This window comes from Bufo bufo, chromosome 4 (genome assembly GCF_905171765.1).
Source record: "Bufo bufo chromosome 4, aBufBuf1.1, whole genome shotgun sequence".
Taxonomy (NCBI): Eukaryota; Metazoa; Chordata; class Amphibia; order Anura; family Bufonidae; genus Bufo; species Bufo bufo.
The window spans coordinates 198,678,959-198,751,047 of NC_053392.1; the positions used below are offsets into that span (position 1 = coordinate 198,678,959).

At 44.5% G+C, this 72,089-nt stretch overlaps 1 protein-coding gene across 1 annotated transcript; it reads left to right on the forward strand.

Moving 5' to 3' along the window:
* The first annotated feature begins 748 nt into the window (after positions 1-748).
* SEC62 (SEC62 homolog, preprotein translocation factor) lies at positions 749-50,933 on the forward strand. The gene is made up of 8 exons (XM_040428205.1): positions 749-866; positions 23,948-24,056; positions 33,626-33,731; positions 40,826-41,030; positions 42,133-42,225; positions 44,802-44,862; positions 45,268-45,387; positions 49,470-50,933. Exons 1-8 carry the CDS (start codon positions 831-833, stop codon positions 49,940-49,942), a joined length of 1,203 nt encoding a protein of 400 aa, XP_040284139.1. The 5' UTR covers positions 749-830; the 3' UTR covers positions 49,943-50,933.
* Positions 50,934-72,089: the final 21,156 nt, after the last annotated feature.

Genomic DNA, 72,089 nt, shown 5'->3' on the forward strand with positions numbered 1-72,089 from the left:
CTTTCTCATTAGGTTAAAGCACAACATCAGCTCCGCCGAGCCCCCGGCCAAAGTGTTGAAGTGGCGTCCGAGATCCCCAAGGGCCAAGTCAAGTAATTGTAAGTTTTTATGGGGGTTCTACAAAAGAGCTATCGTGTTTTTTTTTTTGTTAAGGTTATCTGAAAGATGGGTTTAAAATATTTTGACAGGGGCGCAGTTTCAGTGCTTGCCATAGGCGCCATTTTCACTAGATACGCCTCTGGCTTTAACTAACTCTGTAATATGGTCTGATTGCGAGCATGTGTAAGAACTGGGGAACCATTCAGCCATCGTGTACCTACATATCGAATTTATTTTTCCATCCGAATTATTGCTCTATTAAGGCCTGATTGGGAACTTTTGTAAGAATTCAGAAATCATTCAGCTATTTTGTACCCGGGTACATTAAGTTGAGATAACAACCGGCACAAATATTTTGACAAATTGATTCATTGCGACCACCTTGGATACCAGACCACATGTTTTAAGTAGTTTAGTTCATTTTATTGTAATTTTTGCAGTATTGGCCAATACTTAAATTTTATTATGTCTGCCATTAATGTGAATACATTTTAATTTGATACGATTATTCTGCGTGACCCATGTAAATTGTGAGTGCCGACCATTTCATTTTTCTAGGATTCACTTAGTGAGGATAAAAGCTGAGCGCGGATTGGTCGTTTTGTTCCTAGTCAGGCGTCCGCTCAGCCCGCCCCCACACCCTCCATCGGGGACGCGCCCTGTGCCTTGCAGTGCCCGCGCACGCCTTGTAGACACGCCCCCTCCACGTCACCAGACAGGCCGGGGCAGACATGGCGGAGCGGAGGAGACACAAGAAGCGGATCCAGGTAACCGTGATGCGGCGGGGAGCTCTCGTGTGTACCGGGGTTTGTCTGAGGTACTCCGGGCTGAGGGCAGGGCATGGAAGAGGATTTTCCGCTTAATGGGCAAGGACAGTGTATGGGGGTCGTCGTCCCCCTGCATAACTATGGCGGACACGGTGGGAGGCCCGGCTCAGGATTTGGGATTCCACCTCTGGTTTATGGAGCTGACCCCCTTCCCCCGGAGCCGCTGGTCCCCGGGCTCGGTGTGGAGCAGCCTGTCCGGATGTGGTCTGTGCGGCTGGAAACATCTGGAGGCTCCTGAGCTGTGGTCACCGGGCCCATCTCCTACAGCTGTATACAGAGGCTGCAGACAGGCCCCCCAGCACTGGTCCAGCGGAAATCTACCCCAGACTCACTACATGGCAGTGATGGCACCTGGCTGATCATTGGTTTTCTATGGAAAAATTATACAAGGGGCTAGTGGTGAGCCAGGTTCGGCGTATAAGTTTCGGGTTATCTAAGAATTCCGTTATGGTCCATGATAGCGGAATCCATAAGTTATGTTCTGTGGTAGCGGAATTCATAACGGAATTCTTAAATAACCCGAACCTTGTACGCCGAGCCTGAAAACACAAGTTCACTCAACACCATAAGGGACCTCAAGAAACCCTTAAGACTCTGTTCACACTTGGGTTCTGCAAGGGTGTCCAGAAGCTCCCAGGCCAGCACCACCAGATCTCCCCCCATGGAGAATGTCTAGGACTAAAGCTAGGTCTACACAACGACATTTGTCGCACGACAATTTTAATAATGGTAGTCTATAGTGTCGCACTGCGGCACGACAGTCGCAAAAAACCCATTCAAGATGGATTTTTCTGCGACTGTCGCAGCGCGACACCATAGACTACCGTTATAAAAATTGTTGCGCAACATATGTTGCCTTGTAGTTGTGCCCTATGTGTCGTGCGACTTATTGTCGTCGTGTAGACCTAGCCTAATGGGGCACCAGATCTCTTCCCATGGACAATGTATAGGACTAGATGGGGGAACCAGATCTCCCCATGGACGATGTCTAGGACCAGATGGGGCACCAGATCCCCCCCCCCCCCCCAATGGAGAATGTCTAGGACTAGACGGGGCACCAGATCCCCCATGCACAGCAGCCGACAACCACTTCGGCTGAACTACCGGTCCAATATGAAAGAGCTTGGAATGACATACCACAGGAAGGTATCCAGCATCTGTATGACCGGTACCATGCCAGAGTGTTATCCTGTATTAGGGTCCATTCACACGTCTGTGTGTGTTTTGAAGATCCACGGATCCTTGGATCCTCAAAACACTGACATCGGCGATGTGCGTTCCGCATTTTTTTGGACCGCACATCGCCAGCACTTAATAGAAAATGTCTATTCTTGTCCGCAATTGCGGACAAGAATTGCACATGTTCTATTTTTTTCGAGAACGAAATTGCGATTCCGGAATTCCGGATCCGGGCAGCACATCATGCTGCCCCATAAAAATGAATGGGTCCGCAATTCCGTTCCGCAAAATGCGGAATGAAATTGCGGACGTGTAAATGGACCCTTACAGCAAGGGGAGATGCCAACCAGTATTAATGTGACCCGACACCAACCTATACCCAAAATAAAGGGAGCGCCACCTTAGTTGTGTTATCATTGACCAAGCACCACTAGCAGTTTATACAGGGAGTGCAGAATTATTAGGCAAGTTGTATTTTTGAGGATTAATTTTATTATTGAACAACAACCATGTTCTCAATGAACCCAAAAAACTCATTAATATCAAAGCTAAATATTTTTGGAAGTAGTTTTTAGTTTGTTTTTAGTTTTAGCTATTTTAGGGGGATATCTGTGTGTGCAGATGACTATTACTGTGCAAAATTATTAGGCAACTTAACAAATACCCATTTCAATTATTTATTTTTACCAGTGAAACCAATATAACATCTCAACATTCACAAATATACATTTCTGACATTCAAAAACAAATCAGTGACCAATATAGCCACCTTTCTTTGCAAGGACACTCAAAAGCCTGCCATCCATGGATTCTGTCAGTGTTTTGATCTGTTCACCATCAACATTGCGTGCAGCAGCAACCACAGCCTCCCAGACACTGTTCAGAGAGGTGTACTGTTTTCCCTCCTTGTAAATCTCCCATTTGATGATGGACCACAGGTTCTCAATGGGGTTCAGATCAGGTGAACAAGGAGGCCATGTCATTAGATTTTCTTCTTTTATACCCTTTCTTGCCAGCCACGCTGTGGAGTACTTGGACGCGTGTGATGGAGCATTGTCCTGCATGAAAATCATGTTTTTCTTGAAGGATGCAGACTTCTTCCTGTACCACTGCTTGAAGAAGGTGTCTTCCAGAAACTGGCAGTAGGACTGGGAGTTGAGCTTGACTCCATCCTCAACCCGAAAAGGCCCCACAAGCTCATCTTTGATGATACCAGCCCAAACCAGTACTCCACCTCCACCTTGCTGGCGTCTGAGTCGGACTGGAGCTCTCTGCCCTTTACCAATCCAGCCACGGGCCCATCCATCTGGCCCATCAAGACTCACTCTCATTTCATCAGTCCATAAAACCTTAGAAAAATCAGTCTTGAGATATTTCTTGGCCCAGTCTTGACGTTTCAGCTTGTGTGTCTTGTTCAGTGGTGGTCGTCTTTCAGCCTTTCTTACCTTGGCCATGTCTCTGAGTATTGCACACCTTGTGCTTTTGGGCACTCCAGTGATGTTACAGCTCTGAAATATGGCCAAACTGGTGGCAAGTGGCATCTTGGCAGCTGCACGCTTGACTTTTCTCAGTTCATGGGCAGTTATTTTGCGCCTTGGTTTTTCCACACGCTTCTTGCGACCCTGTTGACTATTTTGAATGAAACGCTTGATTGTTCGATGATCACGCTTCAGAAGCTTTGCAATTTTAAGAGTGCTGCATCCCTCTGCAAGATATCTCACTATTTTTGACTTTTCTGAGCCTGTCAAGTCCTTCTTTTGACCCATTTTGCCAAAGGAAAGGAAGTTGCCTAATAATTATGCACACCTAATATAGGGTGTTGATGTCATTAGACCACACCCCTTCTCATTACAGAGATGCACATCACCTAATATGCTTAATTGGTAGTAGGCTTTCGAGCCTATACAGCTTGGAGTAAGACAACATGCATAAAGAGGATGATGTGGTCAAAATACTCATTTGCCTAATAATTCTGCACGCAGTGTACTTTGTCAGTCTCAGCTCATTGAGTTTTCCAGGCATTCTTTCTTTGTTTTCCTCTAGTGTGTGTATAGGAACCTGAAAGAAATCGCGATGCCATTTACGGGACAGATTATATTAGTTCTCAGCCCTCCCGTCGTGTGAATCTCAGGGGTCAGTGCTGGATGTGTTATGAACTGAAGTGTCACCCCTCTGCCCTCTATTGGTCCCCGGGAGTGGCATTTGGGGACAGGTAACGCTTGCCCTATAAAGGGGAATCTGGGAATGTAGCTCTTACCTCCACCGATGAGCAGGCAATTATCGGGAAGGAACGGTCCTCTGCCGATAATTGCCTTCTCAGTCGGGCAGTCTAAATTGAGCTGTAGGGCTCATGCACAGGCACCTTCCGTTTGGCTGGCGCAGACAGATGCAGACCCATTCAACTTGAAATGGGTCTGTGATAGGTCCGCATCCGCACTGCCAAAAAAATAAAACAAGTTGCGGAGGCATGGACAGAAAACCCATGGACGCACTCTGTAGTGGTTCCGTGCTTCCGTTTCGCATCGCTTTTTTAGGATTGTATGGGTCCGCATCTGTGATGCAGTGCACAAACGGCCGGTGCCCCTATATTGTGGACCCATGGGCCGCAATACCGGCTTGGCGACACATGTCCGCATGCATGAGCCCTTATTTAGTTTTTTTGTCTAGTCGTTTCCATAAAATCCCTGTTGAGCAGCTCCAGTGAGTCCCAGATGCTGGTCCTAGTATTCATGAGCTGCTGCCTCAGTCCATCATTGATTGGCAGCCTTCTCCCAATACTGTATAGGAAAAATGGATATGAGGACTCTGAGCGCAGGCAAACTGCGCCTCAACAGGGATTATGGAAAGCAACTGCACGAAAAAATAAGTGACCCTGCTTTTAAATCATGGTCTGTCACTGGTTTATGCGGCCCTCATATGGGACATCATAAAACTGGTGACAGGTTTTCTGTCCCCTCTCCTGACATGTCTGTTGTGGTGACTACTTGCATCCCCCATGTAATAACCCTTCTGGAGCTTCTGTTCTTATTACTCTGTCGCGGTCTGAGTATGGATACTGGGGGACCAGTGATTGGCGCCAATCCTCGGCCAAAATAGTCACACCCACTGAAGTTTTTACTGCTAATAATTACAATACTTCCACTGTGGGGAAGTTTGAGTAAAATGTAAAAGGAAAACATATGTAGCAGTCACTTTACTGGGGAGGATGTCTGTCGGATAAAGCTCAAGACACCTCCAGACAGAGCTCCCCCGAGCCGGGTTCACTTCTTTAAGATGGCAGGAAATGATGGCAGCCGAAGATCCAGCGTCAGATCAGTATTCCTTTATTCAAACCTTAAGGCACTCACTTTTTGAATAAAGGAATACTGATCTGACACTGGATCTTCGGCGCCTTTTATCGGGTTCCAATCTGATGGTCTTCTTGGGTTACTGATGAGCCAATCCCTGGGCCCCCAGTATCCATACTCAGACCGCGACATTATATTTGTTCCACTGGTTAGCTTTTACACCTTGACCCCGTGGCAGTCTTCCCTTTAATTTATCATACTTCTTTATATATTTTTTTCGATCTCTGTGTTCTGGTATCTACTATCCACCTTCCTGGCGCCCAGTCACTTTATATATTTGGAGTACACACCCTTAATATATACCCTGCCACTCCAACCTCTTTGTTCATTTTAACTTTATTTTTTTCATACTCTGTGTTGTGCCATTCCTGTATTATTCCTGCTAGAAGTAATGAATATATTACTGCACAGTCTGACACTATCCACTTAGTGCTGCCAGTATGACACTCCCCCAGCTGGTAACATCCATCTGGACCCTCACTGCAAGCTGCTAGTAATATATTCATAACTTCTAGCAGTAATAATACAGGAATGGCACAACATAGTCATAAGAATAGATGTTCCAGAATTCTTATTATATGCGGAATGCATGTAGTTCCTAGAACAGACGTGTCGGGCAGTGAACCTAAATCCCCTACTGTCTCAATACACAGTGATAATAAGATAGTAACCGGGGCAGAGTGCTGGCTGCCATCTTCCTGTACCCGACAGCCGTTATTGGAGTGTATCAGCGTGATTGACCACATAAGAGTTCAATGAAGACCTGTTAGCTACACATGCTGTCCCCCGTCCAATCATGGCTGACCGTATAGGGTCACTTCTCTATTGAGAACCCCCCCCCCCTATTGTCAATATATAGATACATTTCCAGGAAAGATAACAGAGGAACAGAACAGTGCAGACTACTTGGAATTAGTATTTCCCAGGGAAGGGTTTACGGATTCTGTCATTGTCTTCTTGTGGTCAGTGCCTTTTGCTGTTAAAGGGAATTTGTCCTCAGTGACCTCCCTGTAGAGCTGCTCACAACTGGGGTTCACCTTATTAAAATACAGTTTTTTATTTTTTTCGTTTTTTCTTGTTGATCTGAGACTCTGTTCCCGAGTTAGGGTACTTTCACACTAGCGTTTTTCTTTTCCGGCGCTGCGTTCCGTCCTAGGGGCTCAAATCCGGAAAAGAACTGATCAGTTTTATCCTAATGCATTCTGAATGGAGAGTCCGTCCTTCAGGATGTCTTCAGTTCAGTCTTTTTGACTGATCAGGCTTTTCAGAAAACCGTAGTATGTTGTATTTTTACCTCCGGCCAAAAATCCGGAACACTTTGACTGAACGCCGGATCCGGCCCTTTTCCCATTGACTTGCATTAACGCCGGATACGGCGCCGTGTGTTCCGTCAAACCGGATCCGGCTTTTGCATGTTAAAGCCGAAAAATGTGAAAAAAAAGTTAGTCCATAAATGGCGGATCCATTTTTTCCAATGCATTTTTTCATTGTGATCAAAATCCTGATCAGGATTCAAATGTAATCAGTTTTCACACGTTTTTCCGGATCCGGCGGGCAGTTCCGGTGTCGGAATTGAACGCCGGATTCAAACAACGCTAGTGTGAAAGTAGCCTTATGATACTTTTTCTTAATAATCAAATTAGCCCTCTGGTGCAATGAGGGCGTCACCATTGCCACAGAAATGATTGGGGCTTGGGTTTAACAAGAGCAATGAGTGCACTAAAAGCCTAATTTGACTATTACAAAACAGTATTATAACTCGGGATTGGAATCTCGGATCAACAAAAGAAATACAGCGTTTTGATGAGGTGAAGCACAGCTATGTGTCTATGTAAGCAGTTGGATAGAGATTCCCTTTAAGTAGGGTCAGAAATGCTCCAGAGCAATTCCAAAGAGCAGGCTGGTTTGTCATTCAGTTACTTGCTGTCCACTTTGGAGAATACCTGCTTGTTAGAAGGTCCCCTACTGGGCGCCCCAGGGATCATGTGTTATCTGTGGTGCTACCTGGCAGCAAGTGTTTCATTTCCAGAGAAGGCTGAGTTCACACGGAGTGTTTTTCTGTGTTGGAAGAAAAAAAGAACATGGAATCTGCTTCTAAATTCTATGTTTTTTTTTGTTTGTTTTTTGTTTTGTTTTTTTGCACAGTACTTGAAACATAGTTTCTCTGGGGATTTGGATGTGGTTTCTGCATGGTTTTTGAGACCAGGCGGTGGATTGCATGTGTTTTTAGGCGTGGAATCTGCACCAAAATCCGCATTGAACCAACTCCAAGCATTATATGGTTTCCATTGAGCTGTTTGTGCTCTGTGAAGTTCAGCGATAGGACAGGCTCTCCAGAACAAGCCACGCTCTATCTTAGGATTTCTTGGCCAGAATGGAGAGCATACAAATGACTTATCTCACCATATGACATATTTTGGATTTTTTTTTTTTTTTGTTTTCGTGTCTCTCATGGCTTTTTTTTTTTTTTAGTATAGAGGAAAGTAAATGCCCCCCTGTAGTGTCAATATGTCTGTAGAGCTTTTTGGGGGGAGAAAAATGCTGGTAAAAAAAGAAAAACTCATACGCCAACATGCATTGTACATGTGTTTTTTGTTTTGTTTTAAGCTGCAAAAAACAGCAATTGAGGTCTATGGGAGAATAATGCCAGGCAATGAAGGAAAAAACGTCACACCCAGAACGTGCTACAACTTGAAATGGTGTCCATTGATCCTAAAAAAGTGCACCTCAAGGGTTAAAAAAAAAATGCCACCACAAAAAAAAATGCCTGTTGTATGTTAAATATTTCCCTTAGACTCCCATGCAACATTTGGAAATGGCTTTATTTTGGAAAACCCCTCAAAAACTCTAGAAAAAAAAAAAACTATGTGAGACACCAAACTTGGTACTCTTTCTGATATCAGTGTATCATGGACATCTGCTGCCTGTGGTGTCTCACAGAGCATTGCTAGAAGATCCTCTGGAAAGTGCCATCTGCTCGTTCCCCCAGTGCCATCGGCTCCGTTCCCCCATCCTGCCCCTCCTGACATCCGGAGTGCACAGCGTCATTGGTTGCTATGACGCTGTACACTCCCGGCCATAGTCGCGCCCCCACCCTCTTGGTGTCAGCAACTTACGTTTCCAGCAGGGGCGCCGCCGACACTCCATCGTTCCGCGCTGCTCTGGGCCTGACGTCACACAGTGCAGCTCGGGACCATGGACGTGCTGTGGAGGGTCCGGAGGCCCCCTGCTGGAAAGGTGAGTATTCCAAGTGCATTGCGGGCCAGCGGGAGACCATGGAGCGCTTTGCTCCCGTCCGTGGTCACGTGACACAAACGAATCCTCGATCCCAAAAATTAGCATCAAGGATTTTTTTGTGTCGAATTACTCGATTTTAATCGAGTACTCGTTGCAGCCCTATAGAGGAGTTAACACAACACAGAGTCATAAGAACAGATACTCCAGAATCATTATTACTTGGGGGATGCAAGCCGTTACTACATCAGACATGTCAGGAGCGGGGACGGGTCCTCTTTAGAGGAGTTCTCTGATATATTAAAGGGATTCTGTCACCAGGTTTGACCCCTGTCAGCTAAACATATGCTGATGTTCAGGGCGTCTTCACGATTCCTAATGTGGGCTTATAAATGTCATCTGTAGCCTTATTTAGCTAAAAAACAGCTATTACTAACCTGTCAGTCAAACAAACAAGGTGCCCCAGGGGATGCAAGGTGCCGGCCGCACCCGCTGCCGTTCGTGCCCAGCGCCTCCTTTCCAGACTTCTGCGCCGCCTCCTAATCCTCTGTGCCGCCTCTCGCTCTCCCTCCCTCCCCCCTCCTTCTGCTGTAAGATCTCGCGCTTGCGCACAGGGCTCTGCCTGATGCGCCGTGCGGACTTCTCCATTTGGCTTCTTACAGCGAAGTGCGCATGCGCCGGCACTTCGCTCAACCCCTGTATGCGCGAGATCTTACAGCAGGAGGAGGAGGGAGGGAGAGCGAGAGGCCACAGAGGATTAGGAGGCGGCGCAGATGTCTGGAAAGGCGGCGCTGGGCACGAACGGTGGCGGGTGCGGCCGGCACCTGGCATCGCTTCACATCCCCTTGGGCACCTTATTTGTTTGACTGACAGGTTAGTAATAGCTGTTTTTTAGCTAAATAAGCCCACAGATGACATTTATAAGCCCACATTAGGAATCGTGAAGACGCCCTGAACATCAGCATATGTTTAGCTGACAGGGGTGAAACCTGGTGACAGAATCCCTTTAAAGTTAGAGCAGTGTAAAAAACCAACCACTTTATTCTCATCTGTCCGGGGCTTCGCCTGCAGCGATCTAAGCGGTGATGTGGCGTTCATGCACTTGTGACTGGTGAGGGCAATGATTACCTGCAGAGGTCCTGTGAACTATGAATGTGATGTTATCAGTACAGGCCCAGGTTCAGAGACCTCTCGATGGGAACCTGCTCACATAGATACATAGCTGTGCTTCACCTGATTAAAAAGCTGTTTTTGTTTTGTTGATCAGAGACTCCGTTCCTGAGATGTCTTCATAATATGCAAATTAGGCCTTTGGTGCAATGAGTGTCCCCATTACTCTTGTTGCACCTAGGCTCTGCTCCTTTCTGTGGCCAGCCCCTACCTCAGTGCTTCACAGGACCAGGCAGTGTGAAAGCGGTGAGGTAGGGGCTGACCACAGAAAGGAACAGAGCTTGAGTGCAACAAGAGCAATGGTGACACCCTCACTGCACCAAAGGCCCAATTTGCATATTAAGAAAAAGTGTCATAACTCGGGAACTGAGCCTCGCATCAACAAAAGAAAAATAGCGTTTTGATGAGTTGAACCACAGCTATGTGTCTATGTAGCAGTTGTATAGGGAGGTCGCTGGTGACTGATTCTCTTTAAAGTGAGTTAGATGTTGTTTGTGAGCTGTATTTTTGCAGCTTTAAAGGGGTTATCCAAGGCTATAAACTGCCGGGCCCCTCACATTGAATATACTTACCGGATAAAAACATCTGGTGTCGGGGGGAGCAGCCAATGGGGGACGAGGACGAGCCTGCCATTGGCTGCTCATCCCGACACCGGATGTTTTCATTCGCGCACGGGGAGAAGCAGCAGAGGCAGTACGGGGACAAGGAGAGGCGCAGGGAGCCAGGTAAGTATATTCAATGTGAGGGGTTTATAGCCTTGGATAACCCCTAAGACCAAATAACTACACATGTAGACAAGGATACAGCGAGCCTCCCAAGTCAGGCTTGTCCTGAATACCACTTTTTAAAGAGGACCTGTCACCCAAAAATGGATTGCAATCTGGCAGCACCATGTTATAGAGCAGGAGGAGCTGAGCAGATTGATGTATAGTTTTATGGGAAAAGATTCAGTAAAACCTGTAATTTATACATTTCTACTTCTGTGAAGTGCTATCGGTACTTTTTTGTAGTTATGTACAGTCAGGTCCATAAATATTGGGACAGCGACACAATTCTAACATTTTTGGCTCTATACTCCACCACAATGGATTTGAAATGAAATGAACAAGATGTGCTTTAACTGCAGACTGTCAGCTTTAATTTGAGGGTATTTACATCCAAATCAGGTGAACGGTGTAGGAATTACAACAGTTTTCATATGTGCCTCCCACTTGTTACGGGACCAAAAGTAATGGGACATAATAATAATCATAAATCAAACTTTCACTTTTTAATACTTGGTTGCAAATCCTATGCAGTCAATTACAGTCTGAAGTCTGGAACGCATAGACATCACCAGACGCTGGGTTTCATCCCTGGTGATGCTCTACCAGGCCTCTACTGCAACTGTCTTCAGTTCCTGCTTGTTCTTGGGGCATTTTCTCTTCAGTTTTGTCTTCAGCAAGTGAAATGCATGCTCAATCGGATTCAGGTCAGGTGATTGACTTGGCCATTGCATAACATTCCACTTCTTTTCCTTAAACTCTTTGGTTGCTTTTGCAGTATGCTTTGGGTCATTGTCCATCTGCACTGTGAAGCGCCGTCCAATGAGTTCTGAAGCATTTGGCTGAATATGAGCAGATAATATTCATCCTGCTGCTTCTGTCAGCAGTCACATCATCAATAAATACAAGAGAACCAGTTCCATTGGGAGCCATACATGCCCACACCATGACACTACCACCACCATGCTTCACTGATGAGGTGGTATGCTTAGGATCGTGAGCAGTTCCTTTCCTTCTCCATACTCTTCTCTTCCCATCACTCTGGTACAAGTTGATCTTGGTCTTATCGGTCCATGGGATGTTGTTCCAGAACTGTGAAGGCTTTTTTAGATGTCGTTTGGCAAACTCTAATCTGGCCTTCCTGTTTTTGAGGCTCACCAATGGTTTACATCTTGTGGTGAACCCTCTATATTCACTCTGGTGAAGTCTTCTCTTGATTGTTGACTTTGACACACATACACCTACCTCCTGGAGAGTGTTCTTGATCTGGCCAACTGTTGTAAAGGGTGTTTTCTTCACCAGGGAAAGAATTCTTTGGTCATCCACCACAGTTTTCCGTGGTCTTCCGGGTCTTTTGGTGTTGCTGAGCTCACCGGTGCGTTCCTTCTTTTTAAGGCCTCTTTCACACTTAAGTTGTCCGGATCCGGCGTGTACTCCACTTGCCGGAATTACACGCCGGATCCGGAAAAACGCAAGTGTACTGAAAGCATTTGAAGACGGGTCCGTCTTCAAAATGCTTTCAGTGTTACTATGGCAGCCAGGACGCTATTAAAGTCCTGGTTGCCATAGTAGGAGCGGGGGAGCGGTATACTTACAGTCCGTGCGGCTCCCGGGGCGCTCCAGAATGACGTCAGAGCGCCGTATTTTCTCCGGCCAAAAAACGTTCCGTTCCGGAACTGAAGACATTTTGATGCATCCTGAACGGATTTCACTCCATTCAGAATGCATTAGGATAAAACTGATCAGGATTCTTCCGGCATAGAGCCCCGACGACGGAACTCTATGCCGGAAGAAAAGAACGCAGGTGTGAAAGAGCCCTAAGAATGTTCCAAACAGTTGTTTTGGCCACGCCTAATGTTTTTGCTATCTCTCTGATGGGTTTGTTTTGTTTTTTCAGCCTAATGATGGCTTGCTTCACTGATAGTGACAGCTCTTTGGATCTCATCTTGATAGTTGACAGCAACAGATTCCAAATGCAAATAGCACACTTGTAATGAACTCTGGACCTTTTATCTGCTCATTGTAATTGGGATAATGAGGGAATAGCACACACCTGGCCATGGAACAGGTGAGATGCCAATTGTCCCATTACTTTTGGTCCCTTAACCGCCTCCGGACCGCCGAACGCAGGGACGCGTCCTGGAGGCGGTCGATTTATTTCTCCTGGACGCATATACGCGTCCTCTCGCGAGACGCGAGATTTCCTGTGAACGCGCGCACAGGATCGGAAGGTAAGCGAGTGGATCTCCAGCCTGCCAGCGGCGATAGTTCGCTGGCAGGCTGGAGATGCGATTTTTTTTTTTAACCCCTAACAGGTATATTAGACACTGTTTTGATAACAGCGTCTAATATACCTGCTACCTGGTCCTCTGGTGGTCTCTTTTGCTTGGATCGACCACCAGAGGACACAGGCAGCTCAGTAATAAGTAGCACCAAACATCACTACACTACACCCCCCCCCCCCTGTCACTTATTAACCCCTGATCACCCCATATAGACTCCCTGATCACCCCACTGTCATTGATCACCCCACTGTCATTGATCACCCCCCTGTAAGGCTCCATTCAGACGTCCGTATGTTTGTTTTTTACGGATCCACGGATACATGGATCGGATCCGCAAAACACATACGGACATCTGAATGGAGCCTTACAGGGGGGTGATCACCCCATATAGACTCCCTGATCACCCCCCTGTCATTGATCACCCCCCCCTGTCAGGCTCCATTCAGATGTCCGTATGTGTTTTGCGGATCCGATCCATGTATCCGTGGATCTGTAAAAAACATACGGACGTCTGAATGGAGCCTGACAGGGGGGTGATCAATGACAGGGGGGTGATCAGGGAGTCTATATGGGGTGATCACCCCCCTATAAGGCTTCATTCAGACGTCCGTATGTGTTTTGCGGATCCGTGGATCCGCAAAACACGGACACCGCGGATCCGCAAAACACATACGGACGTCTGAATGGAGCCTTACAGGGGGGTGATCAATGACGGGGGTGATAACCCCATATACACTCCCTGATCACCCCCCTGTCCATTGAGACATTTTTTTGGCCCAAGTTAGCTGAAATTTTTTATTTATTTATTTATTTTTCTTACAAAGTCATATTCCACTAACTTGTGTCAAAAAATAAAATCTCTCATGAACTCACCATACCCCTCACGGAATCCAAATGCGTAATTTTTTTTAGACCTTTATATTCCAGACTTCTTCTCACGCTTTAGGGCCCTAAAATGCCAGGGCAGTATAAATACCCCACATGTGACCCCATTTCGGAAAGTAGACACCCCAAGGTATTCGCTGAGGGGCATATTGAGTCCATGAAAGATTTAAATTTTTGTCCCAAGTTAGCGGAAAGGGAGACTTTGTGAGAAAAAATAATCAATTTCCGCTAACTTGTGCCAAAAAAAAAAAAATTCTATGAACTCGCCATGCCCCTCATTGAATACCTTGGGATGTCTTCTTTCCAAAATGGGGTCACATGTGGGGTATTTATACTGCCCTGGCATTTTAGGGGCCCTAAAGCGTGAGAAGAAGTCTGGGATCCAAATGTCTAAAAATGCCCTCATAAAAGGAATTTGGGCCCCTTTGCGCATCTAGGCTGCAAAAAAGTGTCACACATCTGGTATCGCCGTACTCAGGAGAAGTTGGGCAATGTGTTTTGGGGTGTCATTTTACATATACCCATGCTGGGTGAGATAAATATCTCGGCAAAAGACAACTTTTCCCATATTTTTTTTTATACAAAGTTGGCATTTGACCGAGATATTTCTCTCACCCAGCATGGGTATATGTAAAATGACACCCCAAAACACATTGCCCAACTTCTCCTGAGTACCATAGTTTGTAAACGCTATAACTTTTACCCAAGCCATTTTTTTTTTTTTTGCCAAACATTATTTTTTTTACCAGACATGTAGAACAATAAATTTAGAGAAAAATTTATATATGGATGTCGTTTTTTTTTGAGAAATTTTACAACTGAAAGTGAAAAATGTCATGTTTTTTTTTGCAAAAATTTCGTTAAATTTCGATTAATAACAAAAAATTTAAAAATGCCAGCAGCAATCAAATACCCCCAAATGAAAGCTCTATTAGTGAGAAGAAAAGGAGGTAAAATTAATTTGGGTGGTAAGTTGCATGACCGAGCAATAAACGGTGAAAGTAGTGTAGGTCAGAAGTGTAAAAAGTGGCCTGGTCATTAAGGGTGTTTAAGCTAGAGGAGCTGAGGTGGTTAACAAGTGGGAGGCACATATGCAAACTGTTGTAATTCCTACACCGTTCACCTGATTTGGATGTAAATACCCTCAAATTAAAGCTGACAGTCTTCAGTTAAAGCACATCTTGTTTGTTTCATTTCAAATCCATTGTGGTGGTGTACAGAGCCAAACATTTTAGAATTGTCGATGTCCCAATATTTATGGACCTGACTGTATATGGCGCAGGCTCATTTTTTGTGGGGCGATCTGTACTTTTCAGCAGGGCTGTGGAGTCGGTAGATAAATGTTCCGACTCCGACTCCTCAGTTTTATGTACCTCCGACTCCTCTGTATTAATATGCGAATGTATTTTATACATTCCTTGAGGGAAAGAAACGCAACCTACCACAGGACTACTGGCTGGGAAGCCAACAGTCTACTGTATTGCACAGTTTAAGCAAAAGACAAACACAATGAAAACAAAGGAGGATCCAGGAAGGGGCATTTATTCTAAAACATGATTTTCCTAGGAGAATCCCATAGTCATGTTTAAAGTTTAAGCTAACAATCGGAGTTTACAAGTTTTTATAGCCTTAGCTAAATGACAGCAGTTTTTCCAATGGTTTACAGCTTCAGTCTTGAACTATTGGCCCTCCATTCCCTTCACTTATACAAGTGTCTCACTCTCTAGTCCTGCAAAAAACATATTTATTTAATCCCTTATCAGTGAGAGGCTAGGTTACACATGGACGCTGCGTTCCCTGTAAAAGCAGAACACAACACAATGGAAAGTATAAGTATTGCAGCTCCTAATTGTGTGTTGCGTGCCATATAGTGAAGCACATGAAAAGCATGCTTCTTCACGGTCACTTAACGCAGGGCTCGACAAATCCCAGGTCGCCATGGCGACCGGGAATTTAGTCCTGGCGCTTGGGTATTTGTCAGCCCGTTTTCATAGGTGCCCGTGCGATGGGTGCGGAGCTGCCGTTCTGTCCGGAGGCAGCACCGTTTGAAAAACAGCTCCGTCACAGCACACAATAGCAGAGACGCTGGCAGCAGGGAGGGGAGGGGCTCGGGAGGAGTGTAATCTGATCCTAGAGTGGAAGCTGCTTCTGCTAGCCCCTCCCCTTCCCGCCCACCAACCAATCAGAGCTGAGGCAAGGACTAGCAGCTCTGAGCCGTCTGAGTAGTGCAGGGAGTTAGAATAGAAATGAATCGAATGAGTCTCAGGTTAAGAATCTAAAGATCCGATTAGTTAGAGACTCATTCGATTATATGAGTTAACCACCTCCGGACCGCTGTACGCACAGACGCGTCCTGGAGGTGGTTGATTCATTCCTCCTGGACGCGCCGGCGCGTCCTCTCGCGAGACGCGAGATTTCCTGTGAACGCGCGCACACAGGCGCGCGCGATCACAGGAACGGAAGATAAGAGAGTTGATCTCCAGCCTGCCAGCGGCGATCGTTCGCTGGCAGGCTGGAGATGTGTTTTTTTTAACCCCTAACAGGTATATTAGACGCTGTTTTGATAACAGCGTCTAATATACCTGCTACCTGGTCCTCTGGTGGTCCCATTTGTTTGGATCGACCACCAGAGGACACAGGTAGCTCAGTAAAGTCCCACCAAGCACCACTACACTACACCCCCCCCCCCGTCACTTATTAACCCCTTATTAGCCCCTGATCACCCCTAATCACCCCTGATCACCCCATATAGACTCCCTGATCACCCCCCTGTCATTGATTACCCCCCTGTCATTGATCAACCCCCTGTAAAGCTCCATTCAGATGTCCGCATGATTTTTACGGATCCACTGATAGATGGATCGGATCCGCAAAACGCATCCGGACGTCTGAATGAAGCCTTACAGGGGCATGATCAATGACTGTGGTTATCACCCCATATAGACTCCCTGATCACCCCCCTGTCATTGATCACCCCCCTGTCATTGATTACCCCCCTGTAAAGCTCCATTCAGACGTCCGCATGATTTTTACGGATCCACTGATAGATGGATCGGATCCGCAAAACGCATCCGGACGTCTGAATGAAGCCTTACACGGGCGTGATAAATGACTGTGGTTATCACCCCATATAGACTCCCTGATCACCCCCCTGTCATTGATCACCACCCCTGTCATTGATCACCCCCCTGTCATTGATCACCCCCCTGTCATTGATCAACCCCCTGTCATTGATCAACCCCCTGTCATTGATCACCCCCCTGTAAGGCTCCATTCAGACATTTTTTTGGCCCAAGTTAGCGGAATTATTATTTTTTTTTCTTACAAAGTCTCATATTCCACTAACTTGTGACAAAAAATTAAATCTCACATGAACTCACCATACCCCTCACGGAATCCAAATGCGTAAAATTTTTTAGACATTTATATTCCAGACTTCTTCTCACGCTTTAGGGCCCCTAGAATGCCAGGGCAGTATAAATACCCCACATGTGACCCCATTTCGGAAAGAAGACACCCCCAGGTATTCCGTGAGGGGCATATTGAGTCCATGAAAGATTGAAATTTTTGTCCCAAGTTAGCGGAACGGGAGACTTTGTGAGAAAAAAATAAAAAATATCAATTTCCGCTAACTTGTGCCAAAAAAAAAAAATTTCTATGAACTCGCCATGCCCCTCATTGAATACCTTGGGGTGTCTTCTTTCCAAAATGGGGTCACATGTGGGGTATTTATACTGCCCTGGCATTCTAGGGGCCCCAAAGCGTGAGAAGAAGTCTGGTATCCAAATGTCTAAAAATGCCCTCCTAAAAGGAATTTGGGCCCCTTTGCGCATCTAGGCTGCAAAAAAGTGTCACACATCTGGTATCGCCGTACTCAGGAGAAGTTGGGGAATGTGTTTTGGGGTGTCATTTTACATATACCCATGCTGGGTGAGATAAATATCTTGGTCAAATGCCAACTTTGTATAAAAAAATGGGAAAAGTTGTCTTTTGCCAAGATATTTCTCTCACCCAGCATGGGTATGTGTAAAAAGACACCCCAAAACACATTCCCCAACTTCTCCTGAGTACGGAGATACCACATGTGTGGCACTTTTTTGCAGCCTAGGTGGGCAAAGGGGCCCATATTCCAAAGAGCACCTTTTGGATTTCACTGGTCATTTACCTACTTACCACACATTAGGGCCCCTGGAAAATGCCAGGGCAGTATAACTACCCCACAAGTGACCCCATTTTGGAAAGAAGACACCCCAAGGTATTCCGTGAGGGGCATGGCGAGTTCCTAGAATTTTTTATTTTTTGTCACAAGTTAGTGGAAAATGATGATTTTTTTTATATTTTTTTTTTTTTTCATACAAAGTCTCATATTCCACTAACTTGTGACAAAAAATAAAAACTTCCATGAACTCACTATGCCCATCAGCGAATACCTTGGGGTCTCTTCTTTCCAAAATGGGGTCACTTGTGGGGTAGTTATACTGCCCTGGCATTCTAGGGGCCCAAATGTGTGGTAAGGAGTTTGAAATCAAATTCTGTAAAAAATGACGAGTGAAATCCGAAAGGTGCTCTTTGGAATATGGGCCCCTTTGCCCACCTAGGCTGCAAAAAAGTGTCACACATCTGGTATCTCCGTATTCAGGAGAAGTTGGGGAATGTGTTTTGGGGTGTCTTTTTACATATACCCATGCTGGGTGAGAGAAATATCTTGGCAAAAGACAACTTTTCCCATTTTTTTATACAAAGTTGGCATTTGACCAAGATATTTATCTCACCCAGCATGGGTATATGTAAAATGACACCCCAAAACACATTCCCCAACTTCTACTGAATACGGAGATACCAGATGTGTGACACTTTTTTGCAGCCTGGGTGGGCAAAGGGGCCCACATTCCAAAGAGCACCTTTCGGATTTCACTGGTCAGTTTTTACAGAATTTGATTTCAAACTCCTTACCACACATTTGGGCCCCTAGAATGCCAGGGCAGTATAACTACCCCACAAGTGACCCCATTTTGGAAAGAAGAGACCCCAAGGTATTTCGTGATGGGCATAGTGAGTTCATGGAAGTTTTTATTTTTTGTCACAAGTTAGTGGAATATGAGACTTTGTAAGAAAAAATAAAATAAAAAAAAAAATCATCATTTTCCGCTAACTTGTGACAAAAAATAAAAAGTTCTATGAACTCACTATGCCCATCAGCGAATACCTTAGGGTGTGTACTTTCCGAAATGGGGTCATTTGTGGGGTGTTTGTACTGTCTGGGCATTGTAGAACCTCAGGAAACATGACAGGCGCTCAGAAAGTCAGAGCTGCTTCAAAAAGCGGAAATTCACATTTTTGTACCATAGTTTGTAAACGCTATAACTTTTACCCAAACCATTTTTTTTTTACCCAAACATTTTTTTTTTATCAAAGACATGTAGAACAATAAATTTAGAGCAAAATTTATATATGGATGTCATTTTTTTTGCAAAATTTTACAACTGAAAGTGAAAAATGTCATTTTTTTGCAAAAAAATCGTTAAATTTCGATTAATAACAAAAAAAGTAAAAATGTCAGCAGCAATGAAATACCACCAAATGAAAGCTCTATTAGTGAGAAGAAAAGGAGGTAAAATTCATTTGGGTGGTAAGTTGCATGACCGAGCAATAAATGGTGAAAGTAGTGTAGGTCAGAAGTGTAAAAAGTGGCCTGGTCTTTCAGGGTGTTTAAGCACTGGGGGCTGAGGTGGTTAAAAGAGCAGTGAGTCAGACTCTAGAACAGGTTACACTGAGGCTGTCTGCTGATGATTTTGCAGCAGTGATAAGATTAAGGGACAGGAGCAGAGAGATAAGAGAAGTGACAGATGACACAGTTTAGATTACAGTTTGAATTAACCCTTTAGGATTAAATTGGCTTCTCAAGGAGATATATATGTTAAAGGCATCCCTTCTTCTGTCTCATTCAGTAGCTATAGAACTAAGGGTACTTTCACACTTGCGGCAGGACGGATCAGGCAGGCTGTTCACCCTGTCGGATCCGTCCTTCCGCTGTTTCGCCGGACCACCGCTCCGTCCCCATTGACTATAATGGGGGCAGAGCTCTGGCGCAGCACGGCAGTGCATGGTGAAAGGCCGCCGGACTAAAAGTACTGCATGTCCAACCTTTTAGTCCGGCGGCCTCTCACCGCGAACTGCCGTGCTGCGCCGGAGCTCCACCCCTGTCCCCATTATAGTCAATAGGGTCCGGGGACGGAGCGGCGGTATATGTAACATGGTATACAGCATTATTGGGGGGGGCTCTATGGAGAAGTGGGGGGGGGGGCACTATGGGGGCACCTACTAGGGGCTTTATGACGCGGCTCTGCCTGGCTCCTAACTTTTTTAGCTGGCTCCTAGATTTCAAGGAAATTTGTCAATCCCTGACTTAAAGAGGACCTTTCACCGATTCTTACCCTATGAACTAAGTATACATACATGTGGAGCGGCGCCCGGGGATCTCTCTGCACTTACTATTATCCCCGGGCGCCGCTCCGTTCTTCTGCTATGTCCTCCGGTATCTCCGTTCCCTAAGTTATGGTAGGCGGAGTCTGCCCTAGCGCTGGCCAATCGCATTGCAGAGCTCACAGCCTGGGAGAAAATAACCTCCCAGGCTGTGAGCTCTGCGCTGCGATTGGCCAGCGCTAGGGCAGACTCCGCCTACCATAACTTAGGGACTGGTATCTCCGCCTACTATAACTTAGTGAGCGGAGATACCGGAGGGCATAGCAGGAGAACGGTGCGGCGCCCGGGGATAATAGTAAGTGCAGTGAGATCCCCGGGCGCCGCTCTACATATCTGTATAGTTAGTTCATAGGGTAAGAATCGGTAAAAGGTCCTCTTTAACGTGTTTGTTTTGCGGTTACTTGAGGCACTGCATGCATTGGTCTTTATTCTTACAGTAGAGAAGTCATTAATTATAACTTTTTGTGAATTGGGACATTTAAACTTGCTTTTTTTTATTTTTTATTCCAATCTAAATTTAGTAGGAGTCGGTGCATTGTTTGCCGACTCCGACTCCAGGTACCCAAAATTTCCCCCGACTCCTCGACTCCACAGCCCTGCTTTTCAGTGGTACCATTTTGGTGTGTGTACGAATTTATGATCTCTTTTTAGTTTTTTGTGGGAAGAGAACCGATCAAAAAACAGCAAGTCAGCCATTTAGATTTTTTCCCATTTTGTCATTTTCCATGTGGGATTAATATTTTCATATTTTAATAGTATGTGAATTTTCGCATGCGATGATTCTCATAGTAACATAGTACATAAGGCCAAAAAAATACATTTGTCCATCCAGTTCGGCCTGTTATCCTGCAAGTTGATCCAGAGGAAGGCAAAAAAAAAAACGTGAGGTAGAAGTCAATTTTCCTCACTTTAGGGGAATAAAAATTCCTCCCCGACTCCAATCAGGCAATCAGAATAACTCCCTGGATCAACGACCCCTCTCTAGTAGCTATAGCCTGTAATATTATTACGCTCCAGAAATACATCCAGGCCCCTCTTGAACTCTTTTAGTGAACTCACCATCACCACCTCCTCAGACAGAGAGCTCCATAGTCTCACTGCTCTTGCCGTAAAGAATCCTCTTCTATGTTTGTGTACAAACCTTCTTTCCTCTGTTTTCTAAAGTGAATAACCCTAATTTTTATAATCTTTCAGGGTACTGTAGTTGCCCCATTCCAGTTATTACTTTAGTTGCCCTCCTCTGGACCCTCTCCAGCTCTGCTATGTCTGCCTTGTTCACAGGAGCCCAGAACTGTACACAGTACTCCATGTGTGGTCTGTGATTTGTAAAGTGGTAGGACTATGTTCTCATCACGGACATCTATGCCCCTTTTGATGCAACCCATTATCTTATTGGCCTTGGCAGCAGCTGCCTGACACTGGTTTTTGCAGCTTAGTTTGCTGTTTATTAAAATTCCTAGATCCTTTTCCATGTCAGTGTTACCCAGTGTTTTACCATTTAGTATGTACGGGTGACTTGCATTATTCCTTCCCATGTGCATAACCTTACATATTTCAGTGTTAAACCTCATTTGCCACTTATCTGCCCAAGCCTCCAATCTATCCAGATCCCTCTGTAGGAGTATACTGTCCTCTTCTGTGTTAATTACTTTACACAGTTTAGTGTCATCTGCGAAAATTGGTATTTTACTGTGCAAGCCTTCTACAAGATCATTAATAAATATATTGAAGAGAATAGGGCCCAATACTGACCCCTGAGGTACTCCACTAGTGACAGTGACCCAATCTGAGTGTGTACCGTTAATAACCACCCTCTGTTTTCTATCATTGAGCCAGTTACTTACCCACATACAGACGTTTTCTCCCAGTCCGAGCATTCTCATTTTATATACTAACCTTTCATGTGGTACAGTGTCAAATGCTTTAGAGAAGTCCAGATATACGACATCCATTGATTCGCCGCTGTCAAGTCTAGAACTTACCTCCTCATAGAAACTGATTAAATTAGTTTGGCATGACCGATCCCTCATGAAGCCATGCTGATATGGCGTTATTTGCTTATTTCCGTTGAGATGCTCTAAGATAGCATCTCTTACCGGCCTTTAGTTTCCAGGCTCTGTTTTTGGACCCTTTTTGAATATTGGCACCACTTTTACCATGCGCCAATCCTGTGGGACATTCCCTGTCAGTATAGAGTCCGCAAATATCAGAAATAAGGGTCTGGCTATGACATTACTTCATTCTCTTAGGATACGGGGGTGTATGCCATCCGGTCCTGGCGATTTGTCTATTTAATCTTTTTAAGACGCCGCTGTACTTCTTCCTGGGTCAGACAGGGCACTTTTAATGGGGAATTTATTTTTACATTCTGCATGTCATCTGACAGTTTATTTTCCTCAGTGAATACACTGGAGAAAAATATATTTAACAGCTTTGCTTTCTCCTCGTCGCTTTCTGCGACTCCCCCCTCATTACTCTGTAGAGGGCCGACACCTTCAGATTTATACTTTTTAACATTTATATAATTGAAGAACATTTTAGGGTTAGTTTTACTCTTTGGCAATTAATCTCTCCGTCTCTAGTTTGGCCGCTTTTATTTGTTTTTTACATGTTCTATTTTTTTCCTTATAGTTTTTCAGTGCTTCCTCGCTACCCTCCTGTTTTTAGTGATTTTCTTTTTTTCTTCTTTTCTTTTTCTGTTTATCCACATTGGCTTCTTTTTATTCCCATACGGTATGTACCTCTCACAATGAGATTTTAGGATGCTTTTAAAGATATCCCATTTCGTGGCTGTATTTTTATTTTTGAGGACTTTGTCCCTGTTAGGCCTATGGCCTCTCTTAGTTGGCTAAATTTAGCTTTTTTGAAGTTTGGTATTTTGGTTCCTCCCTGCAGAAACACTCTTTTGAATCATAATTGGAAGGTTATTACTTTATATGGTCACTATTTCCCAGGTGTCCCCCAACCTGCACATCTGTTGTTCTGTCAGGCCTATTGGTTAATACTAAGTCCAGTATGGCCGTCCCAATCATCAGATTGCTTCTTTCATAGACTACAATGCATTAGCATTGGAGTATATGGGAATTTTACTATGTTCCTATGGAGCCCTACTATGTTCCTAAAAAGGCGGTAATGCTGGTCGTGGACATTACCCACGGGTGTCTGATGTATGAAACCTGTATAAATTACAGGTTTTACTGAATCTATTCACATAAAACTATACATCAATCTACTCAGCTCCTCCTGCTCTATAACATGGTGCTGTCAGATTGCAATCCATTTTTGGCAGGCACCCAACAACTATGGAGCGAGCGGGCGCCGTCTTTAAAGTCCCAGCCGGGAAAGGGGTTAAAGTAGTTATCCGGTAATTTATATTGATGACCTATCCTCAGGATAGGTCCGTCAATATCAGATTGGCGGGGGTCCAACTTCCAGGACCCCCGCCGATCAGCCATTAGAAGAGGCTGGAGCTTCAGGAGCGCTGCGGCCTCTTCCTAGGCCATGTGATGTCACCATACTGCAGGTAGGGGGTCAAAATAAAAATGAAAACTACCCTTCCAGGGCTATCACCACTCTGCCGGGCCGCAGCCATGTTGTAGTGTTTTGATTGCAGCAGTGATGTATCTGCAGAACCCTTTAATAAAAAATATATAACTGACCATTTTGTTTCACAGGAGGTAGGTGAGCCGACCAAAGATGAAAAAGCAATTGCTAAGTACCTGCGTTTCAACTGCGCATCAAAGTCTACCAACATGATGGGGCACAGAGTTGACTACTTTGTTGGTAAGTAAGGGCTTATTCACATCAGTGATTCACATCTTTACGGACTGCTTACAGATCCGTTGAATTTTGTGTGTATTCAGACCGGTCCTTTTGATGACCTGAACGTGCCTATTTTATTCAGTGTGTCTGTGGAAACCAGGACCAGGTGCAGAAAACCCGCCAGATCAATGACCGATGCAGAATGACACGGACATGTGACTAAGGCCTTAGACCAGATATGCTCAACTTGCGGCCCTCTAGCTGTTATAAAACTAGAACTCCCACAATGCCCTGCTGTAGGCTGTTCGGGAATGCTGGGAGTTGTAGTTTTGCAACAGCTGGAGGGCCGCAGGTTGAGCATGCCTACCTTAGGCCCCTTTCACACGGGCGAGATTTCCGCGCGGGTGCAATGCGTGAGGTGAACGCATTGCACCCGCACTGAATCCAGACCCATTCATTTCTATGGGGCTGTGCAGACGAGCGGTGATTTTCACGCATCACTAGTGCGTTGCATGAAAATCGCAGCATGCTCCTCTTTGTGCGTTTTCCACGCAACGCAGGTCCCATATAAGTGAATGGGGCTGCGTGAAAATCGCAAGCATCCACAAGAAAGTGCGGATGCTGTGCGATTTTCACGCACGGTTGCTATGAAACGATCGGGATGGAGACCCGATCATTATTATTTTCCCTTATAACATGGTTATAAGGGAAAATAATAGCATTCGTAATACAGAATGCATAGTACAATAGGGCTGGAGGGGTTAAAAAAAAAAAACTAAAATAATTTAACTCGCCTTAATCCACTTGTTCGCGCAGAACGGCTTCTCTTCTGTCTTCTTTGCTGTGCACAGGAAAAGGACCTGTGGTGACGTTACTGCGCTCATCACATGGTCTGTCACATGATCCATCACCATGGTAAAAGATCATGTGATGGGCCATGTGATGAGCGCAGTGACGTCATCAAAGGTCCTTTTCCTGTGCACAGCAAAGATGAAGACAGAAGAGAAGTCGAGCTGCGCGAACAAGTGGATTAAGGTGAGTTAAATTTTTATTTTATTTTTTAACCCCTCCAGCCCTATTGTACTATGCATTCTGTATTATAAATGCTATTATCTACACAACACCTAATCCAAACCTGAACGTCTGTTTTGCACTTGCACGGAAAATCGCGCATTTTCCCACGACGTACCTGCATCTTATCTGGGCCAAAAACATGACGGCCGTGTGAAAGAAATAACTTTGAAACACTTTTACTTATCCAAGCCATTCTGAGATTTTCTCGTGACACATTGTACTTCATGATAGTGGTAAATTGCAGTCATTATTTTTCATTAAAAAAAACTTACCAAACTTGCAAAAAAAAATTAAAAGTTTACAACTTTCCAAATTTTACTTTCTCTGCTCTTAAAACAGGTAGTGATACCCCATATAATAGTTATTATTTTTCATTTCCCATATGTCTACTTTATGTTTTGATCAGTTTGTGAATGCCATTTTATTTTTTGTGGACGTTAGAAGGCTTACGCTGCGTTCACACCGTAGGACATGTTGACTAATCTCACAATTTTAAAATCAGTTTGAGGGTTTAGTGAGACTGCAGAGTGCACCTGTCTTTGTTATTGTTTTGTTATATTGTTACGCTGCGTTCAGACCTGAGCGTACGGGATGGAGCGCTTTTTATGCGCGTTTACAGACGTGGCTCTGGATCAAGCGAACGCCCATTGTTGCGCTTTCCCGTCCGTCTATGTACGGGAACGCGCGACAAGACGCCCCAAAGAAGCTCCTGTACTTCTTGGGGCGTCGGGCGTTTTACAGCGCGGTCGTACGCGCTGTGAAACGCTCGGGTGAGAACCATTCCCATAGGGAAACATTGGTTCTTGCCTGTTGAGCGTTTTACAGCGCGTAGGAACGCGCTGTAAAACGCTCAGGTCTGAACCCAGCCTTAGGGTACTTTCACACTTGCGGCAGAGGATTCCGGCAGGCAGTTCCGTTCCGCCGGATCCATCAAAACGCATGCAAACTGATGGTATTTGTCATACGGATCAGGATCCTGATCCGTATGACAAATGCATTGAAATGCCGGATCCGTCTCTCTGGTGTCATCTGGAAAAACGGATCCGCCATTTATTTTTTTCAAATTTTTTGCGGTCTGAGCATGCGCATGGCTCAGACTCGATCCGTTTTGCCAGAACACTCGGGCCGGCATTAATCCATTTCAATGGCAAGTGTTCCGGAATTTTTTTTTTTTTGGGGGGCGATTGTCTTAGGTAGGGTATAATTTTTGCGGGATGAGGTGACGGTTAGATTGGTACTATTTTGGGGGGCATACGCCTTTTTTTCGATTGGTGTTGCACTTTTAGTGATGTTTTTTGTTTTGTTTTTTAGCAGTTTTTATTTAATATTTTTGACCTTGTTCACCTGAGTGTGATATTTTTATAGAGCCGGTCGTTACGGACCTGGCTATACCAAATATGTCTGTTTTTTCAATTTTATGTGTTTTATTTTGGGAAAGGGGCTTATTTTTATTTTTAATTTTTTTACTTAAAACGTTATTTATTTTTATTATCGAAAACAATGTTTTTTACTTTTTATTTTTGTCCCACTCTGGGACTCCAACTTTTGGGGGTCTGATCCCCTTTACAATGCATTACAATAAGTGTATTAGGCTACTTTCACACTAGCGTTGTTTGAATCCGGCGTTCAATTCCGACACCGGAACTGCCCGCCGGATCCGGAAAAACGCGTGAAAACGGATTACATTTGAATCCTGATCAGGATTTTGATCACAATGAAAAAATGCATTGGAAAAAACGGATCCGCCATTTATGGCACACATTTTTCGGGTTTAACATGCAAAAGCCGGATCCGGTTTGACGGAACACACGGCGCCGGATCCGGCGTTAATGCAAGTCGATGGGAAAAAGGCCGGATCCGGCGTTCAGTCAAAGTGTTCAGGATTTTTGGCCGGAGGTAAAAATACAACATTACTACGGTTTTCTGAAAAGCCTGATCAGTCAAAAAGACCGAACTGAAGACATCCTGATGCATCCTGAACGGATTACTCTCCATTCAGAATGCATTAGGATAACACTGATCAGTTCTTTTCCGGATTTGAGCCCCTAGGACGGAACTCAGCGCCGGAAAAGAAAAACTCTAGTGTAATACACTTACAGCTTCCTGCCTGTGAGATCCAGGGGGCTGGATCTCACAGGCTGTCACGGAAGGCAGCCACGATGCCTAAGGCCTCTTTCACACTTGCGTTGTTGGGATCCGGCATGCACTTCCGTTGCCGGAGGTGCCCGCTGGATCCGGAAAAACGCAAGTGTACTGAAAGCATTTGAAGACGGAACAGTCTTCCAAATGCTTTCAGTGTTACTATGGCACCCAGGACGCTATTAAAGTCCTGGTTGCCATAGTAGGAGCGGGGAGCAGGGGAGCGGTATACTTACAGTCCGTGCAGCTCCCGGGGCGCTCCAAAATGACATCAGAGCGCCCCATGCGCATGGATGACGTGATCCATGCGATCACGTGATCCATGCGCTTGGGGCGCTCTGACGTCACTCTGGAGCGCCCGGGGAGCCGCACGGACGGTAAGTATGCTGCTCCCCGCTACACTTTACCATGGCTGTCAGGACTTTAGCGTCCCGGCAGCCATGGTAACCACTCTGAAAAAGCTAAATGTCGGCTCCGGCAATGCGCCGAAACGACGTTTAGCTTAAGGCCGGATCCGGATCAATGCCTTCCAATGGGCATTAATTCCGGATCCGGCCTTGCGGCAAGTGTTCCGGATTTTTGGCCGGAGCAAAAAGCGCAGCATGCTGCGGTATTTTCTCCGGCCAACAAACGTTCCGTTCCGGAACTGAAGACATCCTGATGCATCCTGAACGGATTTCTCTCCATTCAGAATGCATTAGGATAAAACTGATCAGGATTCTTCCGGCATAGAGCCCCGACGACGGAACTCTATGCCGGAAGACAATAACGCAAGTGTGAAAGAGCCCTTAGGAAGGCATCGGGCTGCCATCGGGTCCCTGTCACAGCAGCGCGGGGACCCGATGGACACCACGCACCCGGCAGGATACCGCACGTGCCGCGGTCAGCGCTGACCGCGGCAGTGCAAGTGTTAATGCGCTGGCATCGGTGTTCTCACCGATGCTGGCATATGCAGCAGGGACCCGGCTGTCAGTGACTGCCGGGTCCGTGCCACTGATCGGGCGGGCGCAGCTCCTGCCCAAACAGCCTGCCGTACATGTGCGTCACTGGTCCTTAAGTGACGTCTAGCTGTGACGTACATGTACGGTAAGGGTCCTTAAGGGGTTAATGTGAATGGGGCTTGCTGAAATCCATATTCTGCAGCCAAAATAATACTATTTACTATTCAGGTGAATGCAGCTGCTTTTCAGTTGCAGGAATGTCTACTGCAAATCTTCCATGTGTGAATATACCCTAAGGCCCCCATGTACACGATCCTATGTGTTTTGCAGGCCATGGATCCACAAAACATGGATACCGGCCGAGTGCATGCAAACATTTCTTTAAAACTCCTGTAGAAATTGTCCTATTCTTGTCCACAAAACGTTGGTAGTGGAACGGACATACGGATGAGCACAGCACACAACTTAAGGCTACTTTCACATTCGCGTTTTGTGCGGATCCGTTCAGATAATACGACCGTCTGCATCCGCTCTGAATGGATCAGTTTGTATTATCCTTAACATAGCCAAGACGTATCCGTCTTGAACATCATTGAAAGTCATACACACGGTCACTTGACCCTTATCAGCCAATAGAAGCTCGCAGGCCCTTAGTCTCCACATACAGTTTTATACCAGGTTTCCATAACAACCCAGCCATTTTTCTTCACTGCTGTAGGTCAGCTTTAAAGGGGCAGGGCTCTGTGGATGACACTGTTAAGGGAGCGGAGTGCTTTGGAGGTCACAGTTAAGGGGACTGTCTGCTATGGAGGTCAGTGTTAAGGGGCAGATTGCTGTAGAGGCCACTCTTAAGCTGGTGGGGTGTTGTGGAAATCGCTTCTAAGGAGATGTGGTACAGTGGAAGTCACTAATAAAAGGGCGGCCGCTGTGAAGGTCACTGTTAGGCTCCATTCACACATCCGCAATTCCGTTCCGCATTTTGCGGAACAGAATTGCGGACCCATTTATTTCTATGGGGCCGCACGATGTGCGGCTCCGTTCCGGAAATGCGGACCCGCACTTCCGGGTCCGTGTTTCCGTTCCCGAAAAAAAATAGAACATGCCCTATTCTTGTCCGCAATTGCGGACAAGAATAGGCATATTCTATTAGTGTCGGCAATGTGCGGTCCGCAAAATGCGGAACGCACATTGCCGGTGTCTGTGTTTTGTGGATCCGCAAAACACACACTGATGTGTGAATGGACCCTTAAGGGGGCGGGGCGGGCCGTTGTGGAGGTCACTGTTAAGGAGGCAGGGAACGGTGGAGGTCACAGTTAATGGCATGGCCTGCTATGGAGTTCTGTGTTAAGGGGGGGTCCTGTAGAGGTCACTGTTAAGGGGGCGGGGTGTTGTGGAGGTAAAATTTTACGGGTACGGAGTTCTGTGGAGGTCACTGTTAAGGGGTTGGGTTATTGTTAACAGAGACGGGGGTACTGTAGAGGTCACAAATAATGGGCCGGCCGCTGTGGAGGTCATTGTTAAAGTGGCGGGCGCTGTAGAGGTTACTGTTAAGGGGGCGGGGGACTGTAGAGGTTACTGTTAAGGGGGTGGGGACTGTGGAGGTCACTATTAAAGGGGCAGCTGCTGTGGAGGTCACTGTTAAGGGGGCGGGTTATTGTGGAAATCCCTGTTAAGGAGACGGGGTACTGTGGAGGTCACTAATAAAGGGTTGGCTGCTGTGGAGGTTACTGTTAAAGGGGAGGGCACTGTGGATTTTACTATTAAGCGGGCAGGCCGCTGTGGCGGTCACTGTTAAATGGGTGGGCACTGTGGAGGTCACTGAAGGGAATAGGGGACTGTGGAGGCCACTATTAGAGAGGCAGCGGGGTATTGAGAGGTCACTATTAAAGCAGGTGGGTACTGTGAGGTCACTGTTAAGGGAGCGGTTTACTGTGGCTGTCACTGTTAAAGGGGCAAGTCACTGTGGAGGTCTCTGTTAAGAGGGCTGGGAATAGTGGAGGCCGCAGTTAATAGGACTGTAATCTATGGTCAGTGTTAAGGGGTGGGTGCTGTAGAGGTCACTGTCAAGGGAGCGGGCCCCTGTGGAGGCCACTGTCAAGGCAGTAGGGTTCTGTGCAACTCACTGTTAAAGGGGCAGGCGGCTGTGAAGGTTAAAGTTAAGGGGGAGGGCTGCTGTGAAGGTTAAAGTTAAGGGGTAGGCGGCTGTGGAGGTCACTGTTATAGGGGATACTGTCCAGGGCTCCAGATGGCGACCAAAATGGTTGCCAATGCGACTTAGAATTGCCAAATGGCGACAAGACTTTGTAGTCTTGTCGCCATTTGCGCCTAGACCTTCCACTGCCCTTTCATCAAACATTACGCGTCACACATCGAATCTCCATCGCCAGCCCGGCCAGAATAGCAACAAACCTGATTCACCTGCATGTGACCGGACACATGATTGGAGGAAGACTTTGGATTCTGCTCACTGATTGGCTAATCTGGCACTCATGCATTGTGATAGGCTGTCGCCGATGGGGGGGGGGGGGGGGGCTTGGGATGGAGGGCGTTTTGATGGACAGCGCAAATAGGCTGCAGTATCCAGTCACTATCAGGACGCCTGTGTGAAGGTGAGGGAGCCGGGGCGATCACAGTTCCTGGGCTCTCAGTGCCTGGAGTGGGCGGGTTTGGATGGAGCACAGTGCTTGATCCCATGCTGAATGGCAGCCAGTGGCTGGTGCAGGTACAGGTAGTGTTCTCCTGGGCTGTGCCCTGTGCAGGGGGTGGGCAGCAGGCCTGTAGTGGCAGCACATGTCTGACCAGTCACCATGGCAGGGGTCATTGAAGGGTATATGAAGGCATTCACCTGGCACTTTCATGGCATGCTGGGGGAAGGGTCTTTAATTCTATTATATCTGTGTGACCAGGCTCTGAGGCTGCTGCAGTGGCCAGTCCTCTGCCTCAGTGTGACTTGTGGAGGAAGAGTACTGGACAAGCAGGCGGGGAGGAAAGCTCAGTGACATCATCTGCAATATCTCAGGGAGTGAGTCACATTGCCCTGGGCTTGTGTGGAGAGCCTCCACTCCGAAGTATGTCATTGCCCTTCTTTTCCATCACACGCCCAGCTTCATGTCTGTACAGATGTGCTGTTACTAACTATACCTTATTATAGAGAAGCCATGGGGGGCTCCTGCCAGACCGCCTGACACTGACCCCCCCCCCCCCCCCCCACTCCACTTGTGCCGTTCCTTTCACCATAGTTATGCCCCAGGTCATTGAAGGAGTGGTGAAGATATCTTCATGTATAGACTGCTAGGTGTCTGGGAACCCCTGTAATAATGAAGAGGTGGCCCCATACCCTATGGCAAGGAAGACCAGCCTGCGGCCCTCCAGCTGTTGTAAAACTACAATTTCCACCATGCCCTACTGTAGGCTGATAGCTGTAGACTATCTGGGCATGCTGGGAGTTGTAGTTTTGCAACAGCTGGAGAGCCTCAGGTTGGCCATCCCTGCTCCCTGAAATAAATGCAGCAGCCGGTAGTGTATGCACCTGCCACCCCATTCATTCTCTATTGGACTGCTGGGGATAGCTGAGGACAGTGCTTGTCTATTTCTGGCGGTCGCATATAGAATAAATGTAGCGCCAAGGCGCACTCTCTACCAGTCTCTCCATTCATTTCGGGGTATGGGGCAGTCCCAGTGGTCAGAAATATAAAACTAGGGATCGACCGATTATCGGTTTTACCGATATTATCGGCCGATATTGAGGATTTTGACAGGTATCGGCATCTTTTTTGCCGATATTCCGATAACATATTGGGAACACAGAACGCGCTGCTGTCAGCGCTCTCTGTGTTCCCTCAGCAGCACAGGGGAGAAGGAAGCAGTGTCTCCCTCCCCCTGTGCTGCTGCTGCCGCTGCCGCCAGTGAGATGAAGAAGTACAAGAGGAGGGGAGGGGCTGTGGCCGCTGCGCCACCAATGAAGATAAGTCTCTCAATCATTCATATACAGGAGGCGGGAGCTGGCTGCAGAATCACATAGCCGGCTCCCGACCTCTATGAGCGGTAGCTGCGATCTGCGGTAGTTAACCCCTTAGGTGCCGCGGATCGCAGCTACCGCTCATAGAGGTCGGGAGCCGGCTATGTGATTCTGCAGCCAGCTCCCATCTCCTGTATATGAATGATTGAGAGACTTATCCTCATTGGTGGCGCAGTGCGCGCCCCCCCCCCCAAGCCCCCCAGTATTAATCATTGGTGGCGCAGTGCGCCCCCCAGTATTAATCATTGGTGGCAGTGGCCACAGGATCCCCTCTCCCCCTCCTCCTCCGATCGGAGCCCCAGCTGTGTAATCCTGGGGCTCCGATCGGTTACCATGGCAGCCAGGACGCTATTGAAGCGTCAGCAGGGACAGTGTGATGTCCTATTCACCCTGATAGAGATCTATCAGGGTGAATAGGATAAGGGTTCTAGTCCCTAAGGGGGCTAAAAGTTAGTAAAAAAAAAACACAAAAAAATATTAAGTATAAATGAAAAAGATTTACAAAAAAAAAAAAAAAAAATACACGTTAACAATAAACATATCAATTTTCAGCAGATTTGTGTAGGAATTTTTTTTCTCTCTCAAAAATGTAAATTCCCAGAATATCGGTATAAATTATCGGCTATCGGTCTGAAAGTTCACAAATTATCGGTATCTGCCCTAAAAAATCTATATCTGTCGATCCCTATATAAAACTATCCTGTGGATTATCAGATTACCAGAATACCCTTTTAAAGGGGTTGGCCCATCTCGGACTTTGGTGGCATGGGATAGGTACAGCCCTCAAAGTGAATGAGGGCGCACCATGTATTGACTTTTATGGGAGTGCCGAAACTTCTATAGAGGTGAATAGAGAGTTGATCATGCTTGCGTAGTTCGCTGTCCATTCACTTCTATGGGAGTTCTGGAAATAGCCGAGAGCGCCTGCCGCACATGCGTGGTGCTCTCTTCTTAATTTTGGGAGCCCTGTTCTAGAGATAGATGGGAAACTGTGTGGGCTGTAGCTTAGAAAACCCCATGCTTCTTAGCATTCCAGCTATATTATATGTATTTTAAATTTGGATTTTTTTTAGTCTGGAGCCCTGCTGTCTATCTATTAACGACAAACACAAACATTAAAGGAAATAGATGAAATCTACCCGTGGAAAGCCGGGTCCTTCTGCTAGTTTTGAATAATTTCCAGTACATGTATGCCACTTCTAGGTTAAAGTGCTACTGCTAGTAAATACTTACCTTATCTAATCCCTTGCAGGCAGGACATGCAGTTCTGAAAATGTAGATGGCAGTTTCCTATGTCATTGTACAGATGCATATTATTTCCTATTATTATGCAGCTATTGGGTCCACTTTATCATTGATGTGTTTGTGGCAACATTAGATCTATCTGAATGAAACACAAATTCCTTTTCTTCGTGCAGCTTCCAAAGCGGTGGACTGTCTTCTTGATTCTAAATGGGCAAAAGCGAAGAAAGGAGAAGAGGCCTTGTTTACGAACCGGGAGTCCGTAGTTGACTTTTGCAACAAGTACGTGCTGCCATTAGGGATCAAGGGATAGCACTTAAAACCAGACTGGGTGTAGGTTTCTTATGTGTTCCGACTAGAAGAACCTTCCAATTTCTTATTTTTATTTTGAAACACATTAATCTTCCTGAAAGGGGTTATCTAGTTTAGACAACCCATGTACTTATGTCCTGTTAAGGCACATGGATGTAATATGGAAGGGTCTTCCCCTCTATTAGCCTGATCAATGAGACACAGCATAGACAGGAGAGTTCCCACGAGGACCTAGCACACTATCCAAATTAGCAATTGATTTAAATTGTAATACTTCAGGGGTGATGAATCCTAGGCTGCTTTCCCCAGCAGTAACAGCCAAGTGTGTTGGGCCTAGCAGTGGGACCCAACATTATTTACACCCATCGCACAAGTATATGCTGAATTTCTGCATGCCCAATCTCCTGGAAACTGGAGGGAGATTCTGCTGTTAGTAAATCAAACTAAATTGGGTCACCCGCTTTTCACTGAACTTTGCATAGATCAATAGTACAAATGAATATAAGAAGCTTTGTAATATATCCTATCAGAGAAAAATGTCTCTACTCTTATTAGGTTTTTTCCTGCTCGCCCTTTGCTTTCTAAACTAACATTCCCATTGAATTCTTTGATAAATCCATCTTCTGAGAGCAAGGTGCTCACTGAAGAATCATATTACAGCTGCCCATAGAAGTCAGTGGGGAGGGGGAATAGCAAAGAGCTGCAGAGTGAAATACACAGGCAGGGAGTGTGGTGCTTCTAATAGTAAGTTTATATCTCACCTCAAGTGCTTTCTTCACATCTATACTTCTCTGCAATATCCTATATGGAGATTCTGAATGAGAGAGAGGGTAACTGCACATGATGCGGATTTCAAAATGCAGTGTAATAGAGTAACAACAAAGTGAATAAGATTTGCCAATTCTCATATACACTTTGTGTATTTTTTAGGAGCAGACATTGACCTGCTGTGCAGATTTTAACATCCGTAACATGTCAGTTTGTGCGATTCTGCAGCTTCCGTAGAGCGCTTTTTCCCATCAATGGGTTTGTTAACATAAACAGAAAATGTGCAACGAGAACATACAAAACCCGCAATAAATAGTGTGGATTTATGCAGGTGTTTTATGCGGTTTTGGTGTGGATTTTCTGCATATGAATCCACATTGTGTACATGTAGCCTTAGTTCTAGTTCACATCCCGCCATCCTTTCTGCCTCCCATTCACTTTAATGAATGAGCATATCCCTTCTCGCTGTTGCCGCCGCTACACAATCCTCAGTGCTGGATTCCATTGAAATGAATGGGAGACAGACTACTCAATAAACCATGCGGCTGCCGGTGACACTTTAGTATGGGTGTCTGCACCAAAACTCCATGGCAAAAGATGCCATGTGAATGGTACCTTGGGAAGCAGAATTTCATGTCTCTATATGTATTCTATAGGCAGACAACATTACAGCTAATCTCCACCCACCAGGTCAGCAATAACTGAGAATTATACATCCTGCAGACGGGAAGACTATAAATGGTCAGATGTAGTGTGATTATTCAATGTGTACCTTTTTAAAGGGATTGTCCGAGAATTTGATATTGATTGCATAGGATATCCTCAGGATAGGCCATCAGTATCTGATCGGAGGAAGTCTGACACCCTGCCAATCTGCTGTTTCAGAGCAGCTCCAGTGCTGGAACTACACAGCTTTACTCATTGTGTAGTGGACGGAGCTCATAACTGCAGTGAATGGGAGCAGTGCTGCAGTTAAAAGCTATGTCCACGTGGGGGGGGGGGGGGGGGGGCGCGTGGCCAGCAGCCAAGATGGCTGGATGTGTGTGAGAGGAGCTCTGTGGCTGGCACTACAGAATTGGATAAATCCTGGCTAACAACGGCCATTTAATGATAAATCAGACCCCTGGTTGAGCCCTGCTGCCAATAGAAAGAAACTCATAAGGGACTCACCCTGCACAGAGCACGGAGGGAGCCGTGCCAGGAGCCAGGCCACGTGTGCAGTGAGAGCAGCATAAGCGGCGGACCTGTAGTGCACTCGGACGCACCAGACCCGGGGAGAAGATCGGGCAGCGGCGGGCAAGATAACTACAGTGGAGGGAGAGAGTCCGGCCAATCTAGCAGGCCCCCTCAGTTTTCCGCCAGTTGGCCATCTTAGCGGTTCCCCTGCAGCGCGGGGAAGGGGGAAGGAGCTCAGACGCAGGCTTCTGCTTCAGCAGCGCGTTCAGTACCCCCCTTCTCACACAGTACAGTCACAACCTTTTGTGTAAAGTCCCTAAAGACACAATTGCAGACTGCCTCACTCTATATAAAGATTGCTGCCTGCCTTTAGGGGCACAAGACAACTCCAGGATAATATCCTCTGACATTACTAGCAGATTTATTATATGAGAAAATGCAGTGCACCACCCAAAGCCCTGGAATCAGTTTCACCTGTTGCATACTGGCTACTATCCTGATATAACAATGGGGCTACAAAAACAGAAAGCGCCACCGAAAAATTGTGAGAATTCGCCAAACAACCAGATGACGGTGCACGGTCACCTCTACCGCAGCGGAATGTGCACACCACGGCAAACACTGCATCGGATTTATCGGCTCCTATAACTCCCTCTGAGGAGGATCATGAAGTTTTTTTTTTTTTTTTGCGAGTGTACCGGACTTCTTTTGTGTTCCGTATACGGAACCATTCATTTCAATGGTTCCGCATTAAAAACGGAATGTGTTCCGTAAGCATTCCGTTTCCGTATTTCCGTTTTTCCGTTCTGTTGAAAGATAGAACATGTCCTATTATTGCCCGCAAATCACGTTCCGTGGCTCCATTCAAGTCAATGGGTCCGCAAAAAAAACTGAATACATACGGAAATGCATCCGTATATCTTCCATATCCATTCCGTTTTTGCGGAACCATCTATTGAAAATGTTATGCCCAGCCCAATTTTTTCTATGTAATTACTGTATATGCCATACTGAAAAACGGAACGGAAAAACAAAACGGAAACACAACGGAACTCAAAAACTGAACAACGGATCCGTGAAAAAAATGGACCGCAAAAAACTATAAACAAGTATCAGCCCAAGTCCTGGAAGCCATTATTGCATGCAAGACATCTCTCACAGGAAAATTAGATGAAGTCAAGATTGATCTGGGACGACTGCGCCCAGACCTGCGTAACCTGCAAGAAAGAGGTCAACACGCTAAAGAGCGTATATCACGCATAGAAGATGCTACTGCCACTGTTCCCAGATCCATATCTGACCTTAACACCAAAGCGGAGCTCTGGAAGCAGAAAGCAGATGACCTAGAAAATAGGCTTTGCAGAAATAAATTAGAATCGTCGGCTTGCCTGAAAGAGCAGAGGGTCGCGCATTGGATGAGTTTATAGAAAAATGGATTAAAGAACTTTTTCCGGATGCAGATTTCTATCCAGGATCTGCGGTAGAAAGAGCTCACCGAGTACTAGCAAAACCTACCCCACCACGACCCATGCTTGCAAGGTTTCTCAACTGCAAAGACAGGGACAGGATACTGGCTCTAACCAGAAGACTGCAAGAAATTAAATGTGACAACGCCAGGGTGTCCATCTTTCCAGATTTTTCCCCAAGACGCTGAGACTTATCTAGGGATTGGTGACCCTATGACGTCAACAGATTGGTTTGGTTTAGTTGATATGTTTCAGGTGTATTTAACTGCAGCTTCTTGATTATATCTAGTTCTACGTTAGCTAATGACATAGGGCCTTAATTCCTCCACACATTTACTTAAATGGTTATACCATTACTGTAGCCGCAGCCTGCATTCTTCTGCCACACATCATCGTAGGCAGAGGCATCCCGGTTCGACTGGCCTATTGTCTGGATTGAGAAGCTAGTCCAGACCTAACACTACATTTGTAGAAAACACAATGTTAGGAAATCTAGGTTGTTTCTCTGGTTTTATGATACTTATGCTTTATCAGTTAGTTACTGTTATACACTGCATTATGTTCCACTCCTGATGACATGTATTTGCCCTGGAATTCATGGCTGAGCTAAAAATCTTATCGTGGAATGTCAGGAGACTGGGTACGCCACAAATGAGATCTATGGTGTTTGCCTTTTATTAGGTATTCTAGCCCACAAATTCTGTGCCTCCAAGAGACGCATCTTATCACCAACACTTCTCGGGTGCTAAAGAAGCCTTGGGTGCAGTGGGCCGCACATTCCTTTCACACCTCCTCTTCAAGAAGGGTGTCCCTGTTGATACACAAACTACGCTGGGAGGTAAAAGACCTAGTCATTGATTCAGAAGGCAGATATGTCTTTGTTCATACTCTTATTGACAATGTACAATACACTTTATTAGGCATTTATAATCCTCCCCCCTGTTCTATGCAGGTCTTACATTTAGCGGCTAGTTTTGCGGCTACCTATCCACATGCTAAGGTAATATGCATGGGAGATCTAAACATGATGTTAGACCCCTCTTTGGACCACTTTCTAGATGCGGTGGACCTGACAGGAGTGGAGAATACCTCGCGACTCAACAGGTTCCTGACTGAATTTAGATGGTTTGACCTCTGGAGGGCTAAATATCCCAGAGATAGGGTATACTCCTGCTATAGTGGCGACCATAACTCTCTAACCTGGATAGATTGTGTTACGCAATGAGATAGCGTTTCCGCTCTATATTATACTTGCCTAGAGGGGTATTGGATCACTCGCCGATACTAGGTACTCTAATACATAGCGCTCACTGAATATACACCTGTTCTGGCTGGATGGGATCCCTATTAACTAAGCGAGTTTCTGAAAGCACATGAAGATGAGCCCAATCTCGCCCTTTAGAATGGGCTTATTTACTTGGCTACCTGCAGGGTTTTGGGTTTGGTCCACAGTTCCCCAGATGGATAACTATCCTGTAGAGGAGCCCGGTAAGCAGGCTACTGATAAATGAGGAATTATCAGAACGCTTCCCCCTCCACAGAGGAACGAGACAGGGCTGTCCCCTGTCACCGCTCTTGTTTCCCTTGGCGATTGAAACACTGGCAATTAGGGTGAGGAGTAGCAACAACATAACTGTAGTGACCATGGGGGAGAGATATCCGTATAGCACTATATGCTGATGATATGATCCTATATTTATAATCACCTGATACATCGCATTGCAATGCGGTGGCTTTGATAGATGAATTTGGGGAGTTCTCAGGCTTAAGAATTAACTGGGAGAAATCAGTTTACATGCCTCTGGGCAGGGCAGACTGGACAGATCCTTCCCTTGTGGAACAGCTAAAGGTGTTAGACACATTCAAGTATCTGGGTGTAAATATCACATATTCCCAGGCCCTGTCACTTAACGTTTACCCCCTTAACTGAGCATATACGGAACAAGCTTCAAAACTGGAAGACATTGCCTATTTCGGTGGCAGGCAGAGGTACACATACCCAAATCTGTGTTTAACGAAATAGATTCCCTAACTAGAGATTTTATTTGGGGCAGATCCTGTGCTAAACTTAGCCTAGATACACTAAAACACCCAAAAACGGAGGGAGGTATGGCATTACCGGACTATATCTATTACCTAGCAGGCCAGCTGCGGCTCATTAATACCTGGTATACAACTGATGACCTGCCCACCTCGGAGTACTCTGAAAACATTATGGTCAGTCTTAGAAATGCCCCCTAAATTCCAAAAATCACTGTTGCCACTGCACAAACTGGCTCAAACGGTCTGGAAAGAGACTAAATCATTGTCTCAATTTACGGAGGTTGTCTGACATACCTCTGTAGGGCAGTCAATCGTTGCCGCATATGCAGGTGGTTATGGGAGCGGACAGATGGCAATTGGCAGGAGTTACAACTCTCAGGGAGTGTTAATGACGTTCGAGGCACTATCACAGAAATACAATATCGTACCCACTTCTTCTCATATTTACAACTTGGATCTGCCATACAGAGTAAATTCCTGAACACTAGCACCATGATCTCGAAGTACCCACTCATAGGAGTCGTCAAAACCCAGGGCCCCAGAGGACAAGTATCGGTAATCTACTCACACTTAGTACATGCGAAGGTCAGTACCAATCCCTTCACAGTAATAGACAAATGGAAAAGATTGATACCCACACTTACAGAAGAATCCATAACAGTTTTATTAGAATCACATTTACAGGTATCACCAGCAGTCAATAACAAAATAATCTAACTTTACATAATTCATCAGACATATCTCGCACCAACTAGGCTATATAGAATGGGTAGAGCACTATCCACGGCATGCCCAGTATGTGGGGAACTGAAAGACGGCTTTCTGGCACATGATGTGGAGATGCAGTCCGATTGCCACATTCTGGAAGGAGGTGACTGCCTTTCTTTCCAATTTACTGCCTGTTCAGGTGGCTTGCACCCCTGAGGTTTTCCTGCTGGGAATACTGAATGAGGATATTTGGGATCACTGCATGACAAAATTTTTGAGGGAATTACTATTTATGGCACGTAAATGTATTGTTCTGAGATGGTACAACCCCAGTACGCCGAACTTGTCTATGTGGAAATTGCAGATAAACCAGATACTACCATATATCGTGTTAGTGTTTTAAACACCGCAATAAACCTAAAAAATCTGACCGTCTGTGGTGCAGGTCACCCCACTCTTTTTGTACTCAACCTCGAGACTGCGACAAGCTGTGCATTGGCTTGAGGATCCATGGTTTAGTCGGCTTAGTGGGGTCACCTGAACGTATTGTGTAATGCAATTTCAACCAAAGACATAAGGGGCTCGCAGTGGGTAACTGAAGAAATTGATAGTAAGGAATCTTTCTCTCTGTTTGTATTATGATCTGTAACAGGAGTGTATGATGATGTTTAAAAAAAAAAAAAGCTCTGTCCACTGCACAATGGACGGACCTGTGAAGTTCTGGCACTGGAGCAACAAGTTAACAGCTGATTGGTGGTGGTATTGGACCCTCTAGTATGATATTGATGTTTTCAATGGTTCTTCTACATCAGGGTGTGATGTAATGTTGTCAAAATTGTAAAATTCACTTCAGTAGTTAAAATGTGAGTTATCTGCTTTAACGTAGCATTTGACTTTTCTAAGGCTTCTTAAGAAACAGTTCTTTCACCGTGCATTAAAAGTGGTGAAAATGAAGCCAGACAAAGACCCAAAGAAGGAGAAAGAGAAGGGCAAAAATGACAGTGCTAAAGAAGATGAGAAAAAGAGTAAAAAAGATACTTCTAAGGAGGATAAAGCCAAGAAGGATAAAGAGAAGAAAAAGGAAGCGGAGAAAGAAGAAAGCAAAAAGGTAAGTCTATACTCCAGACTGCAAGAAAACCAGTATTTGTGCCAACTAAAGGGATTGTATCAAGATACAAGCTTATTCCCTACCACAGGATAGGGGATAAGTAAGAATACTTATTAGTAATCTGACCATGAGAGTGGAGGTACAGAGTCCCCCAATTGAACGGAGCTTCAGTCAATTATGCACACTTCCTCTCATTTTCTATGGCAATGTCAGAGATAGCCAAGCATTGGTAAGAGGTGCCCTGCAGACTCTGCTGACATCAGTAGAAGGGAGACATTGGGAGCTGCACACATAATGCCATTATTTGCATAGGGTTGTCCCAAACATCAGAATCATTAGCCATGATCAGGTATTAGGTCCCTGCTGCAAAAAAGTACATCTACTACAAGAAACCAGCTGTTTGTGATACAGGACACTTGGTTTAACCTGTAAAGACGGACTGAAGCTGATCAATTCAACAAAGTCACGCTGCCTCACTTTAGCTATATTTCCTGAGTCTTAATAAGGATTAGGATACGTCAGTTTTCTAGTGCTGCCAAACATCGAGATTCCACCAGAGGATGGTCTTTATCACAAAACAACCCTTCTGTGGATATAAAGGTTAAGACACCTAGTGAAGGTCCACCAATCTTTGGTATAGAAATAGGTTTTATTAATCTCACAAAAGTATAAAATCAGTAAGCATAGAACAAAGCATAAAAGATGTCCGTGGTTACAAGACCGCCCGACCCAGGTTTCGCCACGATAGCTTCATCAGGAGACGTATCTTATCCTTATTAAGACTCAGGAAATATAGCCAAAGTGAGGCATCGCGACTCCTTCGTTGAATTGACTATTTTTAATGTGAATTGAGTCCGCTTCACACGGTGGTCTGCGACGCCAACAGAAGAAAAGAAAACAGTGGTGAACTTTGTTTTAATTTTATATTTTTATTTAAGGAGTGAAGATGATACAGTATGCCACATACTAGTATATAGTACAGGTTTGGTCAATTACTACAAGAGTTTTTTCCTTTAAATCCCCCAAAAAAGCCTCTCAACTAGTGTGTTTTTTTTATTTTATTTTTTTATGAAAATGTAATTCCATATTTTGTTTTTAATAGGATGAGACTCCTGGAACTCCTAAGAAAAAGGAAACCAAGAGAAAGTTTAAGCTTGAGCCACATGAAGATCAGGTTTTCCTGGATGGCAATGAGGTGAGGTGGGATGGACAGTGAGGTTTCATGGACATACTAACAACTCTGCTCCCTATCATTACTGCTGACTAAAGTGACAAGAAACCAACACCCCCTTTGTTTCCTCTTGTGATCTCCCATTCTGGCTATGTATACCTTTTGGGGCATATCTTTTTTATTTATTACTGCATTGTACTTATTTTGAGCTAAAAATATATTTTTTTCAGTTCTTTATCAAAAATATGGCATCTTTTTTGTGTACATGGCTGACATGTTCTACTAGCTGCCTGTGGATTTTTTCTCTCTCGTCGTCTGGGGATCAGAGGGACTCCTTATCTCTGCTCTCTGACCTTATAAACACTCATCAAAGCTCAATTCTTATTTTACTAATGTGGCTTAAATAAGTGTTTATGACCTCTTAGTAGTTCAGAGATGAGATTTATTAGATGACTAGCACAGAGTGAAAGTAGCATACACACAGCTAGAAAAACAGTTAACCCTTCTAAAAAAAAAAAAAAAAAAGCCAATTGAAATATGATTTTAGCAAAAAAAAATGAGTAAAATGCAATCATAAACAGAAATGGCCTCAGAAGGTGTACATAGCCTTTAAAGAGGACCTGTCACCACTCCTGACATGCCTGTTTTAATAGCTACATGCATTCCCCATGTAATAAGAATTCTGAAGCATCTATTCTTATGACTCTCTATTGTACCAGTAAGGGTACAGAGGGTTGTTAACCAGTTGGGGTGTGTCCCTGCACAGTCTGACTATCCAGTTAGTGTTGCCGTTGTCAGACCGTACTGGTTACCACCCCTGTGTACCCTTACTGCAGACTGCTAGCAATTCATTTCTAACTTATAGTAAAAATAACACATGGATGGTACAACATAGAGCCATAAGAATAGATGCTCCAGAATAGTTATTACAAGGAGAGTGCATAAAGCTATTAAAACAGGCATGTCAGGAGTGGTGACAGGTCCTCTTTAAATGTATATGTTGGGAGTGGGTTGGAAAGATAACTCTGTAATTGAATCATGCAGACTTCATCAATAAAATGGAAACTGCTGTTTAGTGAGTCATTATGGCACCTATGACTCATGAAACATCCTCATGTCTTTTTATTTCATACAACGTCGCTGGTTACTTGGGTAGGTTTTAAGCAGTAGTTGTGTTTGTCATTTAGATGCACGATTTGTGACGCTGTGGTGATTGGGCAGCAGAAAAGTATTTTATATGAAGGAGGTGCAAACTGTGTGTGTGTGTGTGTGTGTGTGTGTGTGTGTATGTGTATATATATATATATATATATATATATATATATATATATATATATCTCTCGAAGAAAAAAGTGGCAGCTCCGTCTCTAATGGAAACAAGGGGGTGCAGCTGGCCCAATATGGATATTAGCAAGTCCAATGCATAAAAGTCAAAAAAGTGGGCAGCACTCCATAACATAAAGTACAAAAATCTTTATTTACCCAAAAAGGATATGCGACGTTTCGGGAAAGGCTCCAGCATAGAGCCGAAACGTTGCATGTCCTGTTTGGGTAAATAAAGATTTTTGTACTTTTTTATCTTATGGAGTGCTGCCCACTTTTTTATATCTATAGATAGATATAGATATACACACATACACATACACATATACACACACCTCGAATAATTAGAATATTGTGCAAAAGTTCATTTATTTCAGTAATGCAACTTAAAAGGAATCGCATTAATGCAACTTAAAATTCGAATTTGGTGAAAAGGTTCAATATTCTAGACTCGGTGTCACACTCTAGTCAGCTTATTAGTCCATACCCCCTGAGCAAAGGGTACCCAAGATTGACTTTGGGGTTTCATAAGCTGTAAGCCATAATCATCCAAATTATAACAAAGGCTTGAAATATCTCGCTTTGCATGTAATGAGTCTCTCATATATTAGTTTCACCTTTTAAGTTGCATTACTGAAATAAATCAACTTTGCACGATATTCTAATTATTCGAGGGGTGTGTGTGTGTGTGTATATATGTGTATATATTATAATATATATATATATATATATATATATATATATATATATATATATATATATATATATATATATATATAATTTTATTTTTTAGAAGCCTGTCAAGACCCAGCCTGGAACGTGGGGAGTAGTCACCCAGCACTTTGACTACTCCCAGTAAGGGTCCATTCACACGTCCGTGTGAATGGACCCTTACTGGGAGTAGTCAAAGTGCTGGGTGACTACTCCCCACGTTCCAGGCTGGGTCTTGACAGGCTTCTAAAAAAAAGCAGCCAGCACGGTCAGGTGGTGTGGATTACCTCCCTCTGACAGTGGAGCTCCGGAGATCTGTGCTGAGGTCTGAAGACCGTGTGTCAGGCCGCCTTAAAGTGGACTTTCTGAGGCTGAGCATTCAGCCGGGTGTGAACTGACACCCAGGATACCAGGTGAACTTTTTTTGTTTTTCTGTGTGAACAAGCACCAAGCCTGAAAAGTTGTGTTATGTTATAAGTGTGTATACAGGCTCTCGCCTTTCTGGTTTACACTGTCATTCTTCATAAATGTATCTGTTGGAACCTAAATTCTTGAAATATTTCCAGGTGTATGTGTGGATCTATGACCCAGTCCATTTTAAAACCTTCGCTATGGGCCTCATCCTTGGTAAGTAAGAGTCATTAAATTAATTTTGTGGGTGACTAATCATACTGGTTCTGTTTCTTGCAGGAAGATCTAATGTGTCACAATATATATCAGGGTTTTAAAATGTCAATTAGTCAGACCCTGAAATCCATAATGCATAATCCTCTCAGTGGGGCCACACGCTGTCACCTCCCTGCCCTCTCATAGCTGTCTGGATTGAATAACCCAATTACTACTTAAAGCGGTGGTAAATATCAGCTGTTTCTACATCTAAATAGTTTTATGGAAGATGTGCTTAAAAATTGCTAAGGTCCTTGTAAGGGCTGTATGCACTAGTCATTCTTCTGTATCTGTGACCGTCGTGACTGGGATTTATTGCACCTGTCTGCAGTCACTGTGTGTAATCTGTATCTTACGTCATTGCAGTAATCGCTGTGATCGCCGCCACCCTCTTTCCTCTTTGGCCCGCGGAAATGCGTGTTGGAGTTTATTATCTCAGTGTGGGAGCTGGTTGTTTTGTGGCCAGTATTCTTCTTCTTGCTGTCGGTAAGTTTATTATTCAGAAATTACAATTACTACCTATCACTAGGTTTTTAAGTAAAAAAGTTAGAGGGCCTGATTTATCATACTTTCACTCCAGAATTCTGGCGTCACAAAGTCGCAAAAATAGGGCTTGTGCAAAATCTTGCAACTCTTTTCATTTTTACACCACTCACTCTAGTTTTGTAATGTTGGTGGAAAAGTGGGTGTGCTTGGCTATGTTAACGAGCTTCACTCCAGATTTATCATTGTAGGGGGGGGGGGAGTAGGAGAACTGGAGGAGCTTCTCTAGTGTTAGTTTAAAGAATAAAACAAATTTATCAAACATGAGACAATTGATAAATGTGGCATAAAGTACTCCAACTGACTTCAAATTTTCCCATCATGGTATATACCCCCCCTAAACACAAGTAATTTAAAAAATACCACTATAAGGGAGCATTCACATGACCGTAAGTGTTTTGTGGTCCGCAAAACACTGATGCAGACCGCACCTGGTCGGCGCTTTATAGAGTGCCTATTCTTGTCCGCAACCTCGGACAAGAATAGGACATGCTCTATCTTTTTTTGCGGGGCAACGGAACGGATGCGGACAGCACACGGTGTGCTGTCTGCATCTTTTGCGGCCCCATTGAAATGAATGGGTCTGCACCCGTTCCGCAAATTTGCAGAACGGATGCGGATCCATTTATACAGTCATGTTAATGCTCCCTTATTTGTGTGTCTGGCGAGTGCCTTTTATGTTAAATTACCTGAACCTCTAAGATTTCGCCCCACAGGAATTTCCCAGAATGTGCACACTCCAGAAGCAGAATCCTCTTGGGCCATAGGTACAGAACACATTGGTTCAGCTCTAACCTGCAAGGTCTTGTGATAACTCATGAAATCCTGCAGTTTAATTCATTTCTGAACACTCCTCACTTTCCATTTGCCCCATTGTCAAAATGCATATTCTTGTCCTCAAAACAGACAAGAATAGGACATATTCTATATTTTGTGGCATGGATGCAGACAGCACATGGATGACATCCCTGTGCTGTCCTCGTTTTTTTGTGGACCCATAAAAATGAATGAGTCGGGGAGCAATCTGCAAAAAATCCATATCTAATGTGGACTTAAAATACAGTCCTGTGAATGAGGCCTAACAGACAGCAGCTCCCGCATGGCACTGCCCTAGAAGTAAAGACAGAGGAGGTATCTTGAAAAGTTACTGCCTACCTTTACAGTCAGTATCTACACTGAGCAAAAATATAAACGCAACACTTTTGGTTTTTCTCCCATTTTGCATGAGCTGAACTCAAAGATCTGAAACATTTTCTACATACACAAAAGACCCATTACTCTCAAATATTCACAAATCTGTGTTAGTGAGCAATTCTCCTTTGCCGAGATAATCCATCCCACCTCACAGGTGTGGCATATCAAGGTGCTGATTAGACAGCATGAATATTGCACAGGTGTGCCTTAGACTGCCCACAATAAAAGACCACTCGGAAATGTGAACAGTTTTACCTTACTGGGGGGGTCAGAAAACCAGTCAGTATCTGGTGTGGCCACCATTTGCCTCACGCAGTGCAACACATCTCTGTCGCATAGAGTTGATCAGGTTGTTGATTGTGACCTGTTGGTCCACTCCTCTTCAATAGCTGTGAGAAGTTGCAGAATATTGGCAGGAACTAGTACACGCTGTTGTACACGTCGATCCAGAGCATCTCAAACATGCTCAATGGGTGACATGTTCGGTGAGTATGCTGGACATGCAAGTACTGCAATGTTTTTTCAGCTTCCAGGAATTGTGTACAGATCCTTGCAATATGGGGCCGTGCATTATCATGCTACAACATGAGGTGATGGTCATGGATGAATGGCACAACAATGGGCCTCAGGATCGTCACGGTATCTCTGTGCATTCAAAATGCATTTTATTGATGGCACCTGTGTTCGTTGTCCATAACATAGCCTGCCCATACCATAACCCCACAGCCACCATGGGCCACTCGATCCACAACGTTGACGTCGGCAAACCGCTCACCCACATGACGCCACACACACTGTCTGCCATCTGCCCTGAACAGTGAAAACCCCGACTCATCCTTGAACAGAAAGCCTTACCAACGTGCCAGACGCCATCGAATGTGAGCATTTGCCCACTCAAGTCTGTTACCACGACGAACTGCAGTCAGGTCCAGACCCCGATGAGGACGATGAGCATGCAGATGAGTTTCCCTGAGACGGTTTCTGACAGTTTGTGCAGAAATTTTTTGGTTATGTAAACCGATTGTTGCTGCAGCCGTCGAGGGTGGCTGGTTGCAGACGATTATGTAGTGGAACATGCTGGATGTGGAGGTCCTGGGCCGGGTGCTTACACGTGGTCTGTGGTTGTGAGGCCGGTTGGATGTACTGCCAAATTCTCTGAAACTCCTTTGGGGACGGCTTATGGTAGAGAAATGAACATTCATTGCAAGGGCAACAGCTCTGGTAGACATTCCTGCAGTCATCGGCATGCCAATTGCACGCTCCCTAAAACGTTGCGACATCTGTGGCATTGTGCTGTGTGATCAAACTGCACATTTCAGAGTGACCTTTTATTGTGGGCAGTCTAAGGCACACCTGTGCAGTATTCATGCTGTCTAATCAGCACCTTGATATGCCACACCTGTGAGGTGGGATGGATTATCTCGGCAAAGGAGAAGTGCTCACTAACACAGATTTGTGAACAATATTTGAGAGTAATGGGTCTTTTGTGCATGTAGAAAATGTTTCAGATCTTTGAGTTCAGCTCATGCAAAATGGGAGCAAAACCAAAAGTATTGCGTTTATATTTTTGTTCAGTGTATGTAAAATTCAATAAATGTGTTAGGTCCTTGTTTGTTTGCTTGTTATGTGATCCCCTGGTGATAGGTTCTCAATAAAGGGGTTGTTCATCATTTTGCCCGTTCCCATCCTCATGGCCACTCCTGTGGGAGAAAGCATATTTACAGGCTTCCCACTGCTGGGTCCTGGCTTCTTCCACTGCTGCAGCGCTCAATTCTTTATTGTCAACATCTGGTTTGACGCCACTGCAACCAATGATTGGCCGCAGCAGTGACTAATTGATGTGACACATCAATCTGGATGTTGACAGCGGGGAACCCAAACGCAGTGGCAGGGAAGCGAAGAAGGCAGGATCCAGCTGCTGTGAGCAGGTAAGTATGCTTCCCTCTGCAGGTTCAGCTACGAGGGGAGGGGAGCCTGCTGAAAACCCCCAGAAGATGAACTACCTTAAAGTACAGCTTTACCGTAAGCAACCACTAGATGTCCTCGGTGTACCTGTTTTCACTGGTCTGGGTTGGAAAAATGTATAAAAGTTTTCCTTCCTGCAGCAGTATTTTGAGCCAGTCTTCTACCTTCCTGTCTTCTTTACATTATAATAGAGCATTCACACATGAATACACCATAAAAGTAACATTATATGGTTCCTAACAGATCAGCTGTGTCTGTGTCATTGCATTATTTTGCCCCAGGGCAAAAAAAAAATCCCCTATTCAGACCCATTTAACAGTGGGTTTGTATGAGGGAATTTTTTATTCTATGGCAATACGTCTTTGGGATTACGCATATTAGATGACATTTATTGTGTTAGACTTTACAACATGAGTGCAGAAAATAACTTGGATATTGGGGTCCGACCACAGGAAAAATGCCTTCATCTGGCACCTGAAGAAGCACTATACTGTGCCACACATGGACCCTGGATGCGGCTATATAGGCCCTTTTGTTCATGAGACCTATTAACATTTTTCTTTTATGAATAACACTCATTACGTTATATTGAGGTGCTGCCAAATGAAAAACTCAGCTCTGCTGTATTTCTTTTTAAACTGCATGGGAACTTGAAATTGCTTTACAATAAGACATCCGGTTTTACGATCCAGGTCTGTAGGTTTTCGAGCAGAATATAACGTGCACTGGCTCAGCGGTGTAGTTTGGACAGATTTATGGAATACCCCCGATGTGTCAGGCAATAGCCTTACATACGGTGGTAAGCAGTGTGAAGAGTACAGGTTAGCTTAGCTTTATCCTGTTAATGTTCTTTCTTTTATTTTTAGCTCGATGCATTCTGTTCCTTATCATTTGGCTCCTGACTGGAGGAAGACACCACTTCTGGTTCCTTCCTAACCTGACGGCGGATGTTGGCTTCATCGACTCTTTCCGACCACTATATACTCACGATTACAAGGGACCAAAGACCGAGCAGAAGAAAGATGAAAAGCAAGATTCGAAAAAGCCACTAAAGTCTGACAGTGAAGATAAATCTGACAGCGAGAAAAAGGAAGACGAGGAGGCTAAGGTAGCTGAGGCAGCAGAAGGATCAGGCACTGAAGGCTCAGGTCCAGAAAGGCAGTCAGACACAGACAGTGACAGGCGAGAGGATGAAGGCTCACAGCACAGTAGTGGCAATGGCAATGATTTTGAAATGATCACAAAAGAGGAACTTGAGCAGCAGACAGATGAAGGAGACTGCGAGGAAGAAGAGCAGGAAGCGACAGCCGAGACAGAACCTCTGCGTGAAACATCTTAATGCAGTGGCGGGGCTGTAGGACTGATTTATGTGCATACGAAAGGATTTTTCTGTGGAGTGATCACCAAAACATTCACACATCTCTTCTGTCTTCTATCAGATATGCAGGGTGGATAGGGATCATCAAATTCACCACACAGATAGCATTCTAGCTTCAAATATGATCTTAAAGTTCTTTTTGAATTTCCTTTTATCTGTAAAAAAAAGACCAAATTGCAAGGGTCTTCAGCTCCTGCCTGCTCTTAGTGCACTTTCATATATGAGCCACTGGGTTAGATGACGCTTTTTTTGACCTCTGCATGCCGCGCTAACGCATAATGGTCGGTCTACTGCATGCAATGCAATACGGTCTCTTCATTTCAGGAAGTGTTAGGGGGAAAAACCTCAGCAGCTCTCTATTGTAGCAAAGTATTTAATGATTAATATATTTTTTAAGAGGTACTCTCTTATATATGCTTGGTCAGGTCAGCGTGTACTCGGCATTAAAGTGCTATTCCATCATCGCCAAAACTGGAGATTTTTCTATATATTTTTTTCCTTTGAATTTGATGATCCCTATTTACATATTAATCTGTCTGTCCCTTTTATGTATATTAAAGTTTAGATTTTTTTAATACAACATGTAACTATTGTTGACAACCCCTCCTATGTAACAGTTGAGCTCACCAATCTTTGCATTTGTTTTAAAGCGCAAAAAAAAAATATATATACCATCTCACTTTTATTAATAGTACAGTGGAAACAATCAGTATGCAGACAACTATGTACTAGAACTGTCCAACAGAATGGTGCTTTCAAATTTTTGATACTTTATTCACATAAGTAATGCAGGCGTTCAGCATGGTCAAGCAGCGGGAGCATCTCCCATCTATGGTATTGTCCCTGTTAAAGTATAATACTGTCCATAATGCAAATCTTAGTTTCGGTAAGACTACAGGACCAGTCTACTGACAGCAAAGGCAGTTGTCTGAATAATAAAGGGGTTGTATCATACAAAATTAGGAAGACATTTTTTATTTTAGCATTTTCATAAATACCAACCAAGAAACTTCTGATGTCGGAAGAAATATAGGTGTTTTTATGATACATCCCCTTTAAGTGTCTCCCTGTGATATTACATACTCTATAGTAATGTGTGGGAGGAGACCATTTGAAAAGGACTTTCATCTAAGGCCTCTCTCCCACGTCAGTGAGCCATGGACTTGTGCGGTCCGTGTTCTCCACTGACACCACACCTACCCATTGACTTTAATGTGGTTTCCCATGGACCGTGGGTCCATGGTGATACCACACAAGCATGCTCTGTTTATGTCAGTGATTATGGATCCCCCATCCACGTTATAGTCAATGGGTCTGTGATTTTCACAGATCGTTGATAAACTTTAGGTGGAGGTCCTCTTGATTATTTTAAGCTCTGTGCACACTGACAGCATGACTACTGTTTTTACAGGACCTATGATGAATCTGCTGTGATCCAGCAGGGTACTTTTATTCTCTGTTGACTACATCTGCTTTTTACTAAGTAGATCATAGGCTACACTAATCTGACCTACTAAAGAAACCTGACAGGAGTGTGAACAGAGCCTTAAACCTGGATGTCTAACCTTTCCCATTTCTTTAACATATGTGTTGCATTTTTGTGCAGCCCATACAAAGTAGCTGATGCCATTGGAGGCTTTCTGCCAAACGTGGAAGTAAGTTGGACAGTCTTGGTATATAATTTAGGTAACTGCCAGTCTTTCAGCCTAAATCCTTTCCTTTACTTGAGACCAAACTGAATACTGTCTTTATTTTCTCTCCTGCCAGCCGGCTAATGTTTTCTTGCACCTTTGGAGTAATAGGGGTGCACTTGCTGTTTTATACATGTTCACTTTTTAGAAGAATGTGTTCTTTTTTCTTGTCTTTTACGTCAGTCACTTGAGCAGATAATATGCATTTGCTGAAGAGTTAGGCAGTTTGCTCTGTTCCTTACTCCTAATATAAATGCCTATAATTTAGTATATGTAGCTCTTATTTGTGTAAATGAACGTCACCAAGCAGGCCCAGATTGGGGGTGCGGGGCTTCCTTTTACGAAACATTAACTGTAGACGCTAAGAAGTGAGAATCGTTATGATGTATGTGTACAAGTCTGCGCACCTATTGAGGCACCGTTCTGAAATGTATAGTCCTGTAAAAGCAAAAATACAAAAAAAACTGCAGTGCAAACATTCAAGTTGGTTGTGATTCAATAAACTGTAATATTGGTGGTTGTTGCAAATGTTTGTTAAAATACATTGACCCCTTTTAACCTCCAGTATATTGATCTGCTATCTTTATGAGGCACAGACATTGTTCCCGCTTATTGCCCCTTTCAGCTGATACACGCTTTGACAGGGCCTGTTTTTTTTTTTTTTTTTTTTAATAGGAACTAGATATCCTCGACACTGGACATTGCTCCAGTCACGCTGGTAATGTCTGACAATCTTGATATTATATTGGTGTCTTGCCTCTCTTCTCTTACAAGATACGGTACATCCAGCCTGTGACTTGGAAAGAAGCTTGATCCGGTTTCCATCATGTCACATATGCAGGCTGAATCTGCTTTACTAACATTGGCCTTTTTTATTATACCTTTAATGCCTTAAACTGAATATTTTGCAGGCTCCTGACATGTTGGTGATGCTTCCACAGTAAGCTGTTTCTCTGCCATAAAATGCTATTTCATGTAAAGGTATACTGATGACAGTCATCACGTGCTATAGTGTATTTCTCGCTTATGGAGGGTAAACTATTATTTGTTAAAGGGCATCTGTCAGCAGATTTGTACCTATGAAACTGGCTGACCTGTTACATGTGCACTTGGCAGCTGAAGGCCTCTGTGTTGGTTCCATGTTAATATGTGCTCACACTGCTAAGAAAAAAACTAAAGTTTTAATATATGCAAATGAGCCTCTGGGAGCAATGGGGGCGTTGTCATTACACCTAGGCTCTCTGCTGCACGTTCAATGACTTTCAGGGGGTCTTGGCCAGGCGTTATGTTTACACTGTGCAGGGGGTGCAACAGATGCAGAGAGAGCTGAGCCTCTAGGTGTAATGTCAACGCCCCTGTAGCTCCTAGAGACTTGTTTGCATACATTAAGACTCAGTGGCGTAACTAGAGTGTTATGGGCCCCAGTGCAAACTTTGTATCGGGGCCCCCCTACCCCCCGATTTTTATAAAGAAGCGGCAGATTTTCTTACTAATGGCTTTCCCGTGTGGCTAGTCCGCTGCGTGAATGAGGGCCAAGCCCCATTCCGGACAGCAGAGACACGGAGCAGTAACACGATTGATAATGCTCCGTGCCTCTCTGTGACCTTTTTACTAAAAAATCACAGGGAGATAAAGTGGTCACCGTGATTTTGTAGCAAAACGATCATAGAGAGGCATGGAGCATTATCAATCATGTTACTGCTCGGTGTCTCTGCTGTCCGGAGCGGGGCTTGGCTCTCTTTCACACAGCAGATTAGCCACACGGGATTCGCTCGTGTGAAAGAGCCCAATGCAAGGCTACACTCACCCAATCCTAATAAAATCTGGTCCTACCTCATCCAGGGTGTCGCTGGCGTCGGTGTGATGTCCGCTGGATCCAGAACAAGGTCCCTGTGGTGATAGAAAAAAAAAGAATAATCACATAAGGAAGGGATGGTGACTACCCCTGTGAAACTACCAGCTGGGGGCGCTCTGCTGGCCTGGTAGACTGAGCTATGCCAATGTATAGCAGGGTAATTTAGGACATTTCCCCTAAGTGCTACCACACAGTACTAATGTCCACATTGTGGCCCCTCACAGTAGTAATGCCCATCTTGTGGCCTTTCACAGTAATTAAGCCCACCTTGTGGTCCCTTCACAAAAGTTATGTCCTTCTTGTGGCCCCTCACAGCAGTTATGCCCACCTTTGTTCCTGTCACAGTAGTTATGCCCAGATATGTGCCCCTCACAGTAGTTATGCCAAATATGTGCCCCCTAACAGTAGTTATGCCAAATATATGCCCCCTCACGGTATTTATGCCAGATATGTGCCCCTCACAGTGGATATGCCCAGATATGTGCCCCTCACAGTGGATATGCCCAGATATGTGCCCGCTCACAGTGGTTATGCCCAGATATGTGCCCACTCACAGTAGTTATGCCCAGATATGTGCCCCTCACAGTGGATATGGCCAGGTATGTTCCCCCTCACAGTAGTTATGCCAGACTATGTGCCCCTCACAGTAGTTATGACCAGATATGTGCCCCCTACAGTGGTTATGCCATATTATGTGCCCCTCACATTAAATATGCCCACATATGTGCCCCTCACAGTGGTTATGCCAGATTATGTGCCCCCCTCACAGTAGTTATGCCTTTATATGTGCCATCTCATAGTTATGCCTTTATATGTGCCCCCCTCACAGTAGTTATGCCAGATATGTGCCCCCCTACAGTGGTTATGCCAGATTATGTGCCCCTCACATTAGATATGCCCACATATGTGCCCCTCACAGTGGTTATGCCAGATTATGTGCCCCCCTCACAGTAGTTATGGCAGATTAGGTGCCCCCTCAGTAGAGATGCCCACTTTTGTGCCCCCTCACTCTAGTTGTGCCCATCAACCCCCCCCCCCCTTCCCCTTTGCCCCCAGTCTGCAGTGTTAGGAAAATAAAAAAAAAACACATACTTACCCTCTTCCCTGATGTTGCGCTGCCACACTGACATCGCACTGCTGGCTGTACTAAAGGCAGTTTCCCGGGCCTTCAGAGCTCCTCCCACAGCCAGCAGCCCGATGTGCGGCCAGCAGAGGGAGCGCTAGAGCTCCTGCTTCACTGATGATCTGGAGACAGCCCGGCAGTGACAAGAACTGCCGGGCCGAGTGTATGTGAGTGAGTGCGCGCGTCCTCCCTCTTCCTCCCACCCCCTCTGCGCAAACCTCCCCCACCTTGCCTCATATTAAACATGTAATGGAGCGCCCTGACGGGGCCCGGCATTGTCACTGTACTTCATGCCGGGCCCCTTCACAGCGCTTCATTACATGTTAGTACAGCGGGCCCCCTCCCCCCGCCGGGCCCGGTCGCAGTCGCACTCCCTGCGACCGCGATCGTTACGCCCCTGTTAAGACTTCATTTTTCTCAGCAATGTGGGCACATATAAACATGGGACCAACACAGATGCCTTCAGCTGCCAAGTGCACATGTAACAGGTCAGCCAGTTTCATAGGTACAAATCTGCTGTCGGATGCCCTTTAAAACGGCCTAGGAAATTGTCCTTGGCGTCTGACCAATTACACAAGATGACTATTCTGCTGTGCGGTCCTAAGGGATCCACTTTAATGTTAGTCTCCTCTCTAACTTTTGTACATCGTGTATTCTGTACACTCAGATGTAAACCTTTCCAAATTGTCTTGCGCTCATTTGTACGCACAGTGTCCTGTGGTTTAAGATTTCTGAGGGATATGGACAGATCTAATGCTCCAGGCTGTCAGGAATGAAGAAATACAACATTAAGGCTCCATTCAGACGTCTGTATGAATGGTCTGGATCCGTTCTGCAATTATGTGAAACGGGTGTGGACCCATTTAGGGGCCGGAAAAGATGCGGACAGCACACATTGTGCTGTCCGCATCCGCACTTCCGTTTAGCGGCCCCGAACTTCCAGTCCGCAGCTTCGCAAAAAGAATAGAACATGTCCTATTCTTGTCCACAATAGCGGACAAGAATAGGCATTTTCTATTGTAGTGTAGGCCATGTGTATATGTCCAGTGTCAGTGTTTTGCGGATCCGCAAAACACTTACGGATGTGTGAATGGACCCTAAGGAACAGGTAGGCCGGGCTCCTGCCACAGGTCTGAAAGGATATAGATGTTTTAAAGGGTTTGTGCCAACATTCCATGTATGTAAGTATAAGCCAGACTATGCTTATTAAACAGAACGGTGACAACAGCTGATATGTATTTGTATTTTTCAGCAGCCATTTTGTCTTAAAGTGTGAAACTGGATGTTCATGAATTTCTTGTGACTTGTGCACCATTTAACATGGAATTAAAACCGGCCATACAAATTAGATGAATGTTCACCGAACCTGCTGATTTTGGTAGGACTAGCCTACCAAATTATGCGTATGGGCTTGTCCCAAATCTCCCATAACATCAGTCATTTTGGATTTCAGCATGCCTGGTCTCAAGGAAGATATAATTTAGCGCCAGAGCTGTCTGCTCCCCTCTCCCTGTTGGGAACATATGGGTGTCGGCAGGTATGGCTTATCTAATGTGTGGCCACTTTGAGGGAATTGTCCAGCACTGCTTAGAATGTTCTAAAGAACACCTTACCAATCCCCTGCCTCTTATTGCTCCCACTCGACAGACCTATAACCACTGCAGGAGTGACATGTCCATGTTGAGAGGGGCATGAAGTAGAGGTCAGTAAGGTAGGACTTGGGGCTCATGCACACGAACGTATTTTTTTCCGTTTCCGTGCTTTTTTTTTTTTTTTTTGCAGCCCATATGCAGATCCATTCACTTCAATGGGTCTGCATAAAAAAGGGGGTTTACTCCATGTGCATTACAGTTCCATATGTCCGCATGGCCGTTTTACAAGAAAACTAGAACATGTCCTATTGTTGTCCATATTATGGACAAGGATAGGACTGTTCTATTATGGGCCGAAAGTTCCATTCTGCAAAATTCAGAATGTACATGGCGGACCGAAAAACCAGAAGCGATCGTGTGCCTGAGCCCTTATTTTGTTAGTGAGAGGTATTCCTATTACACAGACATCATCAACTCAAATGTATGGCATTTGGTAGACGAAAATTGTCCTGTGTCTGGCTAAGCCATTCATTTTCAGTGTGAATGACCAACAGTCTAATGTGTACGAAGGGGGCACATGTTGGATTTCAACATGCCTGACTCTTTGTGCCCATAGGAAAGTCACTTAGTACCTTTCTCTGAAATAAACACACATTTGGTTGACATTTAATGTGTATGGCTACCTTAACCCCTTAAGGACCAGGCCATTTTTTGCAAACTTTAAGTGGTGATAACTTTAAAACGCTTTGACTTATCCAGGCCATTCTGAGATTGTTTTTTTTTGTCACATATTGTACTTCATGACACTGGTAAAATGAAGTAAAAAAAAAAATCATTTTAATTCATAAAAAAAAATACCAAATTTTACCCAAAAATTTTAAAAAATAGCAAATTTCCAAGTTTCAATTTCTCTACTTCTATAATACATAGTAATACCTCCAAAAATTATTACTTTACATTCCCCGTATGTCTACTTCATGTTTGGATCATTTTGGGAATGATATTTTATATTTTGGGGATGTTAGAAGTTTAGAAGCAAATCTTCAAATTTTTCAGAAATTGTGAGGCTTACATAATAGAAACCACCCAAAAATGACCCCATTCTAGAAACTACACCCCTCAAGGTATTCTAAACGTATTTTTACAAACGTCGTTAACCCTTTAGGTGTTGCACAAATGGGGATGAAATTTCAGAATTTAAATTTTTTGCCAAATTTTTCTTTTTTTCCCCACTAACCAAGCAAGGGTTAACAGCCAAACAAGACTTTATCTTTATTGCCCTGACTGCCGTTTACAGAAACACCCCATATGTGGTCGTACACTACTGTACGGCCACACGGCAGGGCGTAGAGGGAAAAGTGTTGTGTGGTTTTTGGAGGGCTGATTTTTATAGACTAGTTTATTTACACCGTGTCCTGTTTCAACCCCCCCTGATGCACCCCTAGAGTAGAAACTCCCTAAAAGTGACCCTATCTAAGAAACTACACCCCTCAAGGTATTCAAAACTGATCTTACAAGCTATATTAACCCTTTAGGTGCTCCACAAGAGTTTTATTGGCAAATAAAGATGAAATTTCAGAATTACATTTTTTCGCCAAATTTTCCATTTTAACAATTTTTTTCCACTAACAAAGCAAGGGTTAACGGCCAAACAAGACTATCTTTATTGCCCTGACTCTGCCGTTTACAGAAACACCCCATATGTGGTCATACACTACTGTACGGCCACACGGCGGGGCATAGAGGGAAAGGAGCGCCGTGTGGTTTTTGGAGGGTACAAATGATTTTTGGTTGCTCTATATTTCATTTTTGTGAGGTAAGGTTACCAAAAATAAAAATTCTGAAATGTCATCTCCATTTGCCATTAACTGTTGAGGAACACCTAAAGGGTTAATAAAGTTTGTAAAATCAGTTTTGAATACCTTGAGGGGTGTAGTTTCTTAGATGGGGTTACTTTTAGGGTGTTTCTACTCTAGGGGTGCATCAGGGGGGCTTCAAAAGGGACATGGTGTCAATAAAGGCCATCAAAATCGGCCTTCCAGAAACCATGTCGGTCCTTTCCTTTTGCTCCTTGCCTTTTAGTTATACAGCAGTTTACGACCACAAATGTGGCATTTCTGTAAACTGCAGTATCAGGGTTATCTTGCTTTGTTACCGGAAAAAACGGATTGAAATGGAAAAGCGCCAAAAATTGCTGTTTTGGCACAGTTTTTAATTTTATATATTTTTTTGGACCGTGTTAATCTGGGGGGTTAGGTCATGGGGTATTTTTATAGAGGAGATTCTTACAGACGTGGCGATACCTAATAAGTCTACTTTTTTTTACAATAATTTAGGTTTTAGACTATTATCCTTTTTGATACAAAATTTTTTTTTTTGTATCTCAAGTCTGAGTCATTTTTTTTTTGTTTTTTTTTTAGCTAGTTGTATTAGGTAGGGGCTCATTTTTTGTGTGATGAGGGGACTGTTTTAACTTTGTTATCTAAGGTGCAAAAAAAAATAATCTTCCCCCCCTAGGCATTGTGCCAGAGTGCCTGCCAAATGAATTCGGCAGGCACTCAGTTCCGATCACCGCCCGCGGTGTGGCTGTGATCGGAACTACACAGGACGTACGGGTACGCCCTGTCTCCTTAAGGGGTTAAATGGGTTGTCAGATGAATAGAATAGTTGGAGAATTTTATTTAACAGATTTGGTATGTGAGAACATGCCCTCAGTTGATGGTTCACTGTAGCACTTTCATTACCTGCGATAGTTCAAATTAAATTCCTAGGTCCTATTTAAAGCAACTGAATTTTGCCAATATCTTATGACCACTTGGATCAACCAGTGGAACACTACAGTTGTGGCCAAAATATTTAAAACAAATTTTGGTTTAACAAAGTTTGCTACTTCAGTGTTTATATTCTTTGTCGGCAGCTTCTATGCTATGAGCATAGCATTTCATACATTTATCTTTTTTTTGACAAATCCATCAAGTTTATGGAAAGACTCAATGGGGGTCATTTATGATGCTGAAAAATGCCTGTGTGTATTTCAGGTGGAGATTGTGGAACAATGGTTAGTTGCGCCGCAATTTGCGACTTCTCCCAGCAGGCCCGTCTGATTTACCATTTTCTGTGCCTGTTTTTATTTGTCCAGAGGACTGACCACAGTCTCCCAATGGGCTTTAGATCTGGGAGGTTTTCTAGCGATGGACCCAAAATTTTAATGTTTTGTTCACTGAGCCACTTAGTTATCACTTTTTCTTCATCACCTATGACCGCATCCCTGGAGAGACAACCTCCACTCCTCAGTACAGGAAACAGGAACGCCTTTTAAAGGAGGGATTATCTCCAGTTCTGTTTCCTCTCCTAAGGGGCAGGAGGGAATCGGATCCGCTGGATATCGAGGAAAGAGCTGCGGGGGCCCCGATTATAAAAATTGGCACTGGAGGGTTACCCTGTGTGGCATAAGTCTCCTCTAGGCGCTGCGGCGGAAGTCTGGGTTCCCTTCTCTGTCCTTACCCCATCCGTCCTCCTTCCCAGTTCCTGGGAGGGTCTTGGCCTTCCTGGGCTCCTTTTGAAATTCTGCAGCTGCCGGCCAGCACGATGATCTGCATGTACTTCCGGGTTGCGGCGGTGGGAGGAAGCTAATGCTGTGGACCCTAAGGGGAGGGATGCCGGCTAGCGCGAGCAGAGTAGAAAAGCCCAGCTGGCTCACTGTCATGCTGGGTGAAGAAGCATGGCAGTTCCTCCATTCAGGCTGTTTGCTGTATGAAACATGGAGCAGGCTCAGCGTGCGGATCCCACTGAGACCACCAATGATACATTGGTTTCAAAGGAGTCTTCTAGGAAGACTCCCAGAGTAAAGAAGAAGGGATGTGGTTTTTGTGTGTGTGTGTGTGTGTGTGTGTGTGTGTGAGAGAGAGAGAGAAGAAGCTTCCTTCTGCCTGGGCAAAACCCCTATGTCAGGGGAGTATCAGCAAACTAATGGAAGAGGAAGCTCCATCTTTTATGGTTAGCAGTCTGAGAAAGCACCACCCCAGTACTTCCACAGCTGCTGCAAAAGACTCCCCCCTACAGTGATAGTGAGATACTTTCTGGTCTGGAAGAAGGAGATTTGGGGGGGGGGGGGGGGGTGTATGGTGTGTCAACAGAGTAGCCTTCTGAGGATGAGGCTACAGGGACACCACTTTTTCGTGTGGAAAATACAAATTCCCTAGTAAAGGCGGTTCGGGCGACTATGGGGTTGGACGATCAGAGGCCACAGCTTTCAGTCCAGGACTCTGTTTGAAGGTTAGCTCCCAAGAAGAGTAAGGTGTTTAATTTGCATAAGAACAAGATGTGATTGCCAGAGAATGGAAAAGGCCGGATAGGAAGTTTTTCATCCCTTCGGTGAAGCGGAAGTATCTGTTTGAGGAGTTGGCTGCCCCCTGGGATAGGGCCCCAAAGCTTGATGACCCAATAGCAAAAATGTCCAAAAAAGCCACACTCCCCTTTGAGCACATGGGTTCGCTCAAGGACCCGATGGATAGGAGAGCAGAGGTTTTGTCACGCAGGGGTGGGAAGAGTGCAACCCTGATCTCCACCCGCACCTCTGTCCCTACCTACTTGCACGGCCCGTCCTAACTGATGGCGTACAACTTGGCGGCGGTCCCTAGCTTAGATACGTGCAGGGGCCTAAAGAGTACTAGAGTAACACGTAACAGAATCAGGGAAGCAAAAGGTCAAAGCCAGGAGGTCACGCAGGTACACAAGGGAAAACACAATTGCAAGGTCAACAAAAACTGAAGTCAGAAGCCGAGAGGTCACGTCAATTCCAAGGAGGTAACAAGGTCGAGGTCAGAAACAAAGCCAGGTCCAAACACAATAGCAAGGTAACAATAGGAACGCTGGTGAAGGTAGAAAGACCAATCACAGGCAACCTGTGGCCAGCAGGCTGCCTGTTTAAATAGCCCAGACTGGTGAGTCACATGACGTGGCCAGCGTCATGTGACTCGCATAACACAGCCCAACATAGCCGAGCACTGATCATCATCGGCACTCAGCTCTCCTGCTGCTTGTTGTCTAGCCACCGCCTGCGTCCTCGCTCCGTTATGCGCGTGGAATGCCAGTGCCGCCGGCTCCCCGTGACAGGTTTATTTACAGAAAAATTGGGACGCCTCTGCGGCGGCTTTTAAACCTGCTATTGCCGCTACATCTGTTGCCAGATCACTAAAAGTGTGGATGAGGGAGTTAGAGGCTCACATTAAAGGGGGTACCCCTAGGGACCAGTTATTGTCTTCCTTCCCTGTTATAAGTAATGCCTTGGATTTCTTAGCTGACGCTTCTGCGGATACCTTAAGATTTTCCACTAGGGCTTCTGTCTTATCCAACTCTGCCCGGCGGGCTATTTGGTTGAAAAGCTGGAATGGGGACGCTAGTTCCAAGGCAAAACTTTGTGCTATCCCTTGTCAAGGAGAGTTTTTGTTTGGGCCCGTCCTAAATGACTTACTAGAAAAGGCCTCTGACAGAAAGAAGGGCTTTCCCTCTGTTAATCAGGCACCCAGGAAGTCTTTCCGTCCCAGATTTAATAAATAAAGGGAGCTTTAGGGCCAAAGAAAGAGCAAAACAATTTGCAGGTCCAAATAAGAAAAGTAAGGGATTTATTTTTTCCAGGTAAGACACCACAAAAAAAAGCAGTCCCAATGACGCCACCAGAGCACCTGTCAGAGGTCGTCTGTCTCTTTTTGCACCTCAGTGGCAGAAGATCTCCAACAGCCCTTGGATACATTCTGTGATAGGGGAGGGCCTAAAATTACAATTTCAGAGTTTTCCAGTAGGGAGACTTGTAATTACAGATTACCGCAAAACAATCTGCCATCGTCAAAGTTTTTTCCCTGATAGAAAAAAGGGTGCTGGTAAGAGTCCCAGAGCAGAAATTGAGGGTTTTTATTGATCTTTCTGGTCAAAAAAAAAAAATGGCTCATTTCGGGTTATAATAAACTTGAAGTGTTTGAACCAATTTCTGCAGTACGAGAGATTTTGTATGGAGTCCATCAAGTCAGCAGTCAACAACCTCTTCCCTTTTTGCTTTATGGCCACAGTAGACCTGAGGGATGCGTACTATCATGTCTTCATTCATCCCAGCCACCAGAGGTTCCTGAGGGTAGCAGGTCGGTTCGAAAGGGAGATTCTGTATCTTCAATTCCGAGCATTACCCTTCGGCCTCACTCAAGCTCCGAGGGTTTTCACAAAGATAGTTTCGAAAATGATGGCCCACGTCAGGGAGAAGGAGATCATCATTATACCTTACCTAGACGATTTTCTGCTGGTGGCCCAGTCAAATCAAATTCTTCAGGGTCAGATAGCCTGGTTGAGAGAAGTTCTAGAGAAACTGGGATGGGCGATAAACCTAGAAAAATCCAGCTTATGCCCAGGCCAGAGATGCAGTTTCCTAGGAATGATTTTGGACTCCAGTTCCCAGAAGTGCCTGCTAACTCTGCAAAAAGCTTTACTAATTAGATCAAGAGTTCAGCTTCTTCTCTCGTCTCAGTCAGTCACTATAAGAGAGGCCATGTCTGTACTGGGTCTCATGACAGCCACTATTCCAAGGGTGGAATGGGTCCAGTACCATTCAAGGCTTCTTCAGCTTCAGATCCTGCAAGATTGGGACGGAAGTCTCCCCTCTCTGGATTCGAAGATCTCTATCCTCCCAGAGCTTTAGATTCCTTGGGGTGGTGGATGGAACTAAAAAAAATCTAGAAAGAGGAGTTCCTTGGACCAGGGAGGCCGTTCTCCCCTTAACCATGGATGTGAGCCCATCCGGTTGGGGAGCCCATGTTGGGTCCCTGCTGTTGCAGGGGATTTGGGACAGCAAATCTCTTTCCCATTTGCACAATTTCAGGGAATTGGAAGCAATCAAGATAGCCTTAGTACAGAGTCTCCTGACCCTCAGAGGCAGGAATGTAAGGGTCTATTCGGACAATACAACAGCAGTGGCCTATATCAACCGGCAGGGAGGTACAAGAGCTTGGGGCCTAATGTCTCTCTCCCATCAGATTTTCAGCCTAGCAGAAGCTTCTCTTATCTCTTTCTGCAGTACATCTAAGGGGTTTGGACAATGTGAAAGCGGACTTCCTCAGTCGTCATCAACTATTCCAGGGAGAGTGGTCCTTAGATCAGGAGGTTTTCAATCAGGTGGCAGCATTATGGGGTACTCCAGAGAGAGATCTCTTTGCCACCAGGGCAAACAGGAAGGTAGAAGTCTTCTTTTCCCTTTCTCCGGTGGAGTATCCGAGAGCTGTGGATGCACTGGCTCAATCTTGCAGGCAGGGCATTCTGTATGCCTTTCCCCCACTAAAAATGCTACCAAGAGTCCTCAAGAAAATCAGAGAGGAGGAGGCCACAGTAATAGTTATAGCTCCCTTTTGGCCGAGAAGGGTGTGGTTTTCCTGGCTCCGCAAGATGTTTATAGCAACACCATGGGTGCTTCCAGAATTTCAGGAGCTTGTCCCAAGGTCCAGTTTTTCACCCAGAGGTAAAGAATCTGCACCTGACTACCTGGTTATTGAGAGGGAGATTTTAAAGAAGAGGTCTCTCCGAGGATGTAGTTAGCACTCTCTTGGCCAGTCGGAAGGAGGTCACTTCTAAGATCTACCTTAGGGTTTGGAGGACCTTTTTCAGATTTGCCAAGAAACCTGTGGATGTGCTAGAAGCCTCTAACATCCCACTAGTATTAGATTTCCTACAGGAAGGATGGAACAAAAAACTTAGGCCCAGCAGTTAAAGTCCAGATTTTAGCATTAAGTGCCTTATTTAAGTTTAAGTTAGTGGAACATTCTTGGATGAGAAGGTTTATAGCAGCAGTCTCTAAATTGTCCCTGGTCGGTAAAAATAAAAGAAAGTGACCCAGCATTTTGCTAAGAGAATCAGTCACTTATTTATGTTGCCCTTAGTTAGGACACCATAAAACTGGTGACAGGTTCCCTTTAAGGGGTAGAATACTTTTTCAAGGCACTGTATGTTTATTCACCCTGTTTTGGAATAACTGTTGAATATCCTTTATAAGCACGCTTGAAATCTGTATTTAGTGTACAGGATGAAAAGCAGCCCAGAATGGTGACCCCTGCCTCAATTATCCCTTAGCTACTGCACAAACCAACTAATATAATGTATTTGCTTATGTCCACACATTGTAGAAAAAGTGAATATTAATACCTCCATTAAAAAAAAAAATACACATGAATGTTAATCTGCAGCATGCTCTCTCTATTGAGTTTGCAGATATTTTCAAATTAAGAGTAAGCTTGACTGGGGTAAAGTTATTTTCTCTGATTATGTCCCCTTCATACTGTTTAGGACAACTAGAAAAAAAATGATTGTCCAGAGAAGAAAAGGTGGACACCAACATGAGTCCTGTGTCATACCAACAGTAAAGCCTCCTGAGACTGTTCATGTGTGGGGTTGCTTCTCATCCAAGGGAGTGGGCTCACTCACAATTCTGCCTAAAATCACTGTCAAAAATAAAGAACAGTATCAAAATACCCTCCAATAGCATTCTCTCAATGATCCTGGAGCAATGTGGTAGTGAACTATGCCTTTTCAAGCATGTTGGAGCACCATGTCACAAGGAAAAAGTGCTAACTAAGTGGCTCAGTGAACAAAACATTGAAATTTTGGGTCTATCGCTAGAAAACCTCCCAGATCTCAATCCCATTGAGAAGCTGTGGTCAGTCCTCCGGAGAAATAAAAACGCAGAAGTTGTAATAAATTCCACACACTGGTGAGGAAAGAGTGGATTGCCGTCAGGTGGATCTCCGTACAGTATTATTCCGAAGTTTTGAACAAAGTGACTTCAGATGAAGCATCCGAAGCTCACTTCGCTCAACACTAGTTATGTTCATTGGTTCCAGACTTAAGGTAGTCATAAACTACAAAGGCTTTGTATCCAAGTATTAATAATAATCATATTTACAGTTATGTCATTTCTCAGTCACTTTTGAGCCTGTGAAAATGGAGGAACTGTGTCAAATGTGTAATATATTAATTCTGTAGGTTTGGCGTACATGTATGACGGATGTGCGCCAATGCAATATGGTGCAGGCTGAGGAGCTGAGCCTGCTCCATATGCAGTAGGTGCAAGCTGTTCTGTACAGCTGACACCCGCCTGCATCAGCCAGGATCGGAGATAACACTGATCCTGTCTGTTTAAACCCTTTGTTGCCATAGTCAGTTTTTGGTCACCTAGTCTCCCAAAAACATTGATTAAACAATGATCATAAGTCATTTGTACCCCAAAATGGCCTATATGACTCACTCACACAGCTTCGTCAACAGAAAAATAAGGAAGTTAGGAGTGTCAATTTACAGCAAAGCAATTAAAAAAAGAAAGTAAAATTTTTTAAATGTAAAAGAAAACAAAAAACTGTGGAATTACCTTTTTTCCATTTCAATCCAACAAATATATATTTTTTTTTTACAGTTTCTCAATACACTATATTTTACTCACTTATATAGCGCTGACATATTCCACAGTGATTTACAGACTTTACCATCATTCACTTTTCCCAGTGGGGCTCATAGATTACCTATTAATTCACACTTAAGTTATTTGGTCAATTATTTTGATCAGTGATTGTAAGCCAAAACTAGGTGCGGGTCAAAACCACAGAACAGGTGCAGATCTTTTCATTATACATTATCTCTGAGTGAGCTTCACTACTGGTTTTGGCTCACTATAACTGATGGAAATAACTGAAGTGTACGGATACAGCATTAAAATGTAAGTATTGAACGAATCGACTTTGGATCTATTTAGGCTCAAGCCTAAAAATTATTAAAAAATTACTAATTAAGTAAAGTTATTCTATAAAACTTAACACCTGAGCACACTGTCCGTCTAATGCCACATTCACACGTCAGTGATTTCAATCAGTGATTTTGAGCCAAAACCAGGGATGGAGTCTACACAGGGATAAAGTATAAGGGAGAGATCTGTACCTGTTCTGTGTTTTTGACCTGCACCCGGTTTTGGCTCAAAATTACTGATGGAAATCACTGACCAAACACTGGCGTGTGAATGAGGCATAAGGCTGAAGCTGGCAAAATTTATGGCATGTCCAAAACCACATATACAACTACAAAAATAATCTTTTACTGCTCAACAGTCCTGAAATCTAAGCTGATGGATAGCACTTCTCCAAACCACACAGACAGTATCTCTTGAGGATTTGTTTCTGAAGGCTAGAGCCTTCTATCCGGACTCTGTTGGGCTCTGTAGTTTAACGCAGCCAATATCTCTTGTGGAATTGATCCTTGGTGGCTAGAAGTTAATGGTATAAAGACCTAGTGCAGCACCTCTCATGGTAAAATTATTAAAATCCTTTTTTAAAATACTCAAAAGGTTAAAAGGGCGTATAAAAAAAATAAATAAAATATCTCATTCCACACAGCATGCCAAAATCAGTCTGCCCAACCCTGCGTTTCGCCTGTTAATGAATTCCCCTGGAGCATACTGGGTGTGCACCTCTCTCACCTATTTAATAAGTTTAACCTATTAACGACCATTCTGTCAATAATAATATAACATACATAGAAACAATACATATAATCCATCCAACTAATTTAAGTACTCAGTCTGCATTTATTTGTCCCCTTTATCGAATGTTTCTACCCACTCATCTGTGCTTTCACATATTAATTTGCAATACAATTCTCAAACATGTATCTCATTATAAATCCTATAACACCTTTCTAATGTACCTACTCACACATCCTCAACTAAAAAATAAATAAAATAAAAACACCAATGTAAATAGGTGCCTACTGCATCACATCTTCCTATATGGATCAGTCCATACTACATCCCTATATGAATAGATAGATACACAGACATCTCTCTATCAACCCTTTCACCTCAAAAAACATTTATATTCAAAATCTATGTTTAGACCCTCAGGCATCAGGGTTCCTAAGGCCTCTTGCACACGACCGTATGTATTTTGCGGAATGGAACAGCTGGCCCCTAATAGAACAGTACTATCCTTTTCCGTAATGTAGACCATAATAGAACATGTTCTATTTTTTTGCGGAACGGAAATATGGAAACAGAATGCACACGGAGTACCTTCCGTTTTTTTTTGTGGACCCATTGAAATGAATGGTTCCGCAAAAAAAACTAAACGCGCACGAATGTATTTTCATTCCAAGAGGCCTAACTGCTATATCCACTGACCTTCCATTTAACTCAGTTTTTTTTTGTTTTTTTAACCAAAATCATCCCCCCTCCAGTGTTTGTAAGCCAACTCCACCACATAGTTTAGTTCCACATGGTCCTTCCAATGTGCCACAGCATATGATCACTGATCTCATTCTTTTCTTACAGTATATTATTACAATGCTCCGCTGTTCGTGTTTTCAGTTTTCGTGCTGTTCTCCCAACATATAACAAACCTCATAGGCATTACATAACATAAATGACCCCCCTCATATCACACGTAATAAACTGGTTATTTGACATTTTTACCCCTTTTGTATTAGGCACTACCTTTACACAATTGGCCTACTTCTTTACACCTTACATCCTAAACATGGAAATAAACCTTTCAAGGACAAAAGTAGTTCCTTTGCTTTACTGTATTTGCTACTATGTCCTTAATATTTTTAGCTCTCTGATATATTATTCTAGGGACTGTAGGGATATATCAGCCTATAATTGGATTTTTTTTTTTTAAATATGCAAATTATGCCTCCGAAGAGAGCGCCCATTCATTTCTATGGGACTGCAGAAACATTCGAATTTCAGACCGAATTCAGTCTGAAGGAAAAATACACCCTCATACCAACAATAGATTTGGTTTACAGAAAAAATAAAACAACTTTGTACAAATGCACCGCCCATGAGTTTGAGTATTGAAAATAGTATTGAAACAAGACCCTAGGATTCCTTTCACACAGAGAGGCTACATCACACCCCACAGGAGGATGTTCATCAACTTGAACCTCCTTTAAAGATTGCTAACCTGCTAGTCTTTCAGAAGCTCATGCATTCACTACATACTATTGCAGAAAATTGTCAGTGTATTCTGCTGCCACAGCTCATTAGGGAATGTATACCCGCCACAACAGGGCATCCTGGAGGGTTACTTTTATTTGTATGTGATTTTGGCAATTAACCTGTTGGGGACACAGGGCGTACAGAACTGGGTGCCTGCTGAAATCCATCAGCAGGCACCGTGGGATAATGCCAAGGGGGGTCCTGTGACCCCCCCCCCCCCCCCCCCCCCGGATCAGCGATCGCAGCAATTCAGACCTGCGGTTTGCTGCATTTCTGGGTTTTCGGGTCTCTGGTGACCCGATAACCCGGAATAGGATGGTGATCGGTGGTGTGATAATACACTACCAATCACCATCCTGCGATCCTGAGAGATGATGGTGACATCACCTCTCAGGATCGCTTCCGATTGGCTGCAGGGCGGGCGGTTTAAACTTACTGCAGCTCTGCCTCCTCCTTTCTGTGTCCGGATCCAGGAGAGAGAGGAGCAGCGTCGTCCAGCTTCGGAGCCTAGCACCCCCATTAAGCCACCATAGTGGCACAAAAAAGGTACATAGGGACAGGTTAGGGAGAGCTTAGATAGGTAGGGATAGTCAGGGAAAGTTTAGGGGGGGGGGGGGGAGGGGGAATAAAAAAAATTATTTTTGCATCACCCTGATCGCGTGTCTGGGGTCCACAGCACACTCAGCTGTGTGACCCTAGAACCCCCCCCCAGGCGTGCTGCAGCTTGCCCCCACTCCACACACATTTTTTGGGGAGCAAGTACTTTTTTTTATTTTTTTGTGCGTGCGCTGACTGTGGCCAGCACATCGCCCACCCCACAGTTTGAATTATTATATTTTTTTTTTCTTTCTGTTAGGTTTAGGGATAAGTACACGAACACCTGTGCCCCCACACACACTAAATAAAGTTTTCCACACATGCACACACACTCCCCTATACGCCCTGCTTGCCTCAGACTCGGAGAGCCCCAGTGAGGATGAGGGTGACCCCACTTTCCTCTTGTCATCCGCGTCCTCCTCATCATCTAGCGATGATGATGAGCCCCCAAGGCGGCAGAGCAAGGGGACCACCATGCCAGGGACCCTGTGGCCCACACTAGTACGAGCAGGTCTGGGGCTCGTACTAGTTTTCCGGCCCACTAGATAAGTCCACCTGAGCCCCCTACCAGTGAACTTGTCTGGTGTACCTCAGAGGATTTTGAGCCTGTGATTCCTGATTTTGTTGGCCAATCAGGAATCCAGATTCCCACAGTGGGCTTCACTGAATATGACTATTTTAGTTTTTTTTTCAGTGACCACTATGTGAATCTGATGGTGGAGCAAACAAACTTGTTCGCCCAACAGTTCATTGCTCAATACCTGGGCTCCTTTTTGGCTAGGTCCGGTGGCTGGACTCCAGTCAGTGCAGCCGAGATGAGGACGTTTTGGGGCCTCGTGCTGCACATGGGCCTAGTCAAAAAAAAACTGTCAGGCTGTACTGGAATGGGGACATCCTCTACCAGACCCCACTTTACAGGTCATGACACATTCCCGTTTTGAGGCCATTCGGAAATGCCTGCATTAAGCAGATAATGCAGCATATTTATTACCCTGATTCTGCAGTTTACAGAAACACCCCATATGTGGTCGTAAACTGCTGTATGACCAAACGGTTCCAGAAGTAAAGGTTTCTGGAAGGCAGATTTTGATGGCCTTTTTTTTTGGCACCATGTCCCATTTGAAGAACACCTGATGCACCCCTAGAGTAGAAACTCCATAAAAGTGGAAACTACACTCCTCAAGGTATTCAAAACTGATTTTACAAACTTTATTAACCCTTTAGGTGTTCCTCAACAGTTTATGGCAAATGGAGATGAAATTTCAGAATTTCTATTTTTGTAACCTTGCCACACAAAAATGTAATATAGAGCAACCAAAAATCATATGTACCCTAAAAATAGTCCCAACAAAACTGCCACCTTTTATGGAGTTTCTACTCTAGGGGTGCATCAGGGAGGCTTCAAATGAGACATGGTGTAAATAAACCAGTCCAGCAAAATCTGCCTTCCAAAAACCACACGGCGCTCCTTTCCCTCTACGCCCTACCGTGTGCCCGTACAGTAGTTAATGACCACATATGGGGTGTTTCTAAAAACTACAGAATCAAGGCAATAAATATTGAGTTTTGTTTGGCTGTTAGCCCTTGCTTTGTTACTGGAAAAAATGGATTAAAATGGAAAATTTGCCCAAAAATCTAAAATTAAGAAATTTTATTTCCATTTGCCATTAACTCTTGTGGAACACCTAAAGGGTTAACGACGTTTGTAAAATCAGTTTTGAATACCTTGAGGGGTGTAGTTTCTAGAATGGGGATATTTTTGGGTGGTTTCTATTATGTGCGCCTCACAAAGTGACTTCAGACCACTGGTCCTTAAAAAGTGGGTTTTAGAACATTTCTAAAAAATTTCAAGATTTGCTTCTAAACTTCTAAGGCTACTTTCACACTAGCGTTGTTTTAATCCGGCGTTCAATTCCGACACCGGACCTGCCCGCCGGATCCGGAAAAACGTGTGAAAACGGATTACATTTGAATCCTGATCAGGATTTTGATCACAATGAAAAAATGCATTGGAAAAAACGGATCCGCCATTTATGGACTTTAACTTTTTTTTCACATTTTTCGGGTTTAACATGCAAAAGCCTGATCCGTTTTGACTGAACACACAGTGCCAGATCCGGCGTTAATGCAAGTCAATGGGAAAAAGGCCTGATCCGGCGTTCAGTCAAAGTGTTCAGGCTTTTTGGCCGGAGGTAAAAATACTGCATGCTACGTTTTTCTGAAAAGCCTGATCAGTCAAAAAGACTGAACTGAAGACATCCTGATGCAGCCTGAAGGACTGACTCTCCATTCAGAATGCATGGGGATAAAACTGATCAGTTCTTTTCCGGATTTGAGCCCCTAGGACGGAACTCAACGCCGGAAAAGAAAAACGCTAGTGTGAAAGTACCCTTAGTCTTGTAACATCCACCAAAAATAAAATTGCATTCCCAAAATGATCCAAACATGAAGTAGACATATTGGGAATGTAAAGTAATAACTATTTTTGGAGGTATTACTATGTATTATAGAAGGAGAAATTGAAACTTGGAAATTTGCTAATTTATCAAACTTTTTGGTACATTTGGTATTTTTTTTTTATAAATAATTTTTTTTTTTTTTACTCTATTTTACCAGTGTCATGAAGTACAATATGTGACGAAAAAACAATCTCAGAATGGCCTGGATAAATAAGTAAAAGCGTTTTAAAGTTATTCAAACAAAGTGACACTTGTCAGATTTGCAAAAAATGGCCTGGTCCTTAAAGGGGTTATCAGAGTTATTTTTTTGTTCTATGTTCCTAACTAAGCAAATGTAACAGCTTTCCAATTAACTCACTTTATCTCCAGTGGCTGGTTTCTCAGATTTCACTGAGGGTCACATGACCTGTGATGTCAGCTTCTCTCCCTGCTCTGATAAAGGTTGTTTACAAGCCTGTAAACGAGACTGTGCTGGCCACGCACGCCCCCCCTCCCTTCACTGCCGTCTGATCTCTCTGCTAGGATTCTTAACCCCTTCAGCTGCACAGCTCTGCAGGCAGTGAGGAGACAATTCTGGGCACAGGAGCTCATACTAGAGAGAGCATTGCACAAGAAGGTAGGGGGAAGATCCTGTGTGTATTAGCAGTGTCATTATACAGCTGGGACTTGTAGTCCTACACATACAACATGCTGCTGATTCTCCCAGCAGGCAGACATGTCACTCAGGGCAGCTCTTGTATCCACTCCCGTAGCAGTGTCATTATACAGCTGGGAC

Excerpts from the sequence above, each read along its gene's own strand:
- SEC62 (XM_040428205.1), top strand. The coding sequence starts at position 831 with ATGGCGGAGCGGAGGAGACACAAGAAGCGGATCCAG. Across the intron at positions 44,863-45,267 it reads CGCTATGGGCCTCATCCTTG|TAATCGCTGTGATCGCCGCC; the intron begins GTAAGTAAGAGT and ends ACGTCATTGCAG. Across the intron at positions 45,388-49,469 it reads TATTCTTCTTCTTGCTGTCG|CTCGATGCATTCTGTTCCTT; the intron begins GTAAGTTTATTA and ends TTTTATTTTTAG.